Source organism: Rattus norvegicus, chromosome 3, assembly GCF_021556685.1.
Source record: "Rattus norvegicus strain SHRSP/BbbUtx chromosome 3, alternate assembly SHRSP_T2T, whole genome shotgun sequence".
NCBI classification, from domain to species: domain Eukaryota; kingdom Metazoa; phylum Chordata; class Mammalia; order Rodentia; family Muridae; genus Rattus; species Rattus norvegicus.
In genome coordinates, this window is record NC_141536.1 from 164,308,856 (window position 1) to 164,380,944 (window position 72,089).

General features: G+C 39.6%; 1 long non-coding RNA gene across 1 annotated transcript; it reads left to right on the forward strand.

Moving 5' to 3' along the window:
• Positions 1 to 8,914: 8,914 nt before the first annotated feature.
• On the forward strand, positions 8,915 to 40,932 carry LOC148006597 (uncharacterized). The gene is made up of 3 exons (XR_015684084.1): positions 8,915 to 9,002; positions 39,706 to 39,832; positions 40,038 to 40,932. It is a non-coding gene; the product is annotated as an uncharacterized LOC148006597 (long non-coding RNA).
• Positions 40,933 to 72,089: the final 31,157 nt, after the last annotated feature.

Consider the following 72,089-nt stretch of genomic DNA (forward strand, 5'->3'; position numbering starts at 1 on the left):
ATCTTAGCCATTCTGGCTGGTGTGGGGTGGAATCTCAGGGTTGTTTTGATTTGCATTTCCCTTATGGCTAAAGATGTTGAACATTTCTTTCAGTGTTTCTCAGTCATTTGGCATTCCTTTGCTGTGAATTCTTTGTTTAGGCCAGACCCCATTTTTAATAGGGTTATTTGTCTCCCTCCAGTCTAACTTCATGAGTTCTTTGTATATCTTGGATTTATCCCTCTATCAGTTGTAGATTTGGTAAATATCTTTTCCCAATTTATTGGCTGCCATTTTGTCCTAAAAACAGTGTCCTTTGTTTTACAGAAGCTTTGTAGTTTTCTGAGATCCCATTTGTCGATTCTTGATCTTAGAGCATAAACCATTGGTATTTTGTTCAGGAAATTTTCTCCAGTGCCCATGTGTTTGTGTCTCTTCCCCACTTTTTCTTCTATTAGTTTGAGTGTATCTGGTTTGATGTGGAGGTCCTTGATCCACTTGGTCTTAAGCTTTGTAGAGGGTTATAACAATGGATCAATTTGCATTCTTCTACATGCTGTCCTCCAATTGAACCAGCACCATTCAATGAAAATGCTATCAGTTTTCCATTGGATGGTTTTGGAGCCTTTGTCAAAAAATCAAGGGACCATAGGTGTGTGTGTTCATTTCTGGTATCAATTCTATTCCACTGGTCTATCTGCATGTCCCTGTACCAATACCATACAGTTTCTTTTTTTATCACTATTGCTCTGTAGTATTGCTTGAGTTCAGGGACAGTGATTCCCCCGGAAGTCCTTTTATTGTTGAGGATAGTTTTAGCTCTCCTGGGTTTTTTGTTATTCCAGATGAATTTCCAAATTGTTCTGTCTAACTCTCTGAAGAATTGGATTGGTATTTTGATGGGGATTGCATTGAATCTGTACATTGCTTTTAGTAAAATGACAATTTTAATATATTAATCCTGCCAATTCATGAGCATGGGATATCTTTCCATCTTCTGAGATCTTCTTCAATTTCTTTCTTCAGAGGCTTGAAGTTGTTATGATACAGATCTTTCACTTGCTTGGTAACAGTCACACTGAGGTATTTTATATTATTTGGGACTATTATGAATGGTGTCCTTTCCCTAATTTCTGTCTCGCCTTGATTCTCATTTTGGGTAGAGGACGGCTACTGATTTATTTGAGTTAATTTTATACCCAGCCAATTTGCTGAAGGTGTTTATCAGGCTTAGAAGTTCTCTGGTGGACCTTTTCGGATCACTTAAATATACTATCATATCATCTGCAAATAGTGATATTTTGACATCTTCTTTTCCAATCCGTATCCCTTTGATCTCCAGTTATTGTCTGATTGCTTTGTCTAGAAATTCAAGAACTATATTGAATCAGTAGGGAGAGAGTAGGCAGACTTGTCTAGCCCCTGAGTTTAGTGGGATTGCTTCAAGTACTCTCCATTTAGTTCAATGTTAGCTACTGCTTTGCTGTATATGGCTTTTACTATATTTAGGTTTGGGCCTTAAATTGCTATTCTTTCCAGAACTATTGTCATGAAGGGATGTTGAATTTTGTCAAATGTTTCTCAGCATCTAAAGAAATGATCTCGTGGTTTTCTTTCTTTCAGTTTGTTTATGTAGTGGATTACATTACTGGTTTCCCGTATATTAAACCTTCCCTGCGTCCCTGGGATGAAGCCTAATTGATCATGATGGATGATTGTTTTGATGTGCTCTTGGATTCGATTTGCAAGAATATTTTGAGTAATTTTGGTCGATATTCATAAGGGAAATTGGTCTGATGTTCTCTGTCTTTGTTGGGTCTTCGTGTGGGTTATGTATAAGTGTAATTATGGCTGCATAGAAGGAATTCGGTAGCGCTCCATTGGTTTCAATTGTGTGGAATTGTTTGGATAATACTGGTATGAGGTCTTCCATTAATGTCTGATAGAATTCTACACTGAACCCATCTGGACCTGGGCTCTGTTTGGTTGGAAGACTTTTAATGAGTGCTTCTATTTCTTTAGGAGTTATTGGGTTGATTCAATGGTTTATTTGTTCCTCATTAACCTTGGGTATCTGGCATCTGTCTAGGAAATTGTCCATTTCCTCCAGATTTTTAAGCTTAGTTGGATATAGGCTTTTGTAGTAGGACCTGATAATTTTTGAATTTCCTCTGATTCTATAGTTATGTCTCTATTTTCATTCCTGGTTTTTTTTAATTGTAAACACTCTCTGTGTCCTCTGGTTAGTCTGGCTAAGGGTGGATCTACGTTTTTGATTTTCTCAAGGACCAGCGTTTGATTCTGTTGATTCTTTGTATGGTCCTTTTCCTTTCTACTTGGTTGATTTCAGCTCTCAGTTTGGTTATTTCTGAATTTTACTCCTCCTGGGTATTTTTGCTTCATTTTGAACTAGAGCTTTTAGGTGTGCTGTCAAACTGCTGATATATACTTTCTCCTGTTTCTTTCTGCAGGCACTCAGAGCTATGTGTTTTCCTCTTAGCACAGCTAAGGGTGCAGGGAGCTGTTTGACAGGGTCCCTTCAAATCTGAATGGTGTCTGGACCCCATTGGGACCTGCAGCTTGAGTGCCCCTATCTTCCTGTTCCTAGAGGCCCTGTACAGTTTCCTCATGGGCCAGGGATGTAGGCATGGGTGGGTATTACTGGTGTTCTCTCCTGCCTTGGAGTCTCAGGATTGCCCCCCTATCTGGGAGGTGAGCTCTCCTTCCCACAGTGTTTGGGAGTAGGGAGCTGTGGGCCAGGATCAGAGAGGTTTGGGCCCCAGCTAGAAACCAGAAGTGCCTGGTCCCAGAGGAATTTTGCCTTTGTGAGTCCTTAGTCCACCAGGCAGGTCACTTGGAGCAGAAAAGTTGGTCTTACCTCTGGTTTCTGGCCTGGAGTCACTTCTCAGACGGGTTTCAGCTCTCCGTGAGGTCAGCAACCAAAAGGGCCTGCCCTGCCTTCATGCAGTACCCTGTGCAAACCATTCCAGATGGCACTAGGCAGTAGGTGTTTTCTTCTAGAGTCAGAAATATGGGCAGAGAGTAGTCTCCTCTGGGTTCCCAGGTGTGTCTGCCCCTCTGAAGTTCTAGCTCTGCCTCCCATGGGATTTGGGTGCAGGTTGCTGTTTGACCAGGTCCCATATGATCCGGGAAGTGTCTGGACTGCAGGGACCTTGCAACTTGAGTGCCCCTATTGTCCTCTTCCCAGAGACCCTATACAGTTTCCTTATGAGCCAGGGATGTGGGCAAGGGTGTTCATTATCTTTTTTTGATAACTTCTGTTTGAAAGTCTATTTTATTCAGTATAAGAATGGTTAGTCTCTCTGTTTTCTTGGTACCATATGCTTTGTCTCAAAATTATTCCCAGACATTCATTTTGAGGAAGTTTCTGTCATTATCACTGAGGTATGTTCCCGGTATGCAGCAAAATCCCAGGACCTATTTTGTATCCAGTCTCTTAGTCTGTGTGTTTTCATTAGGGAATTGAGACCATTGATGTTGAATTATATCAGGGCACAATGATAGATGTTCCCTAATATTTTAATATTTCTGTTGTTAGAGGTGGAATTTGGTTTGTGTGACTATCTTCCTTTGGCATAGTTGTAAGAGGATTAATTACTTGCTTTGAAAAGGGCGTAGTCTCCCTACATGTGTTGAACTTTTCCATATGTTTTCATTTGTAGGGATGGATTTGTGGAAATGTTTTGTTTGTAGGGCAAAGTACATTGTCATTAGGACAAAATAGCAAACAACAGATTGGGGAAAGATCTTTGGCAATCATACATCTGATAGAGGGCTAATATTCAATACTTAAAAGAACTCAAGAAATTAGTCCAAGGAATCAAATAACCCTATTAAAAATGAGATACAGTACTAAGAAAACCAGTTTCAACTGAGGAATATTGAATGGCCAAAAAAGAGTTAGAGAACGGAATGAAAGACAATAACTTCTTGAAATTCTTAAGCAAATGGATGGAAGTAGAAGACAGTATCCTGAGTGAGGTAACTCAGTCACAAATTAACTCACATGGCATATAATCACAGATAAGTGCATATCTGCCAACAAGAAGCTGAAAGTACCAACAGTGCAGCTCTCAGACTATATGAAATCCAAGAAGAAAGAAGATCACCCCTAAGTGTGAATGCCACATTCCTATTCAGTAGGTAGAAGAGAACATTCTCTAGGAAGTAGAGGGAGAGAGGGATCTGGGACCTGGTAAAAAACAAAATTGGACCAGTTCAGATTTGGGAGAAAATGAGGGGGAAGTTAGAATATCAGGAATTTGAAAGTAGGTATGTAAAAGTAGGAGAGGGGTAACAAGGCATTACCACCAGAAATTTCCAGTTGCCAAGGACCTAAGAGCTTCCTAGGATATAACAGCGAGGATATTATCGAAATGACCATAGAAGTGGAAAGAGGTCCTGCAGACACCATATCTAGTTGCTAGGCATGGCCTCCAGTTGAGGCATGGGGACATCATCTTACCTCAAAATAGTAATGCACACTTCCTCATGTCAAAAGGAAATGCAGGGACAAAGAGTGGAGCAGAAACAGAAGGAAAGGCCCACCTTAGGCTCCATCCCATCTGTTGACACCAAATTCAGACACTGTTGTGGATTCCAAAAGTGCTTATTGACAGGAGCCTGATACAAAAGACCCCTGAGATGCTCTGCAGGAGTCAGACAAATATCAGTGTGATAGACATAGCAAAACATTGGAATGGACACATTGACGCTAATGAAGAAGTTAGAGAAAGGACTGAAGGAAGTGGTTTATTACCTCATAAGAAGAATAAAAATATCAGACAAACAGACCACGCAAACCATCTAGAAACTCACTATGGAGGGAGAAGAATGCAGAGGGCAGTTGGATGGAGGGAAGTGGGTGGGAGATGGAAGGGGTTGTGGCAGAGGAAATGGGGAACATGAACATCTTAGGGGGACTAGGAGTGAAGCACCATGAGCCAGCATAGTGAGTAGATTCAGGGGTTAGGCGGACCATGAAGTAACACTCTAGACCTGGTGTACATGATAGAATCTGCAGACTCAAGGAGGTAGATCATATATAAAATGCCCAACATGGGAGAGAGGGAAATTGTTGAATCTACCTCCAGTAGAAAACAGGGCATCAAGTGGAGGGATGCGGTTGCCATACCCAAAGTCATAGACTGTGCCTTAGAATTCTTCCTGTCTAAACAAACTGCAGAGACAAAAATGGAGAAGAGCATGAGGGAAATGAGGTCCAGTGATATACCCAAATTGTCATACAGATAAAGGGGAGGCTCTAAGGCCTGACATTATTACAGATGGAATAGTGTGCTTAAAGACAGGGTAGTAGCATGGCTGCCCTACGAGAGGCCCAGCAAACAGCTGACTGAGACAGAAGCAAATATTATGCCCAACCAAAGTATGAAGAAGGGAGCCCCTGTGGTTGAATTAGGATAAGGCTTGAGTGCATTGAGGAGGAAGTGTGATCAAAGGAAGACCAGGAGTCTCAACAAACCTGGACCCTGAGATCTGCCTAGCTCTAAACCACCAAAGAGGCAGTGTCTACTGGCTGGACTGGGACTCCCAATGTAAGTACAGCAAAAATTGTATGGTCTGGACTCAGTCAAAGAAGACACACCTAACCCTTGAGAACCTTGATATCCATGGGAGTGGGACCATCTGGTGGGATATTGTGTATGTGTCTATTTGGGGACATCCTCTTGGAGACTGGGTAGGAAGAATGAGATGAGGAACTGTTGGAGGGCAGAAAGGAGGGAGATAAGGACTGGACTGTAAAAAATGATTAAAGATAAGTTTACAAAGTGATTTACCTTCCTGGTTGTTAAAGACAGTGAAGGAAGATGATGTAGATTTGCAAGGATCATTTTCACACGGTAATGCAAATTAATATAAAAACAAAATTCAGAATAAAATTGTAAACTCTTTAGGCAAGGATAGATGCCAGAATAGTGTCCCAAATCTATTGACAAAACTGAGGAACTGGATGTTGTTAGTGTGTATCATACCTTATAGATATAACTATTACAACAATGTTCAATGTATTTCTGAGATAAAAGGCCTATTTAATGGACAAAATGAGCGAAATGTGCATTGGTTCTAATGCTGCTTGTGTTAAATCAGTCCCCAAACTGTACAAGATTCCTGCATTTGAGACACTGAGAATGCCTATCCTCAGCTGGTTCGGATTGGTAAACTTGTGCAGCTATTGCCAGGGAGAAGTGGGTATTAAGCAAATTCCATTACACCCAATATTTGTTTATCAGGAATTTTTCAATAAATAAGAAAATAACCACATTAATTACTCATGTAATTAATGAGTAAAAGGCTTTTTACAACACAGTTATCCACGAATACATGACAATTACTGGACTGGATTCCTATCAATAAGCAATTGGTAAATCATTGCATGCAGCATTATTCTCAAAAATCATCAGAAAATTCATCCTGTAGATAAATCCATAGTGTGGTAGCATTTTGCACTTTATGAATTCTTTATACAAGAATAAAATGTTCAGTGTATAATTAATCTCATTATTCTAAAAGGACACTGAAGGGAATCTATGACATTCTGTTACAGAAGATTAGTTTTCAGGAGAAAAAATGTGGTCATAATCTTTTGAAGCTGTAAGATATGATCGTCATCCTACTTTCTTAAAATTATAATAATATTTCGTTTCAATTACATAAAATTTCTCAAACAGGTATAAAACATTTTGGACGTGTATTAGCGCCTTTTCTGTTGATATGATAAAAAACAGTGTCTAAAACAACTTAAATAACAATTTAATTTACCCATGGCTTTAGAGGGGTGTAGGTTCCCATGTGATGTGACAACAGACGTATTAAAAATTCCCTTCAGATATTGTGATTTGTTATATATGCTTGCGTGGATGTCAGTCATTGGTCAAGGCAACCTTTTGCCTCTTGATTTTTATGTGTCAGCCTACAGAATACAAGTGATAACATAGATGAAACACTTCATTCTGTCCTGTTTTGTCAACACATTTTAACAATGTTTAAAGAATGTAACAATGATTAAATAACTCATATGTATCCAAACAGCATTTTCATGTATAACTTAGAAGTCAATAAATATAAAAATCAGTAACTAACTGTGTTTCTCACAGCATATCTTGATTCTTCTGTATAGGTACATATTTTTTGATGTTCTATGCTTCTTCTGATTCCCATTACACAGGACTTGGTACTTCATCTTCAAGTTTGCCATCAAAGGCGATTATCTAGAGATGCTAGATAATGTAAAAGAAGTGAGCTTTATTTTAATAAATACTTTATGGTATGTGTATTCCAGTTTGGTGTGTCTGTGTGTTTGGGTGTGCACATGTATGTGTGTGTTTTTAATGTTATATGGGTTTTCAAGGCATGGATCATATGTGGTGACTGAGTGACACAATTGTAGACCCTTCTTGGCCCTCTTTATATAGTGTTCAAAGTCAGGTTAACTACCTTGTATACTGTAGCCTGTTCTTATTGCACAGATGTGCCAATAAATTTAGCTAAAACATTGCACTAGTAAAATATTGTTTTGTTTACATTTTGTAAAATAGCAAATGATTTTTCATTAATACCATTTCCACGAGAATAAGCAGTGATTGTAGGAGAACAGACAGCACAGGCATCCAACAGTGTCAGGGACTCTCTCTGCTCCAGGTATTGGGGAACCTACCTGAATACAAAGCTGCAAGCTGCACGTATGCTAGGCATGTTTTCAGGGGGTAGCACAGGTCCAGTCCATGAATGCTTTTTGGTTTGTGGATAGTTCTCTGACAATCCTTAAGTATAGAGGTCAATTAACTCTGTTGTTCTATGTATGAAGTTCTTATTACCCCCAGATTCCTCAATTTCTCCTAAAAATATATCACACACTTCTGGAGCTCTATTCAGTGTTTAGCCATTTTGTACAGCTGTAGCCTGGAGCCTCTAAAAGGACAGATATGCTAGGCCCCTGTCTGTCAGGATGCAGAGTATCATTAATGCTGTCAGGGATTGGTTCTTGTCCATGGGATTCATCTGAAGTTGGACCAGTCATTGGTTGGCCACTCCGTCAGACCCCACTCCTTCTTTGTCTCTGCACCTCCTGTAGGCAGGAAGGTTTGTAGATGGGTTAGTATGATCAGTCCTTCATTGGGAATCCTGTCAGGTTACAGGAGGTGGTCACTTCAGGCTCCATATCACACACTCCTTGGAGTGAGCCTCAGCTACCATCACACTCACTCATTCCATGGATCATCCCCCATTCCAGGTCTCTGGCACATCCTAGAGAAGCCCTTCCGCAGCCGCTCATTCCTTCTGGAGATGCCCCCTGCCTTCTCACTTCTGCCATCATCTAATGTGTTTGTGTCCCTTGGTAGGGTCACAGCAATCAGGACACTGGGGAGGCAGAGAAACTTTGCAACACTGCATACATTTTTGAATTCTACAGTGGTGTCTATAGGCAAGCAGAATAAAAATTTCTCACAGCTTCTAACTCACAGCAGCTTCTATTACTCAAACAGTAGTTTATCTGGGTACATGTGGACCTAAATCAACTTGCAGTCTGAGATATCTGTCTGGGGTCTCACTCTTCTAAGTGTAGATAGAGGTCAAATCATTCCTTCCTGCTTGCAGGGTTGCATGAATTAACTGCTGGGAACAAAACCACGAACAAGAGAACAAGCAAGATTGACTGGAGTACACACAGGTAAGCTATTGGAAGAAAAGCGGTGGTGCTGCTGAAATTCTGATCTGCATGTATTGCAAAACATTGGCCTAGGCTGGAACCACTATGCTGTGTCTCTAAAACCCTCGAACCCTAAGGATAAGGCTGATGTCACTCAAAATTCACTAGCCAATCAGCACCTCGAGAGGGAGTTAGCAGTCAGGGGAGGAGGTGGCTCTTCCAGGTACAAGGTCAGCAACTTCCTTTGGGAACTCAGCCCCTCTGAGTGCTTCCGTTTGTACATGCTGAGTCACTCTTCAGGGTGTTGTGAGAGGAGATCTGAACGCCCGACATGGTAAGTGCAAGATCATGTCCACAAACAGGAGGAGAAGCTGCTTAGCAAAGGATACATGTGTAATGGTTCCTCCCAGTGGCTGGACAGAAAGCGGCAGCCATAACTAATGCACCCACTTGTGAGGTCCGATGCAGTGTTTTCTTGTACCAGAGGGTGGATACTGAATTACTTTATTATGAAACCTGCATTTCTCAGAAATCCTTGTGGCGGCCGCTTGTGTTGAGAAATATACTTGGCAGGATATCAACCCTGAAACGCCGGGTTTTAAACTATCTTCTAAAAGTTCTGACCTTTGTAGTTAACAGTTAGTTATAAGGTCCATTTGAGTTGATTTTTGGATGCTGTGAAATATCTCGTGTGTTATGTAGTACTCTAATTATAAGCTGTGTACTACATGAGTAGAATTGAGAATGTAATGATTTATCAACGCTTAGGCTATAATAAGTGACACTAAGTAGAATGTAGCTGACATAGGACTGCTTATAAACACCTCACAGGTATGGAGTATGCTAAGCAGTCCTGTTTTAAGATTAGGATAGTATTATATATATTTGTTTAGCAGGATTTTCCAGATATTTGTCTCCAAACCATAAAAAAGGGGACAAATCTTGTTTACACTCAGCGATAAGACCCAGGATTGTATCAAAGAACAGCACCCTAACAAAATGCTCAAGGTGAGATTAATGGGTCGCAAAGAACATTGAGGCCTGGTCTGCCATGTGGATATGATTATTAGTTCCAAGTCAACTATGGACTTGGCTGGGAACGTATTTTGGATACTTAGGGTTCCCTTTGTACAGCACTGTTTTATTAGACTTCTCCTGAGTTTGTACCATTGTATGAGAGTTACTGATTGCTTCATAGAAATTTCCACTTGGTTCTACTTATCTCCTGTAAATAGTTGTAAAGATGCTACTCTTCAAAGCTCACTTTGTATAAGACACAGCTTGTGAATGATCTACCCACCACAGCTGCTGCAGATTCTACCTTCTACCTTTTCTAGCTTTGTCATCCTTGGACCTTCAAATCAGGACCCCATCATTGGAAAAGGAACTACTATTTCAGGACTCTCATGCACTTAAGAAATGATTCTGGGGATCTTTGCTGTGTAAATCTGCTAGCTGCCTAGGTAGGACTTGCAGTCCTTATTTAAACTGTATTTCAACAACCTGAGGCCTTTTCTGGATAGAAAATTATCCATGCCAGCATATGTGGAATCCAAAACACTGTTGTTTGGCTGGCTCTTCTTTTAGCATTACACAGAACGGAGCTCATGGTATCATTAAAAAGACTCTTGTTAGTTGATATTTTAATTATATGGGAAGTGATTTCTTTCTGGGATATATTAACTCTGAGAGAGCTGTATCTTCTGCTCTTTATAGAAATGATTCTCAGACAATGTAGTCTTAGACTAGCCTAAGACTCAGGTAGCCTTGATCTTGGTAAGTTGTTCCCCAGGGCAATGACCTTGCATTGTTTTGCTGGAAATGCCTAAATTCTTGAGTTAAAGGAATGAAGCAAAATTGTGTTTTATACTTGCTAATTTGAGCCATATAGTGAACAGTCCATTTCTTCTACCTTCACATGAGAACCAGGGGAATTGTGTATTCGGTTAACTATCAGATGAAAAAGGGCTGGAAATAGCTAGATCAACAACCAAAGTTGAAGGGAGTCTGCTATAGCAGTCGCCAATCTGGAGAAGTACCTGATTCAGGCAGGGTGGAAAAATTTGTAATTTCACATCACATATTAAATAATACATGTAATAAAAAAGTAGATTGGTGGATATTTAATTTTGGAAGATCAGCTTGAGACAGTGGATAATAAATTCCTATTTTAGTACCTGTAATATACAGATATGTGGAATCTTTGTTTACAAACTTAAATCATCCCCAAATTGTATAGCAGATGCCACCATCTATAGCTTGGTGTGTCATGATATAGATCTCAGCAGTTAACATTTCGCATAGGGACAAGGATCAAAACTATCTTATTAATGCCATTACTTCTATGAAGAAGGACCTGCTGTTTTTCAGAGTCACTTGTATTTATCTTTGCATAGAGTAAGTTTTATTTATTACTTTATAAATTTCATTATTTATGCACAGATGCTATATTCCAGTACTTGGTTGAATTCTGTAATGTTTCCCAGGAATTAAGAATTTCATTCTTTCTTCTAAAGAGAATTTATATCTTCCTTTTTCGAGCAACATCTCTGTAGCTCAGGCTTTCTTGATGTCATAGAGTTAAGATTGATTTGAACACCTGATCCTGCCTCTACTGACCAGTGGTCAGAACACTGTCCTCAACTCTTTTCATGCTCTCGTTTATCTTGTCATTAAGGAGAAAAAGAAGACATGAATGAGTGTTGTCTAACCTCCCTGTGTTAGGGATGCGAGAACTACAAATTACGAGGAACCTGTGTGGTTAAGAATTTACTTCTCTGCCAACTTTGGGGCTGGTATAATCACAGCCCAAAAAAAGGAGGAGGAATAAAGAAGGTGAAGCATTTCTGCTTTGGAACTTGTTCTCATTAACCATGAGTAGGCAAGTAATTTTATACAATCAGTAAATTTCCAGACTGGTCATCTTGGGCCGTTTTCCAGATCAGAGCAAAGGTGAACATAAAAGCGAAACTGAGTTTATATGTATGTACCAAATTTCTGTATTTCCACTAGTTCGAAAAAAAGAAGATCTAGACAAAGTGTGGCTGTGCCTCACCAGGAAAGTTATTATTCCTCTTTGAAAATACACAATGTTAGAGAAAAGATATAATACTTGGTGCGCTCTAGTGCACACTTCAGTCCTTGATAAATATCGGACCATCCAGTGTGTTTTGAATTTTACAAATTGTATTTGAGAATGTAATTAATTAATTTCGTTCTTCTCCTTTTCCGTAGTATTAAGTCTGAATCCCGGGGACAAATGACTTGGGAGCACTATTTATCAAGTCAGTGCAAACCTGACCTTCTGATTCTCTAATCAGATCTCACTCCCTAACTGTCACAGCATATTGCTGGCATACCTCCTCCTCTACCCCAAGGGTTAGGAGCCATTCTCCCAGCTTCAATTCCTTATGTAATCCAAGCATTTTGTAACTGATCTTTCTCTTTTATCATTATCTTTCTGACCCCTTCCTTGGTGTGGGTCTTGTTTCTTCCCTGCTTCCTGTCTCAACAAGTTTCAAGGTCATGTCTATTCTTGGCTGTCACAGATAAGCCTGAAGCATCTGCATTTTGATCATCCTTTTGAGTTTCATGTGTTTTATGCATCTATGTTAGTTTGGGAATTTGGGCTAGTAACCACTTATCAATGAGTGCATACCATGTGTGTTTTTCTGTGATTGGGTTACCTCACTCAGGGTGACATTTTCGAGTGCCATCCATTTGCCTATGAATCTCATAAAGTCATTGTTTTTGATAGCTGAGTAATATTCCATTGTGTAGATTGACCATATTTTCTGTACCCATTCCTCTCTTCAAGGGCACCTGGATTCTGTACAGCTTCTGGCTATTATAAATAAAGCTGCTATGAACATAGTGGAGCATGTTTCTTTGTTATAGTTGGAGCATTTTTTTGGGAATATGCCCAAGAGAGGTATAGCTGGGTCCTCAGGTAGTGCAGTGTGCAATTTTCTGGGGAACCTCCAGACTGATTTCCAAAGTGGTTGTACAAGTCTACAATCCCACCAACAATGGAGGAGTGTTCCTCTTTCTCCACATCCTCGCCAACATCTGCTGTCTCCGGAGTTTTTGATCTTAGCCATTCTGACAGGTGCAAGGGGGAATCTCAGGGTTGTTTTGATTTGCATTTCCCTTATGACTAAAGCTGTTGAACATTTCTTTAGGTGCTTCTCAGCCATTCTGCATTCCTCAACTGTGAATTCTTTGTTTAGCTCTGAACCCATTTTTAATAGGGTTCTTTGTCTCCCTGCTGTTTAACTTCATGAGTTCTTTGCACATTTTGGATATAAGCCCTCTATCTGTTGTAGGATTGGTAAAGATCTTTTCCCAATCTGTTGATTGCTGTTTTGTCCTAACAGCAGTGTCCTTTGCCTTACAGAAGTTTTGCAGTTTTATGCGATCCCATTTGTCAATTCTTGATCTTAGAGCATAAGCCTTTGGTCTTTTGTTCAGGAAATTTTCTCCAGTGCCCCTGTGTTAGAGACTCTTCCCCGCTTTTTCTTCTATTAGTTTGAGTGTATCTGGTTTGCTGTGGAGGTCCTTGATCCACTTGGACTTAAGTTTTCTACAGGGTGAGAAGAATAGATCAATCTGCATTCTTCTACAGGCTGACCTCCAATTGTACCAGCACCATGTGCTGAAAAGGCTATCTTTTTTCCATTGGATTGTTTTGGCTCCGTTATCAAAAATCAAGTGACCATAGGTGTGTGGGCTCCTTTCTGTGTCTTCAGTTCTATTCTACTGGTCTATCTGCCTGTCTCTTTACCAATACCATACAGTTTTTATCACTACTGATCTGTAATACTGCTTGAGTTCAGGGATAGTGATTACCCCAGAAGTCCTTTTATTGTTGAGGATAGTTTTAGGTGTCCTGGGTTTTTTCTTATTCCAGATGAATTTACAAATTGTTCTGTCTAACTCTGAAGAATTGGATTGGAATTTTGATGGGAATTGCATTGAATCTGTAGATCGCTTTTGGTAAAATGGCCATTTTTACTATATTTATCCTGCCAATCCATGAGCATAGGAGATCTTTCCATATTCTGAGATCTTCTTCAATTTCTTTAGAGGCTTGAAGTTCTTTTCATACAGATCTTTCACCTGCTTGGTTAAAGTCACATCAAGGCATCTTATATTATTTGGGCCTATTATGAAAGGTGTCTTTTTCCCTAATTTCTTTCTTGCCTTGTTTCTCTTTTGTGTAGAGGAAGGCTTCTCATTTATTTGAGTAAATTTTGTACCCAGCCATTTTGCTGAAGGTGTTTATCAGTTTTAGTAGTTCTCTGGTGGAGCTTGGGGATCACTCAAATAGTGATATTTTGATTTCTTCCTTTCCAATGTGTATCACATTGATCTCCTTTCGCTGTCTAATTGCTCTGGCTAGGACTTCGAGAACTATATTCAATAAAGTAGGAACAGAGTGGGCAGCCTTGTCTAGTCCCTGATTTTAGTGGGATTGCTTCAAGTTTCTCTCCATTTAGTTTAATGTTAGCTACCGGTTTGCTTTATATAGCTTTCACTATGTTTCTATATGGGCCTAAAATTCCTTTTCTTTCCTGGACTTTTATCATGAAGGGTGTCGAATTTTGTCAACTGTTTTCTCAGCATCTGATAAAATGATCATGTAATTTTTATCTTTCAGTTTGTTTATATAGTGGACTATGTTGATGGTTTTACGTATATTAAACAATCCGTGCATATCTGGCAAGAAGCCTACTTGATCGTGTTGGATGAGTGTTTTCATGTGCTCTTGGATTCAGTTTGCCAGAATTTCATTGAGTATTTTTGCGTTGATATTCATAACAGAAATCGTTCTGAAGTTCTCTTTCCTTTTTGTCTTTTTGTGGTTTAGGTATAAGAGTAATTTTGCTTTCATAGAAGGAATTTGGTAGCACTTCGTCTATTTCAGTTTTGTGGAGTAGTTTGGATAGTATTGGTATGAGGTCTTCTAGGAAGGTCTGATAGAATTCTGCCCTGAAGCCATCTGGACCTGGGCTTTTTTTCATTGGGAGACTTTAATGACTGCTTCTAATACTTGACAGGTTATGGGGTTGTTTAAATGGTTTATTGGTTCCTGATTTAACCTCGTTTCCTGATATCTGTCTAGGAAATTGTCCAGATTTTCAAGTTTTGTTGAATATAGGCTTTTTTAGTAGCGTCTGATGAGTTTTTGAATTTCCTCTGATTCTGTTTCTTTCTGCAGGCACTCAGAGCTGTTCGTTTTTCTCTTAGCACAGCTTTCATCGTGTCCTATATACAAGTTTGGGTATGTTGTACCTTCATTTTTATTAAATTCTAAGAAATCTTTAATTTCTTTCTTTATTTCTTCCTTGACCAGGTTATCATTGAGTAGAGCCTTGTTCAACATCCATGCATATGTGGGCATTCTTTCCTGGCTGTTATTGAAGACCAGCTTTAGCCGTGGTGTTCTGATAGGACACGTGGGATTATTTCTACCTTTCTGTATTTGTTGAGGCCTGTTTTGTGCCCGATTATACATTCAGTTTTGGAGAAATTAGCATGAGGTGGTGAGAAGGAGGTATGTCTTTTTTTTATAGGGTAGAATGTTGTATAAATATATGTTTAAGTCCATTTGGTTCATGACTTCTTTTAGTCTACAATGTCTCTGTTTAATTTCTTTTTCCATGATCTGTCCACTGGTGAGACTGGGGTGTTGAAATCTCCTAGTATTCTTGTGTGAGGTGCAAGGTGTGCTTGTACTTGGAGCATAGATATTTAGGATTGAGAGTTCATCATGGTGGATTTTTCCTTTGGTGAATATGAAGTGTCCTTGCTTATCTTTTTTGAAACTTTTGCTTGAAAATTGATTATATTCGATATTAGAATGGCTACTCCAGCCTGCTTCTTCAGACCATTTCCTTGGAAAGTTGTTTTCCAGACTTTTACACTGAGGTAGTGTCTGTCTTTGTTTCTGAGGTGTGTTTCCTGTAGGCATCAAAGTGCTGGATCCTCATTACATATCCAGTTTCTTAGTCTGTGTCTTTTTATTGGGGAATTGAGTCCATTGATGTTGAAAGGTATTAAGGAATAGTTATTGTTGCTACCTGATATATTCATATTTGAATGTGAGATCATGTTCGTGTACTTGTCTTCTCTTTTTTTTTGTTGCAAGACGATTAGTTTCTTGCTTTTTCTAGGGTGTAGGTTGCCTCCTTGTATTGGGCTTTACCATTTTTTATCCTTTGTATGGCTCGATTTGTAAAAAGATATGGTGTGAATTTGATTTTCTCATAGAATATCTTGGTTTCTCCATCCATGTTAATTGAGAGTTTTGCTGGGTACAGTAACCTGGACTGGCACTTGTGTTCTATTAGGGTCTGTATGAGATCTGTCCCGGATCTTCTGGGTTTCATAGTCTCTGGTGAGAAGTCTGGTGTAATTCTGATAGGTCTGCCTTTATACGTTACTTAACCTGTTTGCCTTACTGCTTTTAATATTCTTTCTTTGTTTTGTGCTTTTGGTGGTTTGACTATTATGTAACGGGAGGAGTTTCTTTTCTGGTCCAAACTGTTTGGAGTTCTGTAGGCTTCTTTTATGTTTATGGGCATCTCTTTTTTTAGGTTAGTGAAGTTTTCTTCTATGATTTTGTTCAAGGTATTTACTGGTCCTTTGAGCTGGGAGTCTTCACTCCCTTCTATACCTTTTATGCTTAGGTTTGATCTTCTCTTTGTGTCCTGGATTTCCAGTATATTTTGGGCCAGTAGCTCTTTCCATTTTACATTATCTTTGACAGTTGTGTGAATGATTTCTATGGAATCTTCTGCTCCTGAAATGCTGTCTTCTTTTTCTTGTTTTCTGTTTTATGCTTGTATCTACAGCTCCTTGTCTCTTCCTTTGTTTTTGTTTTTTGTTTTCTTTTTTTTTTTTTTTTTATGTCCAGGATTGTCTCCCTTTGTGCTTTCTTCATTTTTTTCTATTTCCATTTTCAGTTACTTCACCTATTTGATTGTGTTTTCCTGTCATTCTTTCATGGATTTTTGTTTTTCCTCTCTAAGGGCTTCTACTTGTTTATTTGTGTTTTCCTGCATTTCTCTAAGGCAGTTCTTTATGTCTTTCTTGAAGTCCTCCATCATCGTAATAAAATGTGATTTTAAGTCTACATCTTGCTTTTCTGGTGTGTTTGGATATTCAGTGTTTTCTTTGGTGGGAGGATTGGGCTCCCATGATGCCATGTATTCTTGATTTCTGTTACTTGGGTCCCTGCAGTTGCCTGTCAACATACGCATGTCTCTGGTGTTAAGTTATTCTGCTATTTTAGAGAGTGACTTGACCCATCATATAGGCCTGTGTGTTAAGAGCGCTGTTTTCCTGTTTTCTTTCAGCCAGTGATGGTAACAGAGTGTTCTGCTTTGAGGAGTGTAGTCTTTCCTGTCCACTGGCTTTCAGCTGTTCCTGTGGGCGTGTGTCATGAGTCCACCAGGCAGGTTACTTGGAGTAGAAAAGTTGTTCTTACCTCTAGTCTTGGGTCTTACCTCCAGTTGAACCAGCACCATTTGCTGAAAATGCTATCTGTTTTCCATTGGATGCTTTTGGCTCCTAGGTCAAAAAAACAGTGACCATAGGTGTGTGGGTTTATGTCTTGGTCTTCAATTATATTCCACTGGGCCATATTCCTGTCCCTGTACCAATACCATACAGTTTTTCTCTCTATTGCTCTGTAATACTGCTTGAGCTCAGGGATAGTGATTCCCCGGAAGTCCTTTTATTGTTGAGGATAGTTTTAGTTATCCTGGGTTTATTCTTATTCCAGATGAATTTGCAATTTATTCTGTCTAACTCTATGAAGTATTGGGTTGGAATTTTGATGGCAATTGCATCGAATCTGCAGATTGCCTTTGCTAAAATGTCCATTTTTACTATATTAATCCTGCCAATCCATGAGCATGGGAGATCTTCCCATCTTCAGAGATCTTCAATTTTTCTTCATTTTCTTTCTTCAGAGGATTGAAGTTCTTATCATACAGATCTTTAACTTGCTTGGTTAAATTCACATCAAAGCATTTTATATCATTTGGGGGTATTATGAAGGGTGTCATTTCTCTAATTTCTTTCTCGGCTTGTTTTTCTTTTGTGTAGAGGAAGGCAATGATTTATTTGAGTTAATTTTATACCCAGACACTTTGCTGAAGGTGTTTATCAGGTTTACTCGTTCCCTGGTGGAACTTTTCGCATCGCTTAAATATACTATCATATCATCTAGAAATAGTGATATTTTGACTTCTTCTTTTCCAAACTGTATCCCCTTGATCTCCTTTTGTTGTCTGGCTGCTCTGGCTAGAACTTGGAGAACTATATTGAATAAGTAGGGAGAGGGTGGGCAGCCTTTTCTAGTCCCTGATTTTAGTGGGATTTCTTCAAGTTTCTCTCCATTTAGTTTAATGTTAGCTACTGGTTTGTTGTATATGGCTTTTACTATGTTTAGGTATGGGCCTTGAATTCCTTTTCTTTCCAGGACTTTTATCATGAAGGGGTGTTGAATTTTGTCAAATGCTTTCTCAGTGTCTAATGAAATGATCATGTGGTTTTTATCTTTCAGTTTGTTTACATAGTAGAGTACGTTGATGGTTTTATGTATATTAAGCCATCCCTGCATCCCTAGGATGAAGCCTACTTGATCATGATGGATGATTGTTTTTATGTGGTCTTGGATTCGGTTTGCAAGAATGTTTTGATTATTTTCGTGTTGATATTCATAAGGGAAATTGGTCTGAATTTCTATTTCTTTGTTTCTTTGTGTGGTTTAGGTATAAGAGTAATTGTTGCTTCATAGAAGGAATTCGGTAGCTCTCCATTTGTTTCAATTGTGTGGAATATTTTTGCTAATATTGGTATGAGGTCTTCTATTAATGTCTGATAGAATTCTGCACTGAACCCATCTGGACCTGGGATCTGTTTGGTTGGGAGACTTTTAATGACAGGTTCAGTGTCTAGGAGACATTGGCTTGTTTCAGTGGTTTATCTGTTCCTGGTTTATCTTGTGTACCTGATATCTGTCTAGGAAATTGTCCATTTCCTCCAGATTTTCAAGCTTTGTTGAATATAGGCTTTTGTTGTTGTTGTTGTTGTTGTTGTTTTCTTTTTTTTTTTCTTTCAGAGCTAGGTACCGAACCCAGGGCCTTGCGCTTGCTAGGCAAGTGCTCTACCACTGAGCTAAATCCCCAACCCTGAATATAGGCTTTTGTAGTAGGATCTGATGACTCTTTGAATTTCCTCTGATTCTGTAGTTACGACTCCCTTTTCATTTCTGATTTTGTTAAATTGGAAACACTCTCTGTATCCTCTGGTTAGTCTAGCTAAGGGTGTATCTATCTTTTTGACTTTCTCAAAAAAACAGCTTTTGTTTCTGTTGATTCTTTGTATAGTCCTTTTTGTTTCTACTTGGTTGATTTCAGCTCTGAGTTTAATTCCTCTTGGGTGCATTTGCTTCTTTTTGTTCTAGAGCTTTTAGGTGTGCTGTCAAGCTGCTGATATATACTCTCTCCTGTTTCCTTCAGCAGGCACTTAGAACTATAAGTTTTCCTCTTAGCACAGATTTCAATGTGTCCCATATGGTAATGTTGTACCTTCGTTTTCATTAAATTTTAAGAAGTCTTTAATTTCTTTCTTTATTTCTTCTTTGATCAGGTTATCATTGAGTAGAGCATTGCTCAACTTCCATGTATATGTGGGCATTCTTTCCTTATGGTAATTGAATAGCAGCTTTGTCCCATGCTCGTCTGATAGCACGCATGGGATTATTTCTATCTTTCTGTATCTGTTGAGGCCTGTTTGATAGGGTCAGTTTTGGAGAATGTACAATGTGGTGCTGAGAAGAAGTTATATCCTTTTGTTTTAGGATACAATGTTCTATAAATATCTGTTAAGTCCATTTGGTTCATGACTTCTCTTAGTCTGTCTTTGTCTCTGTTTAATTTCTGTTTCCATGATCTTTCCATTGATGAGAATAGAATGTTGAAATCTCCTACTATTATTGTGTGAGGTGCAATGTCTGATTTGAGCTTCAGTAAGGTTTCATTTATGTATGTAAGTGCCCTTGTATTTGGACCGTAGATATTTAGGATTGAGAGTTCATTTTGGTGAATTTTCCCTTTGATGAATATAAAGTATCCTTCCTTATGCTTTTTGATGACTTTTGGTTGAAAATCGATTTTATTCAATATTAGAATGGCTACTCCAGCTTGCTTCTTCAGACCATTTGATCGGAAAGTTGTTTTCCAGCCTTTCATTCTGAGGTAGTGTCTGTCTTTGTCTATGAGATGTGTTTCCTGTAGGCAGCAGAATGCTGGGTCCTCATTGCCTATCCAGTTTGTTAATCTTTGTCTTTTTATTGGGGAATTGAGTCCATTGATGTTGAGAGATATTAAGTAATAGTGATTGTTGCTTCCTGTTATCTTCGTATTTGGATGTGACATTATGTTTTTGTGCTTGTCTTCTCTTTGTTTTGTTGCAAGACTATTAATTTCTTCATTTTTCTAGGGTGTTGCTTGCGTTGTAGGTTGTCCTTGTGTTGAGTTTACCATTCATTGTTCTTTGTAGGGCTGGATTTGTAGAAAGATATTGTGTAAATTTGGTTTTGTCATGGAATATCTTGGTTTCTCCATCTATGTTAATTGGGAGTTTTGCTGGATACAGTAATCTGGGCTGGCATTTGTGTTCTCTTAGGGTCCATATTACATCTGTCCAGGATCTTCTGGATTTCATAGTCTCTAGTGAGAAGTCTGGTGTGATTCTGATAGGTGTGCCTTTATATATTACTTGACCTTTTTCCATTACTGCTTTCAATATTCTTTCTTTGTTTGTGCATTTGGGGTTTTGACTGTTATGTGACGGGAGAAGTTTCATTTCTGCTCCAATCTATTTGGAGTTCTGTAGGCTTATTGTATGTTTATGGGCATCCCTTTCTTTAGGTTAGGGAAGTTTTCTTCTATGATTTTGTTGAAGATCTTTACTGATCCTTTGAGCTGAGAATCTTCACTCTCTTCTATACCTAGTATCCTTAGGTTTGATCTTCTCATTATGTCCTGGATTTCCTGTATGTTTTGGGCCAGTATTTTTTTCTGCTTTACATCATCTTTGACAGTTGTGTTGATGATTTCTATGGAATCTTCTGCTCCTGAGATTCTCTATTCTATCTATTGCATTCTGTTGGTAATGCTTGTATGTACGGCTCCTTGTCACTTCCTCTGTTTTCTATATCCAGGGTTCTCTCCCTCTGTGCTTTCATTATTGCTTCTATTTCCATTTTTAATTCCTTCACCCATGTGATTGTGTTTTCCTGTAATTCTTTCAGGATTTTTTGCATTTCCTCTCTATAGGCTTCTGCTTGTTTATTTGTGTTTTCCTGCATTTCTCTAAGGGATTTCTTTATGTCTTTCTTGAAGTCCTCCACCATCATGAACAAATGTGATTTTTTCGAGATCTTGCTTTTCTGGTGTGTTTGGATATTCAGTGTTTTCTTAGGTGGCAGAATTGGGCTCCGATGATGTGATGTAGTCTTGGTTTCTGTTGCTTGGTTTCTTGCACTTGCCTCTTGTCATCACATTGCATCTGATGTTACCTTATTCTGCTATTTCTGACAGTGGTTAGACCGTCCTATAGGCCTGTGTGTCAGGTGTGCTGAAGACCTGTTTTCCTGTTCTTTTTCTGCGAATTATGGGAACAGAGTGCTCTGCTTTCAGGCGTGTAGTTGTTCCTGTCTACTGGTCGTCAGTTGTTCCTGTGGGCGTGTGTCCTGAGTCCACTAGGCAGGTCACTTGGAGCAGAAACATTGTTCTTACCTCTGGTCTCAGGCCTCAAATCGCTCCTTGTGGGCTGCGTTTTAGCTCTCTGTGAGGGCATCAACCAGAAGGGCCTACCCCGCCATTTCTCGGGTCCCTGTGCACAGGGGTGCCAGATGGCGATAAGCGTTTTCTTCTAGAGTCAGAAATGCGGTCATCATGTAGTCTCTTCTGGCTTCCCAGGCATGTCTGCCCCTCTGAAGGTTTAGCTCTTCCTCCCACTGGATTTGTGTGCAGGGAGCCGTTTGACCGGGTCCCTTCAGATCCGCAAGGTGTCTGGCCCCTATTGGGACCTGCACATTGAGTGCCCCTATCTCCCTGTTCCCAGAGGCCCTCTACACTTTCCTCTTGGTTCAGGGATGTGGGCAAGGGTGTTCATCATCTTTTTTGATAACTTCTGTTTGAAAGTTTATTTTATTCAATATTAGAATGGTTATTCTGTCTTATTTCTTGGTACCATATGCTTGGTCCCAAAAATATTCCCAGACTTTTATTCTCAGAAGTTTCTGTCATTATCACAGAAGTATGCTCCCTGTATGCAGCAAAATCCTAGGTCCTATTTATGTATCCAGTCTCTCTTTTTTTTTTTTTTTTTTTTTTTGGTTCTTTTTTTCGGAGCTGGGGACCGAACCCAGGGCCTTGCGCTTCCTAGGTAAGCGCTCTACCACTGAGCTAAATCCCCAGCCCCATGTATCCAGTCTCTTATTTGATGTGGTTTCATTAGGGAATTGAGTTCATTGATGTTGAGTTATATTAGGGAACAATGTTAGTTGTTTCCTAATATTTTAATATTTCTGTTTGTAGAGGTGGAATTTGGTTTGTGTGACTATCTTCTTTTTGGATAGTTGAAAGAGGATTAATTACTTGCTTTGTCAAGGGCGTAATCTCCCTATATGTGTTGAAGTTTTCCATATATTTTCATTTGTAGGGATGGATTTGTGGAAATGTTTTGTGTAAGTTTTGTTTGTAGGGCAAAATATATTGTCATTAGGACAAAATAGCAAACAACAGATTGGGGAAAGATCTTTGGCAATCATACACCTGATAGAGGGCTAATATTCAATATATAAAAATATTCAAGAAATTATTCCAAGGAGTCAAATAACCCTATTAAAAATGGGTTACAGTGCTAAGGAAACCATTTTCAACTGAGGAATATTGAATGGCCAAAAAAGAGTTAGAGAATGGAATGAAAGACAATAACTTCTTGAAATTCTTAAGCAAATGGATGGAAGTAGAAGACAGTATCCTGAGTGAGGTAACCCAGTCACAAATTAACTCACATGGCATATAATCACAGATAAGTGCATATCTGCCAACAAGAAGCTGAAAGTACCAACAGTGCAGCTCTCAGACTATATGAAATCCAAGAAGGAAGAAGATCACCCCTAAGTGTGAAAGCCACATTCCTACTCAGTAGGTAGAAGAGAACATTCTCTAGGAAGTAGAGGGAGAGAGGGATCTGGGACCTGGTAAAAAACAAAATTGGGCCAGTTCAGATTGGGAGAAAATGAGGGAAAAGTTAGAGTGTCAGGAATTTGAAAGTAGGTATGTAAAAGTAGGGGAGGGGTAACACAGCATTTCCACCAGAAATTTCCAGTTGCCAAGGACCTAAGAGCTTCCTAGGATATAACAGCGAGGATATTATCGAAATGACCATAGAAGTGGAAAGAGGTCCTGCAGACACCATATCTAGTTGCTAGGCATGGCCTCCAGTTGAGGGATGGGGACATCATCCCACCTCAAAATAGTAATTGAGACTTCCTCATGTCAAAAGGAAATGCAGGGACAAAGAGTGGAGCAGAAACAGAAGGAAAGGCCCACCTTAGAATCCATCCCATCTGCTGACACCAAATTCAGACACTGTTGTGGATGCCAAAAGTGCTTATTGACAGGAGCCTGGTACAGATGCCCCCTGAGATGCTCTGCAGGAGTCAGACAAATATCAATGTGATAGACATAGCAAAACATTGGAATGGACACATGGACGCTAATGAAGAAGTTAGGGAAAGGAATTAAGGAAGTGGTTTACAACCTCATAGGAAGAATAAAAATATCAAACAAACAGACCACCCAAACCATCCAGAAACTCACTATGGAGGGAGAAGAATGCAGAGGGCAGTGGGATGGAGGAAAGTGGGTGGGAGAGGGACGGGGTTGTGGCAGAGGAAATGGGGAAAATGAACATCTTAGGGGGACCAGAAGTGAAGCCCCATGAGCCAGCATATGAATAGATTCAGGGGTTAGGTGGACCGTGAAGTAACACTCTAGACCTGCTGTACATGATAGAATCTGAAGACTCAAAGAGATAGATCATATATAAAATGCCCAACAGTGGAGAGAGGGAACTTGTTGAATCTACCTCCAGCAGAAAGACAGGGCATCAAGTGGAGGGATGTGGTTGCCATACCCAAAGTCATAGACTCTGCCTTGGAATTCTTCCTGTCTAAACAAACTGCAGAGACAAAAATGGAGAAGAGCATGAGGGACAAGAGGTCCAGTGATATACCCAAATTGTCATCCAGATAAAGGGGAGGCTCTAAGGCCTGACATTATTACAGATGGTATAGTGTGCTTAAAGACAGAGTATTAGCATGGCTGCCCTACGAGAGGCCCAGCAAACAGCTGACTGAGACAGAAGCAAATATTATGCCCAACCAAAGTATAAAGAAGGGAGCCCCTGTGGTTGAATTAGGTTAAGGCTTGAGTGCATTGAGGAAGAAGTGTAATCATAGGAAGACCAGGAGTCTCAACAAACCTGGACCCCTGAGATCTCCTTAGCTCTAAACCACCAAAGAGGCAGCGTCTGCTGGCTGGCCTGGGACTCCCAACGTAAGTACAGCAAAGGACTGAATGGTCTGGACTCAGTCAAAGAAGACAGACCTAACCCTTGAGAACCTTGATATCCATGGGAGTGGGACAAGCTCGTGGGATATTGTGTATGTGTCTGTTTGGGGACATCCTCTTGGAGACGGGGTAGGAGGAATGAGATTAGGAACTCTTGGACGCCAAAAAGTAGGGGAATAAGGACTGGACTGTAAAAAATGATTAAAGATAAGTTTACAAAGTGACTTACCTTCCTGGTTGTTTGAAAAATCTCTTTTAAATTCCCAGAGAAAGACCCCCTTCGCCTGGCTACAATCTAAGTTTGCAACCATCCTACCGACTGAATAAAGTTAGACCTTAATTACAGAAAGATAGATGAATAGATAGAAAGATGTAGAGATATAATATATGTAATACATAATTTATACATATATATATACACATATAGATAGATAGGGAGAGAGAGAGAGAGAGAGAGAGAGAGAGAGAATATACCTTGTATTATTTATTCAAAAGATTGCAGTTACTGTCCGAACACAGTAATTAACAAAGAATATTTTCAGGTTCCCTTGTAGGACACAGCATTTTAAGCCCAGGACTCAGGAGTTTTGAAATGGTAATTTCAGGACATTCCCACCAAGCTCTCTAAACATATGCTCTTAACAGAGACAGATCTCTGTTAACTACTTTTGCAAGGTTAACAGAAAATGTGTCCTTGTTGTCTACTAAAAAATTAAAGGCCTGTGGTCACCGGATGCTCATTCTTAAGATAATCACAAGGAAAGTTTGAGTAAATGCCTGGATTGATATGTAAAATAAAAGGCTGGGTTTATTATCTGCATGGCATGAACTACATAGAGAATTTTTTTTGAACCGCTCAATAAATAAATAAATTGGTGCTCAATAAAGAGTTGAACTCTCCTGCAGGTGGGAAAATTAGACTCAGAAAAACCTGACTTCCCTCTGTGGCCATTCAGTGCAATCAGTGCAGTTTGGTCAGTCCTGAAACCATATGCACACATCAACTGAAATGGACTCATCATGCTTTATTCATGTATGTGAACATACTTTTTCATACATAGTTAAAAGTAATCAGAAATTGATGGGAAAAGTTTTGGGACATGATGGTCCTAGGAATAAATGGAACAACTGATGTAGCACACATCCATTAAGAAGGATAAAATAATTTTGAATTAAAAAATGGCTGGTGGGCTAAGTTAGAGCTAACAATAATTTATATTGTTGCCAAAAATTAATGTTCCATCCATACAAATGGTTTTGCTGTAATTCCAGTCCCATGCTTCTCCTGTGATTAAGCAATCAAAGGACCTATGCTGACCTCCTATGCTGACCTGGCTAACTCCAAACCCTATCCTGTGGTACTTATTTAAAATTATTGGCTTGACTCTTCTGACCATGTTTTCATATATCAATTTCATTTGTCCACACAGCACATCTGCTCCCCACCTCTCCTTCCTCTTCCTACTGGAATTCCCATCCTGGTCTCTGTTTCTGCCCAATCACTTATTCAGGATTCCTTGATCAGCATTACAAGACAGAGAATATGTGATGAGAATTGTGTACACAACTTACAAACTTGAAAGAGGAGATTCTTGGTATAATCATTACAATGTATCTTCCCAATTTAAATAGGATTTAGGATATCAGCTCAGGCTTTCCTAATATCATAATCGAGATTGATTTGAACACCTAATCCTGTCTCTGCTGACCAGTGGTCAGAGGACTGTCATGCAATTCCTTTCAAGCTGCGCTCTGTCTGGACAATAAGGAGAAAAAGACCATGTGAATGAGTGTAGTTCTACGTCCCTATATTAGGATTGATGGGAGTATGAATTAAGAGGAAGCTGTGTAAGAACTGAATTCACTGACCAACTTTCAATCAGGTATAATCACAGCCCAGAAAAAGGGGAGGAAGAAGGAAGGTGAAACCATTATGCTCTGGTAGTTGTTGGCATTAACCATGAGTAGGCAAGAAATCCATTTTAGAAAATCAGTAAATTTCCATACCGGCCACCTTGGGGCATTGTACAGAGCAGACCAATGATGATCCTGAATGAGGAACTGAACTGATATATAGAAACCAAATTTCTGTGTTTTCCCTAGTTCAAAAATAGATCTAGACAAACTGGTGTGGCTGAGTCTAACAGAATAATTATATCTTCTCTTTGAAAATACAGAATATAAGAGAAAAATTACAATAGTTGGTGTGTTCTAGTACATACTTAGTCCCTGAAAAATATTGGACCATACAGTCTGTTTTAAGTTTTAAAAAAAATTTTGAGAGTAAAATTAAATCATTTCTTTCTTTTACTTTCTTTCTGGGGTTAAGTCTGAAAGCCTGGGAATAGTTGCTGCAGTAGAAGGGAATTATTGATCAAAACAAAGCAAACCTGGCTTTCTGATTTTCTCATCAGAACTCAGTCCCTACCTGTCACAACATATTGCTGGCATACCTCATCCTCTAGCTCAAGAGTAGGGATGTCATTCTCTCCCTTACATTTCCAACCATTTGATAACTGGGCTTTCTCATTTATGATTATTATTCTAACCTCTTTGTCTGGTACTTGCCTCTCCCCTCCTTCCACTCTCCACAAGTTTCAAGGTCATGTCTATTCTTGGTTGTCCCAGAAACTAAAAGATCTATCTGTGTTCTCTCTTTTGTGTATAGTAAACTCTCTAATCCAACATGCCTAGGAGCAGTGATATCTTTTATTTTATTCAGTGCACGTATAATTGAATGTGCAAAGAATGCACACTGTGCCATGGAAAAGGGTAACAAGTGCTCTGGGAGACTGGAACATTCTATTAAATGCCAACGTCATGGACTGGGGCTCTGTCTGTACTCATGATGGAACTGCAGAGCTTGGAGGACTCAGATGTTTGAGTCATTCGCTCTGTGATTCCCCCAGTAGAGGAGCTACTACTGTCCTGAGACCCAAATGAGTTGTACAAGCTTATTAGTACCTCTGACTATGCCTTTCAAACATGAACAATAGTGACAGGTAGTTTGCAGATTCCTTATAGGGTTGTCCTTAGATGCATCTGTAGAGTTTGGCTATCAACCCCCTGAGAGGACAGGAACTGAATATGTCCTGACCCTGATTCTCTTAATTCCCTGGGTGCAGTGGCACAGATGGCACTAGGTATTTTCCTCTGATTTCCTCGGAAATATCCTCGGAAATTTTGGCACAGAGTAGTCTCCTCTGATTTCTTAGGAGTGTCCACAATTCTGAGGGTCCAGCTCCGTCGCCACCCCTCACGAGTTTTGTGTGTGTGGAGCTCTTTGACCACTTCAGTTCAGTTCCAGATGCAGACCTTCACTGTGGGTTCACACACCTGACTGCTCCTATATTCTGCTGTCCAGAGGTATTATGCAGTTTCCTTGTGGGCCAGAAATATTGTAGAGGTGGGCAGAAGTGGCAATCTGTCCTGCAGTCTCAAGATTATCTGCACTTCTGGGTGTTCAGCTCTATCTCCCAAAGGATTGGGAGCAGGGAGCAGTTGAATGGGATCAGAGCATTTCCAGACACAGCCAGAAACCAGAAGTGTCCTGTTCCAGAGCACTTCTGCCTTTCTGTGTACTTAGTCAACCAGGCAGGTCACTTGTAGAAAAGGTGGTCTTACCTCTACATTGAGGCATGTAGGCAGTCCTGGCGTCTGGCTTTCAGGTCTCAGCAAGGGCAATAACCTGAAGGGTCCTACCCCTGATTGCTCCGAGGTCACTGTGTGAAGGGGACACTGGTGGCACTAGGCATTTTCCTTTTGGTTTGGCAATGTGGGCAGAGAGTAGTCTCCACTGATTTCTCAGGAGTGTCCTCAGTTCTGTGGGTCTGGCAATCCCCCCAACAGGATAGATAAACCCTTAGCCAGAATAACCAGAGGGTACAGAGAGCATGTGCAAATTATGAAAATCAGAAATGAAAAGAGAGTCATAAGTACAGAATCTGTGAAAATTCAAAAAAGTCATCTGATCCTTCTACAAAGCCTACATTCAAAAAAACTTGAAAATCTGGTGGAAATGGACAATACTGTCCAAACTATTTCACAAAATGGAAACAGACGAGCACAACCAAATTACTTCCATGAAGCCACAATTACTCTTGTACTTAAACCACACAAAGACCCAACAAAGAAAGAGAATTTCAGACCAATTTCCCCTATGAATATTGATGCAAAAGTACTCAATACAATTCTTGCAAACCGAATCCAAGAACACATCAAAACCATCATCCTCCATGATCAAGTAGGCTTCATCCCAGGTATGCAGCAATGGTTCAAAATATGGAAATCCATGAACATAATCCACTATAGAAACAAACTCAAAGATAAAAAACACATGATCACACTAAACCCAAGGACTATACAAAGCTCTCTAATCTCTCCCTACTTATTCAATATTGTTCGCAAAGTCATAGCCAGTGCAATCAGAAAACAAAAAGACTTCAAATGAATACAAATTGGAAAGGAAAATGTTTAAATATCACTATTTGCAGATAATATTATAATATACTTAAGTGACCCCAAAAGTTCCACAAGAGAACTACTAAGCCTGATAAAAAAAACTTCAACAAAATAGCTGGGTATAAAATTAGCTCAAACACTTCTCCATTGTTGGTAGGCTTGCAAACTGGTACAACCTCTCAGGAAATCAGTCTGTAGGTTCCTCAGAAAATTGGACATTGCACTACCTGAGGACAAAGCTATACCTCTCCTGGGCATATACCCAAAAGTGTTCGAACATACAACAAAAACACATGCTACACTATGTTCACAGCAGCCTTAATTATAAGAGCCAGAAGCTGGAAAGAACCCAGATGCACTTGAACAGAGGAATGGAAACAGAAAATAAGGTGCATCTACACAGTGGAGTACTCCTCAGCTGTTAAAAACAATGATTTCATGAAATTCATAGGCAAATGGAATGAACTAGAAAATAGCAACCTGAAAGAGGTAGCCCAATCACAGAAAAAGAAACATATCGTATGCACTCAATGATAAGTGGATATTCGTCCCTAAGCTCAAATACCTCAAGATGCAATCCATGAACCACATGAAACTCTAGAAGAAGGATAACCTAAGTCGGGATGCTACACTACTTCTTAAAAAGGGGAACAAAAATATCCATAGGAGTGGGTAAGGTGGAACAGTGTAGAGCAGACACTGAAGTAAGATGATGTAGATTTGCAAGGATGGATTTTCACAAGGTAATGCAAATTAATATAAAAACAAAATTCAGGCATAAAATTGTAAACTCTTTAAGCGAGGATAGATGCCAGAATAGTGTCCCAACTCTATTGACAAAACTGATGAACTGGATGTGGTTAGTGTACATCAGACCTTATAGATATAAGTATTACAACAATCTTCAATGTATGTCTGAGATAAAAGGCCTATTTAATGGACAAAATGAGAGAAATGTGGATTGGTTCCAATGCTGCTTGTGTTAAATAAGTCCCAAAATGGCACAAGATTTCTGCATTTGAGACACTGAGAATGCCTATCCTCAGCTGGTTCTGATTGGAAAACTTGTACAGCTGTTGCCAGGGAGAAGCGGGTATTAACCAAATTCCATTACACCCAATATTTGCTTATCAGGAATTTTTCAATAAATAAGAAAATAACTGGGGTTGGGGATTTAGCTCAAGGCCCTGGGTTCAGTCCCCAGCTCGGAAAAAAAGAAAAGGAAAAAAAAAAAGAAAATAACCACATTGGAGAGCAACCCTACCAATGTAATTAATGAGTAAAAGGCACAGTTATCCACAAATACATGACACTTACTGGACTGGATTCCTATCAAGAAGCATTTGGTAAATCATTGCATACAGCATTATTCTGAAAAATCATCAGAAAAGTCATCCTCTAGATAAATCCATAGTTATAGTCAGTGGGGTAGTGTTTTGCAGCTTAAGAATTCTTTATACAAGAATAAAATATTCAGTGTATTATTAATCTCATTAGTCTAAAAGGACACTGAAGGGAATCTATGACATTCTGTTACAGAAGATTAGTTTTCAGGGGAAACATTATATTCATAATCTTTTGAAGCTGTAAGATATGATCGTCCTCCTACTTTCTTAAAATTGTAATAATATTTCCCTTCAATTACATAAAATTTCTCAACCAGGTATAAAACATTTTGGATGTGTATTACTGCCTTTTCTGTTGATATGATAAAAAACAGTGTCTAACACAACTTAAATAACAATTTATTTTACCCATGGCTTTAGAGGGGTGTACGTTCTCATGTGATGTGACAACAGAAGTATTAAAAATTTCCTTCAGATATTGTGATTTATTGTATATACTTGGTTGGATGTCAGTCATTAGTCAAGGCAAACTTTCGCCTCTTCATTTTTATGTGTCAGCCTACAGAATACGAGTTATAACATAGAAGAAACACTTCTATGTGTCCTGTTTTGTCAACACATTTTAACAATGTTAAAGTTAAAATGTTTAAAAAGAATGTAACACTGATTAAATAATTCATATGTACCCAAACAGCATTTTCATATATACCATAGAAGTCTATAAATATGGTAATCAGGAACTAACTGTGTATCTTACAGTTTATCATGATTGTTATGGATGGGTGCATATTTTTTGATGTTCTATGGTTCTACAGATTCCCAGTACACAGGACTTGGTACTTCATCTTCAAGAAAAAGGAGATTATCTAGAGATGCTAGATAATATAAAAGAAGTGAGCTTTATTTTAATAAATACTTTATTGTATGTGTGCTCCAGTTTGGTGTGCCTTGATCTTGGTCAGTTGCTCCCCAGGGCAATGACCTTGCATTCTTTTGCTGGAAATGCCTAAATTCTTGAGTTAAAGGGATGAAGCAAAATGGTGTTTTATACTTGCTCATTTGAGTCATATAATGAACAGTCCATTTCTTCTACCTTCGCATGAGAACCAGGGGAATTGTGTACTCTGTTCACTGTCAGATGAAAAAGGGCGGGAAATAGCTAGATCAACGACCAAAGTTGAAGGGAGTCTACTATAGCAGTCGCCATTCTGGAGAAGTACCTGATTCAGGCAGGGTGAAAAATTTGTAATTTCACATCACATACTAAATAATACATGAAATTAAAAAAGTAGATTGGTGGATATTTAATTTTGGAAGATGAGCTTGAGACAGTGGATGATAAATTCCTATTTTAGGATCTGTAATGTAGAGATATGTGCAATCTTTGTTTACAAACTTAAATCATCCCCAAATTGTATAGCACATGCCATCATCTGTAGCTTGGTGTGTCATGATATAGATCTCAGCAGTTAACATTTCACATAGAGACAAGGATAAAAACTATCTTATTAATGCCATTCCTTCTATGAAGAAGGACCTGCTGTTTTTCAAAGTCACTTGTATTTATCTTTGCATAAAGTCAATTTTGGTTATTGCTTTATAAATTTCATTATTTATACACAGATGCTATATTCCTGTACTTGTTTCTATTCTCCAATGTATCCCAGGAATTAAGAATTTCCTTCTTTAGCCTAGTAAGAGCACCAGTGGAAGGGGAAGGCCTTGGTCCTGCCAAGACTGAACCCCCAGATGAACATGATTGTTGTGGGGAGGGCCATAATGGGGGGAGAATGGGGAGGGGAACATCAATATATAAGGGGACGGGAGGGGTTAGGGGGATGTTGGCCCGGAACCCAGAAAAGGGAATAACAATTGAAATGTAAATAAGAACTACTCATGTTAATAAAGATAAAAAAAAGAATTTCATTCTTTCTTCTAAAGAGAATTTATATCTTCTTTTTTTGAACAACACGTCTGTAGCTCAGGCTTTTTTTTTTAACTTTTTTTTTTATTAACTTGAGTATTTCTTATTTACATTTCGAGTGTTATTCCCTTTCCCAGTTTCCGGGCAAACATCCCCCTAATCCCTCCCCCTCCCCTTCTTGTTCCCCTCCCCATCCTCCCCCCATTGCCGCCCTCCCCCCAACAATCTAGTTCACTGGGGGTTCAGTCTTAGCAGGACCAAGGGCTTCCCCTTCCACTGGTGCTTTTACTAGGATATTCATTGCTACCTATGAGGTCAGAGTCCAGGGTCAGTCCATGTATAGTCTTTAGGTAGTGGCTTAGTCCCTGGAAGCTCTGGTTGCTTGGCATTGTTGTTCATAAGGGGTCTCGAGCTCCTTCAAGCTCTTCCAGTTCTTTCTCTGATTCCTTCAATGGGGGTCCCGTTCTCAGTTCAGTGGTTTGCTGCTGGCATTTGCCTCTGTATTTGCTGTATTCTGGCTGTGTCTCTCAGGAGAAATCTACATCCGGCTCCTGTTGGCCTGCACTTCTTTTACTATGTTTCGTTATGTGCCTTAAATTCCTGTTCTTTCCAGGACTTTGATAATGAAGGGGTGTTGAATTTTGTCAAATGCTTTCTCAACATCTGATGAAACTATTATGTGGTTTTTATCTTATAGTTTGTTTATATGGTGCATTATGTTGATGGTATTCCGTATGTTAAACCATCCCTACGTATCTGGGATGAAGCCTGCTTGATCATGATGGATTATTGTTCTGATATGCTCTTGGATTTGCTTTGCAAGAATTTCATTGAGAATTTTTACACCGATATTCATAACAGAAATCAGTCTGAAGTTCTCTTACCTTGTTGGGTCTTTGTGTCATTTAGGTATAAGAGTAATTGTGGCTTCATAGAAGGAATTTGGTATCTCTCTGTCTTTTTCTATTTTGTGTAATAGTTTGGATAGTTTTGGTATGAGGTCTTCTATGAAGGTCTGATAGAATTCTCCACTGAACCCATCTGAAACTGAGCTCTTTTTGGTTGGGAGACTTTATTGACTGGTTCTATTTCTTAAGGAGGTATGGGGTTGTTTAAATAGTTTATCAGTTCCTGATTTAACTTTGTTGCCTGATATCTGTCTAGGAAATTGTCCATTTCCTCCACATTTTCAAGTTTTGTCGAATATAGGCTTTTGTAGTCGGATCTGATGTTTTTTTGAATTTCCTCTGATTCTGTAGTTATGGCCCCCATTTTCTTATCTGATTTTGTTTATTTGCACACACTCTCTGTGTCTTCTTGTTAGTCTGGATATGGGTTTATCTATCTTGTTTATTTTCTCAAAGAATCATCTTTTGGTTCTGTTGATTCTTTGTATAGCCTTTTTCTTTCTACTAGGTTGATATCAGCTCTGATTTGATTATTTCCTGTCTTTTACTCCTGGGTGTATTTGCTTCTTTTTCTTCTAGAGCTTTTAGGTGTGCTGTCAACCTGCTGACATATGCTCTCTCCTGTTTCTTTCTCCAGGCACTCAGAGCTGTGAGTTTTCCTCTTAGCACAGCTTTCATTGTGTCCCATAAGTTTGGTTATGTTGGACCTTCTTTTTCATTAAATTCTAAGAAGTCTTTCCTTTCTTTCTTTATTTCTTCCTTGACGAGGTTATCATTGAGTAGATCATTGTTCAACTTCCATGTATATGTGAACGTTCTTTCCTGGCTGTTATTGAAGACCAGCTTTAAGAGTAGTGGTTTGATAGGATGCATGGGATTATTCCTCTCTTTCTGTATCTGTTGAGGCCTGTTTTGTGCCCGATTATATTGTCAATTTTGGAGAAAGTAGCATGAGGTGGTGAGAAGGAGGTATACCTTTTGTTATAGGATAGAATGTTGTATTAATATGTGTTTAAGTCCATTTGGTTTATGACTTCTTTTAGTCTGAATATGTCTCTGTTAAATTTCTATTTCCGTGATCTCTCTATTGGTGAGAGTGGGGTGTTCAAATCTCCTAGTATTATTATGTGAGGAACAAGGTTTGATTTGAGCTTTAGTAAGCTTTCTTTTATGTATGTAGGTGCCCTTGTATTTGGAGCATAGATATTGATGAATGAGAGTTCATCTTGGTGGATTTTTCCTTTGGTGAATATGAAGTGTCCTTCCTTATCTTTTTTGATGACTTTTGCTTGAAAATTGATTTTATTTGATATGAGAATGGCTACTCCAGATTAGTTCTTCAGACCATTTGCTTGGAAAGTTGTTTTCCAGCCTTTTACTCAGAGGTAGTGCTGTCTTTGTTTCTGAGGCATGTTTCCAGTAGGCAGCAAAAAGCTGGATACTCATTACGTATCCAGTTTGTTAGTCTGTGTCTTTTTATTGGGGAATTGAATCCATTGGTGTTGAGAGATATTAAGGAATAGTGATTGTTGCTTCCTGTTATATTCGTATTTGGATGTGAGATTATGTTTGTGTGCTTTTCTTCACTTTGTATTGTTGCAAGACGATTAGTTTCTTGCTTTTTCTAGGGTGTAGCTTGCATCCTTGTATTGGGTTTTACCATTCATTATCTTTTGTATGGTTGGATTTGTAGAAAGATATTGCATGAGTTTGGTTTTGACATGGAATATCTTGGTTTCTCCATCTATATTGAGAGTTTTGCTGGATACAGTAACATGGGCTGGCACTTTTGTTCTTTTAGGGTCTGTATGATATCTGTCTGGGATATCTGGCTTTCATAGTATCTGGTGAGAAGGCTGGTGTAATTCTGATAGGTCTGCCTCTGTACGTTACTTGACCTTTTTCCCTTAGTACTTTTAATATTCTTTTTTTGTTTTCTGCATTTGGTGTTTTGACTATTATGTGACGGGAGGAGTTTCTTTTCTGGTCCAATCTATTTGGAGTTCTGTAGGCTTCTTGTATGTTCATGGACATCTCTTTCTTTACGCTAGGGAAGTTTTCTTCTATGATTTTGTTGAAGATATTTACTGGTCCTTTGAGTTGGGAGTCTTCACTCTCTTCTATTCCTTTTATCCTTAGGTTTGATCTTCTTATTCTATCCTGGGATTCTTGTATGTTTTGTACCTTTTTCCCTTTTACATTATTTTTGACAGTTGTGTCATTGATTTCTATGGAATCTTCTGCTCCTGAAATGCTCTCTTCTTTCTCTTGAGTTCTGTTTCATGCTTCTATTCACAACTCCTTGTGTCTTCCTTTGGTTTTCTATATCCAGGCTTGTCTCCCTTTGTGCTTTCTTCACTTTTTCTATTTCCATTTTCAATTCCTTCACCTGTTTGATTGTGTTTTCCTGTAATTCTTTTATGGATTTTTATCTTTCCACTCTAAAGGCTTCTACTTGTTTATTTGTGTTTTCCTGCATTCCTTGAAGGGATTTGTTTATGTCTTTCTTAAAGTCCTCCATCATCACGGTCAAATGTGATTTTATATCTAGATCTAGCTTTTCTGCTGTTTGGATATTCAGTGTTTGCTTTGGTGGGAGAATTGGGCTCCACTGATGCCATGTATTCTTGATTTCTGTTGCTTGGCTTCTTTCGCTTGCCTCTCGCCATCAGGTTGTCTCTGGTGTTACATTGTTCTGATAATTCTGAGAGTGACTTCACCGGACCGATAGGCCTGTGTGTCAGGAGTGCTGTAGACCTGTTTTCCTGTTTTCTTTCAGCCAGTTATGGTAACAGAGTGTTCTGCTTTCATGAGTGTAGTCCTTCCAATCCACTGGCTTTCAGCTGTTCCAGTGGGCGTGTGTCCTGAGTCCACCAGGCAGGTCATTTGGAGCAGAAAAGTTGGTCCTATCTCTGGTCTCAGGTCTGAAGGCGCTCCTCGGGGCTGGGTTTCAGTTCTCAAATAGGTCAGCAGCCAGCAGGCCCTCCACCTCCTCCAGGATCCCTGTGCACAGGGCTCCCAGATGGGACTATGCACATTCCTCTAGAGTCAGAAATGTGGGCAGAGAGTAGTCTCCTCTGGTTTCCCAGGCATGTCTACCCCTCTGAAGGTCTAGCTGTCCCTCCCATGGGATTTAGGTACAGGGAGCTGTTTGACCGGGTATCTTTAGATCAGGGCACAGTCTGGACTGCAGTTTACTGCAGCTGGACTGTGCCTATCTTCCTGTCCCCAGAGGCCCTATACAGTTTCCTCTTGGGCCTGGGATGTGGGCAATGGTAGGAAGAGTTTGCGGTCTCTCCTGCCCTGCAATCTCAGGAGTGCCCACACGTCTGGGCAAAGAATTCTCTCTATCTTGGGGTTTGGTGAGTTCTTGAATTTCTGAATGTTCTACATTCAGTTTTGTGTGACTGATTTTCTCAATTGTTTAGAAATTAGTAGAAAAGTGTTAATAGGGTTCTTTTAGAAATATTTCATTACAATCCTTTTACCTTTCTATTAACTCCAGCCGATGGAATGATTCACAGACATTCAATTCTTAGTTACAAAAGGAGCTTCTGAGATGCAAAAGTTTCTCATGTGCTCATACTGCTGAGTCTGTCAATAGTACAAATCCCACATCTTGTAACATAATCCATATAGCAGGAAGCAGACATTAATTTATGTGTGTGATGGGAGGAAATTTTATTATGGTCCAGTCTATTTTGAGTCTGTGGGCTTTTTTTATGTTCATGGGCATCTCTTTCGTTAAGTTAGGGAAGATTACCTCAGAAAAATTTTGAAGATATTTACTGTCCCTTTAAGTTTGGCGTCTTTATTACCCTCTATAACTACTAACCTTAAGTTTGCTCTTCTCACAACATTGTTGTGTTCTGGATTTCCTGGATGTTTTGGCTTAGAAGATTTGTACTTTTTTTTTCATTTTCTTTGACTATTGTATCAGTGTTTTCTATGGAATCTTCTGCCCCTGAGATTCTCACTTCAACACCTTATATTTTGTTGGTGATGCTTACGTCTATTACTCCTGATCTCTTTCCTATGTTTACTATCTTCAGGTTTGTCTCTCTTTGTGGTCTCCTTATTGCTCCTATTTACATTTTTAGATCCTAGATGGTTTTGTTCAATTTCTTCTCCACTTTCTTAGTGCTATTCTTTAAATCTTAGCGGATTTTTTTGTTTCCTCTTTAAGGCAACTATTTATTTACACGTGTTCTGTATTGCTTTAAAGGAGTTATTTATGTCCTGCTTAAAATCCTCTATCTTGACATGAGATGTGATTTTTAGTCCAAATCTTGATTTGCTGGTATGTTGTTATGCCCATTATTTGCTGTAGTGAGAGAACTGTGTTGTAATGATGACAATTAGTGTTTGTTTCTGATGCTTCGAGAGACCCCCTCGCAGTCCAGACCCCCCCGCAGTCCAGACCCCCCTGCAGTCCAGACACAGCCCGGACCTGAAGGGAATAGGTCAACAGTTCTCTGTACCCAAATCCCGTGGGAGGGAGAGCTAAACCTTCAGAGGCGCAGACACGCCTGGGAAGCCAGAAGAGACTACACTCTTCCCACATTTCTGACTCCAGAGGAAAACACCTAATGCCATCTGGGAACCCGGTGCACTGGGGCTCCAGGAAAAGGCGGCACAGAGCCTCCTGTTTGCCTCCCTCACTGAGACCTCAAAAGCAGTCTCCCATGAGCAACTTGAGCCCCGGGAGCACAGGTAAGACCAACTTTTCTTCTCTAAGTGACCTGCCTGGTAGACTCAGGACACAGGTACACAGAAATAGCTGAAGACCAGTAGACAGGAAAGACTACACGCCCGAAACCAGAACACTCTGTTCCCATAACTGGCTGAAAGAAAACAGGAAAACAGATCTACAGCACTCCTGACACACAGGGCTATAAGACGGTCTAGTCACTCTCAGAAATAGCAGGACAAGGTAACACCAGAGAAAACCTGATGGCGAGAGGCAAGCGCAGGAGCCCAAGCAACAGAAACCAAGACTACATAGCATCCTCGGAGCCCAATTCTCCCACCAAAGCAAACACTGAATATCCAAACACACAAGAAAACCATGATCTAGATATAAAATCACATTTTATCATGATGCTGGGAGACTTCAAGAAAGACAGGAAGAACTCCCTTAGAGAAACGCAGGAAAACATAAATAAGCATGTAGAAGCCTATAGAGAGGCGTCACAAAAATCCCTGAAAGAATTCCAGGAAAACATAATCAAACAGTTGAAGGAGTCAAAAATGAAAATAGAAGCAATAAAGATAGGACACAAATACAGCGCTAGAAAGGATAATAAATGGTAAAGCCCAACATAAAAGAGGCAAGCTATACCCTAGAAAAAGCAAGAAACTAATTGTCTTGGCAGCAAAACAAAGAGAAGAAAAGCACACAAACATAATCTCACAGCCAAATATGAATAAAACAGGAAGCAATAATCACTATTCCTTAATATCTCTCAACATCAATGGTCTCAACTCCCCAATAAAAAGACATAGATTAACAAACTGGATATGCGATGAGGACCCTGCATTCTTCTGCCTACAGGTAACACACCTCAGAGACAAAGACAGACACTACCTCAGAATGAAAGGCTGGAAAACAACTTTCCAAGCAAATGGTCTGAAGAAGAAAGCTGGAGTAGCCATTCTAATATCGAATAAAATTGATTTTCAACTAATAGTCATCAAAAAACATAAGGACGGACACTTCATATTCATTCATCAAAGGAAAAATCCACCAAGATGAACTCTCAATCCTAAATATCTATGCTCCAAGTACAAGGGCAACTACATACATAAAAAAAAAAACCTTACTAAAGCTCAAAGCACACATTGCTCCTCACACAATAATAGGAGGAGATTTCAACACCGCACTCTCATCAATGGACAGATCATTGAAACAGAAATTAAACAGAGACATAGACAGACTAAGAGAAATCATGGTCCAAATGGACTTAACAGATATTTATAGAACATTCTATCCTAAAACTAAAGGATATACCTTCTTCTCACCACCCCATGGTACTCTGTCGTGATGATGACAATTAGTGTTGGTTTCTGATGCTTCGATTCTTGGGCTTGCCCATTGTCATCCAGTTATTGCTAATGTTAATTGGTCTTGTTTTTTCTGACTTTAGCTTGTTCCTCCTGGAATCTCATATACCTCTGATCTTAGGAATGGAATGCTCCTGGGAGACCAGTACTCTCTGGCCTTATTTTGGGTCTGGAGGGCTATGACACACCCTTAGCTCTGGGCTCTGATAAAGATCAGGTCTGTCCTCTCCCATGCCTCCCCACCACTCCAGTGCCAGAAATGTTCCCAGTTTGTCTCTCCTTTAACAACTGTGGAGCAAATGTGTGTTCCCACCTGTGTGCGTCGCAATGAGAACACTCCTAAGATACCATCTCTCTGTGGGATGGTTTTTGGTCTAGAGAGCAATAGGACAGCCCCAGCTCTGGGAGCAGATGGAGACCAGAAGGGTCCCATCTCAGGTTGCTCAGAAATTCCTATGCCTGGTGAGCTTCTGGTGTATATCCCTTTGGACAGTCAGTGGAGAGAAAGTGGGGTTTCACCTGTGGGCTTAGGAGTGAGAGTGCTCCTGATAGACCATCTCTGAAGACCGGTTTTGAGTATGGAGGACTTTGGGACAGCCCCACCTTTGGGCGCAAATCGAGGCTGGAAGGCAGTATCATGCTGTATTGTGTACACATGTATTGTATCTTTTAGGATGTCCTGACCTATGATGATGTGCATGTGAACTTCACTGAGGAAGAGTGGGCATTGCTGAATCCTTCTCAGAAGAGTCTCTACCAATGTGTAATGCTGGAGACCTGTAGGAATCTCAGTGCTATAGGTAATTCAATGAACTTATCATTCACTTTGTAAAATTTAGGCACAATTGGTTTTGTTTAAGATTTGTTTTTGTTTTTAATTTCACTTAAAAATAAGGAAGAATGTAGTGAATAAATTAGTCATGGTTCTAATGTTCACTAAAGAGAGTAACTTAGATGTTGCCTAATTCCAATAATTTAACATACTTTCTCTGATACCATTTTTAGGCTACATTTGGGAAGACCATACTACTGAAGAATATTGTAAAAGTTCTGGAAGACATGGAAGGTAATTTTCACGTGAAAGATGATAAGATAATACCTCCCAAGAAAGTTTCATGTGTGCAGCAAATTTTAAAGAATGCAACAGGGTAAAATACACACTGCAGCACATATTGATTAGGTTATCATTTTATGTCTAGACCCTTTTAATAAGCAAGTAGTACATAGTAAATTGTGGTGAACCTTATTCTGTAACATCATGGCTAAATTTAGTGATATGGACATTTTATGAGATTCAAGAATGCTTTTGTGGAGAAACCTTAAACCCTGTACCACATTTCTGTGAGGAAAACAAAGTGAAATTGTGTAAATGTAATGTAGAAGTTTTCTTTTGTAATGTGTTGAATATAATGTGTTAGTCTTCTTTTTATATGGATGTCATGTGTCCCTATGAATGGAAGCCAGGAGAGCATAGTGATACTGAAAGAAGCAACATACCTCTCTCTTTTCCAGAACAATTAGAAGATGTAAAGTATATACCACTTTGAGGAGAGTTTCTTAATGTGGGAAAGGTTGATAAATATTTAGTTTTTGACCATGATTTTCAATATGTAAACATTCAAAGTGCTGAATCACTTTATGAGATTAGGGTTATAGAAATGTTACTCTTTGCATTGGCACATGTTGCAATTGTAGTATTCCTCAAAGATAGCAAAATTTATCTTCGCAGTCAGGCTACAAACGCTCTGAGTTCATTGAGTTTTCTTCAAATATGTTAATACTCTTAATAAAAATTATGGAATAAATATGAGTCATGTAATCAGTTCTCTTCCTACTCCATGTGTCTTCAAAAATTCAACACAACCCATAATAAAAGGCAACACCTTTGAATGTAAACGAACTCATATTATGTTAAGATCATTTTGCTTTTTACTCTTAAACCAAATTTGAAACGAATTCATAGATATAAAAAGATTCATGAATATAATCAATGTGAGAAAAAATTTACATGTGCCAATTGTATTTGCAGGTATGAAAGAAGTTTTACTGGAAAGCAAACCTTTGATTTTATTCTGTATGGTAATGGCTTTGCAGTTCAGAGTCCTACCCAAAGGCATAATGGAGAGAAGCCCTATGAAAGTAACCTATGTGGTAAAGCTTTTGTACAGAGGAATAATCTCAAAACACATAAAAGGACACATAATGGAGAAGAACCTTCTGAATGTAACCAATGTTGTAAAGACTTTGTAGGAAGCAGTGCTCTCAAAAATCATAAAGGAACTCACACAGGAGAGAAACTCTGTGAATGTAATCAATACGGTAAAGCCTTTGCACAAAGGAGTAGTCTCAAAAGACATAAAAGGACATGTAATGGAGAAAAACGTTATAAATATAACCAATCTCGTAAAGCCTTTGTCCAAAACCATGGTCTACAAAAACATAAAAGAACCCATACATTTCAGAAACCCTATGAATGTAACCAATGTTGTAAAGCCTTTGCAGGAATCAGTGATCTCCAAAGACATATAAGAATTCATACAGGAGAAAAACCCTACGAATGTAACCAATGTGGCAAAGCCTTTGCCCAAAGCAGCACTCTCCAAAATCATAAAAGAACACACACTGGAGAGAAACCCTATGAATGTAACCAATGTGGCAAAGCCTTTGCACAAAGCACTGCTCTCCAAAGACATATAAGCACTCATACAGGAGAGAAACCCTATGAATGTAACCAATGTTGTAAAGCCTTTGCAGGAAGCAGTCATGTCCAAAGCCATATAAGAATACATACAGGAGAAAAACCCTACGAATGTAACCAATGTGGCAAAGCCTTTGCCCAAAGCAGCACTCTCCAAAATCATAAAAGAACACACACTGGAGAGAAACCCTACGAATGTAACCAATGTGGCAAAGCCTTTGCACAAAGCAGTACTCTCCAAATACATATAAGAACTCATACAGGAGAGAAACCCTATGAATGTAACCAATGTTGTAAAGCCTTTGCAGAAAGCAGTCATCTTCAAAGCCATATAAGAATTCATACAGGAGAAAAACCCTATGAATGTAACCAATGTGGCAAAGCCTTTGCCCAAAGCAGCACTCTCCAAATTCATAAAAGAACACACACTGGAGAGAAACCCTATGAATGTAACCAATGTGGCCAAACCTTTCCATACAGGAGTAGTCTCCAAAAACATAAAAGAACACACACAGGAGAAAAACCCTATGAATGTAATCAATGTGGCAAAGCCTTTGCACAGAGAAGTCGTCTCCAAATACATGTAAGAACTCATACAGGAGAGAAACCCTACGAATGTAACCAATGTGGCAAAGCCTTTGCAGACAGCAGTTCTCTCCAACAACATAAAAGAACACACACAGGAGAGAAACCCTATGAATGTAACCAATGTGGCAAAGCCTTTGTACGCAGCAGGACTCTCCAAAGACATATAAGAACACACAGAGAAGAGAAGCCCTATGAGTGTAACGAATGTGGCAAAGCCTTTGCACAAAGGAGTAATCTCAAAAGACATTAAAGAACATATAATTGAGAAAAACCTTATGAATTAACCAGTGTTGCAAACCCTTTGTAAAATGTGGTGATCAAATCCCGTGGGAAAGAGCCCTCACCGCCTGGTCAGGTGGGCACTCCTGAGGCTGCAGAGCGGGAGAGACCACCAACACTGCCCACCCCTGTCCACATCCCTGGCCCAAGAGGAAACTGTATACAGCTTCTGGGTTCCTGCAGAGGAGGGCCCAGGAGCAGCAGGTCCGCTACATCTGAGAGACCGCCGGAACCTGAAGGGACTGACGGGATAAACAGTTCTCTGCACCCAAATCCTGTGGGAGGGAGAGCTAAACCTTCAGAGAGGCAGACACGCCTGGGAAACCAGAAGAGACTGCACTCTGCATACGTTACTGATTACAGAAGAAAACACCAAACGCCATCTGGAACCCTGGTGCACGGACGCTCGTGGAAAGGGCGGCGCAGATCTTCCTGGTTGCTGCCGCCGAGGAGAGCTCATAAGCAACACCCCACGAGGAAACTTGAGCCTTGGGATCACAGGTAAGACCAACTTTTCTGCTCCAAGCAAACTGCCTGGTGAACTCAAGACACAGACCCCCAGGAACAGCTGAAGACCTGTAGATAGGAAAAACTACACGCCCAAAGCAGAACACTCTGTCCCCATAACTGGCTGAAAGAAAACAGGAAAACAGGTCTACAGCACTCCTGAAACACAGGCTTATAGGACAGTCTAACCACTGTCAGAAATAGCAGAACAAAGTAACACTAGAGATAATCTGATGGCGAGAGGCAAGTGCAGGAACCCAAGCAACAGAAACCAAGACTATATGGCATCATCGGAGCCCAATTCTCCCACGAAGGCAAACACGGAATATCCAAACAGACCAGAAAAGCAAGATCTAGTTTCAAAATCATATTTGATCATGATGCTGGAGGACTTCAAGAAAGACGTGAAGAACTCCCTTAGAGAACAAGTAGAAGCCTACAGAAAGGAATCGCAAAAATCCCTAAAAGAATTCCAGGAAAACATAAATAAACAAGTAGAAGCCCATAGAGAGGAGTCACAAAAATCCCTGAAAGAATTCCAGGAAAACACAATCAAACAGTTGAAGGAATTAAAAGTGGAAATAGAAGCAATCAAGAAAGAACACATGAAAACAACCCTGGATATAGAAAACCAAAAGAAGAGACAAGGAGTTGTAGATAAGAGCTTCACCAACAGAATACAAGAGATGGAAGAGAGAATCTCAGGAGCAGAAGATTTCATAGAAATCATCGACTCAACTGTCAAAGATAATGTAAAGCGGAAAAAGCTACTGGTCCAAAACATACAGGAAATGCAGGACTCAATGAGAAGATCAAACCTAAGGATGATAGGTATAGAAGAGAGTGAAGACTCCCAGCTCAAAGGACCAGTAAATATGTTCAACAAAACCATAGAAGAAAACTTCCCTAACCTAAAGAAAGAGATACCCATAAACATAGAAGAAGCCTACAGAACTCCAAATAGATTGGACCAGAAAATAAACTCTTCCCGTCACATAATAGTCAAAACACCAAACGCACAAAACAAAGAAAGAATATTAAAAGCAGTAAGGGAAAAAGGTCAAGTAACATATAAAGGCAGACCTATCAGAATCACACCAGACTTTTCGCCAGAAACTATGAAAGCCAGAAGATCCTGGACAGATGTCATACAGACCCTAAGAGAACACAAATGCCAGCCCAGGTTACTGTATCCTGCAAAACTCTCAATTAACATAGATGGAGAAACCAAGATATTCCATGACAAAACCAAATTTACACAATATCTTTCTACAAATCCAGCACTACAAAGGATAATAAATGGTAAAGCCCAACACAAGGAGGCAAGCTATACCCTAGAAGAAGCAAGAAACTAATCGTCTTGGCAACAAAACAAAGAGAAGAAAAGCACACAAACATAACCTCATATCCAAATATGAATATAACAGGAAGCAATAATCACTATTCCTTAATATCTCTCAACATCAATGGCCTCAACTCCCCAATAAAAAGACATAGATTAACAAACTGGATATGCAACGAGGACCCTGCATTCTGCTGCCTACAGGAAACACACCTCAGAGACAGACAGACACTACCTCAGAGTAAAAGGCTGGAAAACAACTTTCCAAGCAAATGGTCAGAAGAAGCAAGCTGGAGTAGCCATTCTAATATCAAATAAAATCAATTTTCAACTAAAAGTCATCAAAAAAGATAAGGAAGGACACTTCATATTCATCAAAGGAAAAATCCACCAAGATGAACTCTCAATCCTAAATATCTATGCCCCAAATACAAGGGCACCTACATATGTAAAAGAAACCTTACTAAAACTCAAAACACACATTGCACCTCACACAATAATAGTAGGAGATTTCAACACCCCACTCTCATCAATTGACAAATCATGGAAACAGAAATTAAACAGAGACGTACACAGACTAAGAGAAGTCATGAACCAAATGGACTTAACAGATATTTATAGAACATTCTATCCTAAAGCAAAAGGATATACCTTCTTCTCAGCTTCTCATGGTACTTTCTCCACAATAAACCATATAATTGGTCAAAAAACGGGCCTCAACAGGTACAGACAGATAGAAATAATCCCATGCGTCCTATCAGACCACCACGGCCTAAAGCTGGTCTTCCATAACAATAAGGGAAGAATGCCTGTTGTGGTTTGCCTTGAAATTTTCTCTGAATTTGTTAAATAAAGGCAAGAGCGTGAGATTTGGACAGAGGGAAAAGTAAGGAGCAAGAGGGGGATTAGATTCAGAGAATAGGGTTAGAGAGGACAGTTGGCGACAGTTGAGCCAGTGGAACCTGAGCAGGAGGGGGAGAGGATGGAACAGTTGAGAGTGTGATGGGAGGAGAAGGAAGCTAGGAGGAGAAGGGAACGGTTTAGAGACAGGATGGGGAACTGAGAAGAGTTAGAAGAGACAGGAGATGGAGAGAGGGGAGAAGCTAGGAGTCGTTGTAAGAGAAAGAGAAACTAAAGCATGAAAGGGTTGATATATTTGGGAGAGTGAGTAAAGTAAAGAGAGAGAGAGAGGAGAAGCAAGGAGTCGTTGTGGGAGAAGGAGAAGCTGGAGACTTGGTAAATAAAAGGTGCAAGGGATAGATGGTACCGGGCTTTGTATGTTTAAGTGGGCAATTATATCTTACCAATTGGATCTAAGATTATTGTGTGGTGTGTTTTTATATGTAAGAGTCTCAGTGTAAGAAAGTGTGTGGCTGGGCTGTGTTTCCGCCAAGATATCCAGCAGATATCTGGGGCACTAAGGTGTGGAACCCAAGCAGGGTAAAACACCCAGAGAAAAACATTTACCGTTTCATTTTTATTTTTTTATTTTTATTATTTTTTACAACAACATATGGCGCCCAACTAATCCATTAGAACTCAACTAACCTGAGATAAAAGTTTACTTCCCTCTCAACCCCAGAATAGGCCTCTGATAGAGATCCAGGCAGGAGTACTGGTGGATTGGGAATTGACTGGGTCTGAGGGGTCTACGAAGAATCGAGAGGACTGCACGTATTCTGAAGCAGAGGGAGAAAAAGGTACAAGGGACTTCAGATCAGGTATTACTTTGATGTAAGAGAGATATATAACTTTTGATACTTAAAGATGAGAAACACAATGAATATCTTTTGGGCCTTATGGAATGATATTTTGAATGGTCTGACAGTTGTGAATTTTGAGGAAAAAGACACTTTATCATTTACCAGTATTGTAATATTCATTCTTCTGATCTACTATATCTTCTCAAAAGACAGGGCCCTAAATAGCAAATTTCTAGCCTTAGAACAGAAGATACAGGTAATTATGGAACAACATGAACAACAGAAAGAGAAAATTAAATCTTGGCAATGTAGCCTAGAAGGAACACTAGAATTAAAGACACAGAAAATTATAGATCAGAATAAGAGACAGAAAGATGAAAATGAAAGTGGTAGACAGGAACTAGAAAGGATGTTAGAACAGAACATACAACAGCTCACAGATTATACTGAACAGCAGAGAGGAAGTAATGAGGTTTGGAAGCAAGACTTAGAGAATAACTTTTTAAAATTAATCAATCAAAAGATAATGGATAACAAATTATTAGAAGTACAATATAATGAAAAATTCAAAGTGTGGAAGCAAAACCTTGAACAGAAAATTCAGGAACTCAAAGAACAGGGGGAAAGACAGAAAGAGAAATATGAAGCATGGGTACAGACTTTAAGAGAGGAATTTAAAATTACAACTAAAGAAAAAACTCAGGTAGAGACAGAAGATAAAATTAGGGAAAGCCAACCTAAGGTTATTAGGAAACAAACTTTAGTCTATCCAGTTAGTGTACAACAAAGGCCTCCAAACGATGATCATCCACAGGGTTATGAAGAATTTGAATGGCAACCCATGGATGTGTTAGAATTAAGGAAATTTAAGGAAAGTGTGACTAATTTTGCAATGCATTCACCATTTGTAAAACAAATCTTGATTTCTTGGGCTATTAAAAATAGAGTAATCCCCCAAGACTGGAAAGATATGGTAAGAGCAATTCTAGAGCCTGCTGAAAATTTACAATGGATTTCGTAGTGGAGAGAAGAAGTGAGGGAGATAGCAAGACAAAATAGAGCTAAGGGCAGAGAGATTTCCACAGATCAACTACTTGGTGAAGGCTGCTTTGCTGAAGTAGAGGTGCAGGCTATATATGACGAAGAAACTCTGTCATGGTGTCGATTATCAGCCTTAAAGGCCTGGGATAAAGTCGCAGAATCAGGGGAAAGACTTGAAACATTCACTCAAGTCATACAAGGTCCTAAAGAAACCTTCCCTGACTTTTTACAAAGGCTTACCTCAGCTGTGGAAAGGAGTGTATCAGATTCAGCGGCAAGAAAGGCGATAATTGAGTCTTTAGCCTTTGAAAATGCAAATACCAAATGCAGGGAAGTAATCAGACCACTAAAGGCAATGTCCACACCAATAGATGAGTGGATTAGATATACAGCTGATGTTGGATCTTGTTCTCCTGATACTACTGTGATAGGAGAAGCTGCCACTGGACAGCTAGAGATGACCCAAGATTTCAAATGTTTTAATTGTGGTGAGCAGGGCCATCTCAGATATTACTGTAATAAAAACCAAAGTAATACCAAAAGGAGGACTATGCCTCCTAGAATGTGTCAAATATGTGGCAGAAATGGACATTTGACTAGGGAGTGTAAAGCAACAACAGACAGATGGGGCCGCATCCTGACAAAAAACTCCCAAGGGGGCCTCTCGCAGGCCCCAACACCAGGCAAGGAGAGTTCTCCTCCTCAAAACAATTAAACAGCAAGACTTCAAAAATAGATACTCTAGGACCAAAGGAGGCTGAGGGAAGTCCTATGGACAATTCCAAAATCCTCAAGGGGAGCAAAAAACGAATATTTTGGCTAATGTCTATAGAGGACCAAAGGCCAAAACTAAAAATACTGGTAGACAATATCGAAATTGAAGGAATGGTTGACACTGGAGCAGATGTTACCATCATCTCTCCAAAATCTTGGCCCATTAGTTGGCCACTTCAAGGAGTGGATATGCAGTTTCAAGGTGTTGGCACTTTATCCCAAAAAAACAAAGCATCAGGTGGCTTAAATGTATAGGACCAGAAGGTCAGGTAGGAAAATTAAGGCCATACGTGGCTGACATAGCCATTAATTTATGGGGAAGAGATCTACTACAGCAGTGGAAAACTCAAATTAATATCCCCTCAGTTTCAGGTTCTAGCCCTGAAATTCATCAGACTCCTAATAAAAACTTTAAATTAGTCAGGGAATGTTATCAAGGACAGATAGAGACTGTCCAAGCTGTCCATAAGCAAGATACAGCAGAGGCTGACAATTTAGTGCTACCCCAAGGAGCCACTGCTGTTAACACAACAACAGCCTTGCCACTAAGGTGGCTGACTGACCAACCCATCTGGATTGATCAGTGGTCTATGACAAAAGAAAAACTACAGGCATTAGAACAGCTAGTCCAGGAGCAGCTGGAGGCTCAGCATATAGAGGAGTCCACCGGCCCTTGGAATTCTCCAGTATTTGTCATTAAAAAACGGTCTGGCAAATGGAGGGTATTGACAGATCTCAGAGCAATTAATAAGATTATTCAGCCGATGGGTTCCATGCAGCCTGGGATCCCACTGCCTTCTTTGTTGCCTAAGGAGTGGCCTATTATAGTGATTGACTTAAAAGATTGTTTTTTCTCTATTCCTCTACATGAAGGCGATAAGGAAAGGTTTGCCTTTTCAGTGCCTACCCTTAATAGAGGTCGCCCCGTAAAAAGATATCAATGGAAAGTCCTGCCACAAGGAATGTTAAATAGCCCTACCTTGTGTCAATATTTTGTACAGCAGCCATTAGAGATAATTCGCAAAAAATTTCCCCAATCTATTATTTATCATTACATGGATGACATTTTATTGTCTGATTCAGATATAAATATCCTGGAAAGAATGTTTGATGAAGTGAAAAAAACCTTGCCATGCTGGGGATTACGAATCGCCCCTGAGAAAATACAGAAAGGGGATTCTATTAATTATCTAGGGTATAAAATAAGTGTACAAAGAATTAGGCCACAAAAGGTGCAAATCAAAAGAAATAAATTAAGGACACTTAATGATTTTCAGAAACTACTGGGAGACATTAACTGGTTGAGGCCTGTGATTGGCTTGACCACTCAAGAGTTGAGCAATTTATTTCAAACATTACAAGGCGATAAAGATTTAAATAGCCCAAGGAAACTATCAGTTGAGGCTGAGAAAGAGCTAGCTTTGGTAGAAAGAAAATTGCAGGACACACATCTAGATCGTATTGATCCAAAGATGGCCTGCATATTAGTCATCTTGCCCTCTACTCATCCCCCTACAGGAATTCTCATGCAAAGGGAAGATTATATCTTATAATGGATATTTTTAGCACATAAACAGAGTAAGAAACTGAAAACCTACATTGAGAAGGTTTCTGAATTGATACTTAAAGGAAAATTGAGACTTCGACAATTAGTTGGAATGGATCCAGCTGAAATTGTGGTACCTTTTACTAATGCAGAAATTAACTCTTTGTGTGTACAAAATGAACATTGGCAAAGAGCATGCAGTAACTTCTTAGGAGACATTAACAACAAATACCCTAAAAGCAAACGACTTCAGTTCATAAAACGAACTAACTGGATCCTCCCTCGTATAATAAAGGGAACTCCAATATCTGGAGCCCCTACATTTTACACTGATGCCAATAAGTCAGGAAAGGCAGGATATAAATCGGAAAATGTAAGCAAGGTGACTGAGAGTCCCTATAAGTCAGTTCAAAAATCTGAACTGTATGCAATACTCATGGTGTTGTCAGATTTTCAAGAGCCTCTTAATATAGTAACTGACTCTCAATATCCAGAAAGGGTTGTTTTGCACATAGAGACTGCGGAACTTATTCAGGATTATTCTGAATTGACATCACTATTTATTCAGCTACAACGAAAGATCAGAAATAGGAGTTACCCACTATATATAACACACAAAAGATCCCATACAGGTCTGCCAGGCCCTCTGGCACAAGGTAATAATGAAATTGACCAGCTACTGATAGGAAGTGTACTAGATGCTTCAGAATTCCATAAAAAACACCATGTTAACAGCAAAGGCTTAAAGAAAGAATTTTCTATCACTTGGCAACAAGCCAAGGAGATTGTGAAGCAATGTCCTACATGCTCGTTATATAATCAAACTCCATTGCCTACAGGAACTCACCCAAAGGGTATCCAAAGAAATGAAATTTCGCAAATGGATGTTCTCCATTTTACAGAGTTTGGTAAGCTGAAATACATACATCATACTATAGATACATATTCAGGATTTCAATGGGCAACTGCCTTAGCGTCAGAAAAGGCCGATTCTGTAATTACACATTTGTTAGAAGTTATGGCTATAATGGGAATACCCATACAAATTAAAACGGACAATGGTCCAGCATATATCTCTAACAAGATTAAGCACTTCTTTGACTATTATAATATAAAACATGTTACAGGTATACCACACAATCCTACAGGACAAGCGATTGTGGAGAGATCTAATTGAAGTCTAAAGGAGATGCTTAACAGGCAAAAGGGGTCAACAAAAACTCCCAGAGATAGGATACATAGTGCTTTATTAACCTTGAATTTTTTGAATGCTGATGAACAAAACAGCACAGCTGCTGAAAGACATTAGATTGTGGAAAAGACTACTGAACTAAACCAGCCTGTTTATATTAAGGATATTCTGATGTCAGAATGGAAAATGGGAAATGTGTTACGCTGGGGAAGGGGTTATGCCTATGTTTCTACAGGAGAAGAAAAGCTGTGGGTTCCTTCCAAGCTGATAAAATTCAGAAATGACAGGGGGAGACCTCCTGAAGTCCTTGGCAACACAGAAGAAAAGGGAGACTAAGACGATCAACAAATAGGTAATGTATATATGAGGATGTTTAGGTCTCCGTGTATGAACTGGCTGAGGCTGAAATGTCTATAAACAGCCAGTAACATTTTGAGTACGAATTTCTCATAACTTGTAATACGTATGTATTACAAAATTATGTTACGGTTTGATTATATGATTAACCTAACCTGAAAAAGGGTAGTCACTTTTTTTTTCTTAATCTTTATTTACTAAACTGTGCATCCTGCCTACTCCATGTGAATGCGCTTATAGAACTATATAATGCTTGTAAAGTTTTGTGTGCTGCAGGATGAAAGAAGAGAAAGATAGCCCTGAAATGATCCACACTCTGGGATGCTGAGATTCCGGGACCTTCCAGTCCAACTTCGTGTTTGATTCTCCCTTAATTACACTGAAGCTGCTTCATTTAAACGCCTGCTTTCAGAACTTTCCCAGAATGGCCATCTTGCTTATCCAGCCCTTCAGACTGTCATAGTCAAGAGGTCAGCTAGGCGATGAACTTTCTCAGCACAGAATGACTGGCAGGCAAATCCCGGCTAGCTCTACTTCGACAAAGCCAACTTTTCCTAATTCCCCTTGGGCCCGAGAAGGGAATTCTTCGCCCCAATTCAGCTGGAAGCAGACAAGGAAGATCGTCGTCCCAGTTCCTTATGTTGGGGTGGATGGTTCTGTTTATTTTAAGAACTGTGGATAAGTTTTCTTTTAAGGGATACAATACAAATGTAGCTTTGGGCAGGGGAAACTAGAGAATGTAAACTCAGGGATTGCTACTTTTCCTTCCCTTTTTTGTATCCTTCTTAGATATAGTAATGCATAGAAGTTGGAGAGGTGGGCAAACAGGGATAGATTGGCAAACTTACTCTTAAACAAAATTTTACAGCTATATTTTACATTGATAGAAATGTTTGTAATTGATACAAAGTTGAAGCTGCAATCTTTTCATTGGTATAGAATGCATTTTACACAAATGCGAGGTTTTCATTGGTATACTTTCTTGTTGATTTATAATTGAGATTAATATTGCTACTTTAACATGGGCATTGTGCCTCCACTATGCATCTAAGAATACAAGTCTTAGACCCAGTCCTATAACTGCTATTATACATTAATTTTTGTTGATTAACCAGTACCAGCTAAAGGTCAGATAGCAAAGTCATGGTTCTAAGTCAGTTTAGATGGGTTTTGTAAATACTTTAATTAGAGAGGGCCAACGGTATTCTATGCTTAACAGTTCAGAAACGCCTATGTAGATAGGAAATCTTCAAGGGCATCAGAAGTCCAAAGAATAACCTGTTTATGGACATTTCTTCATCTAGATCATTTGACTAGAGACTTGTCTGCCCCTGACAGGACCCCTTAGACTCGAAGAAGAAATTGAGCATCAATGGAGTTGCTCAAATCGTGGTAACACAGCCACTGAGCAAATTGCTTCAATTCATCTACAGACAAGACACTGTCCAGAAAAGGGACAAATTATGCAGAATAGTCGACTGATAATCTCTGCCGAGGCAGGGTGATCAGCCCTTCAAAATCTGCATTGCTAAGGTCTGTCAGATGATCCTGGGCCAGAAGGCTGAAGACTGATGCTCCGGCATATTAAGGAATAAGGGGACTGTCCAGGTGATCAGCAGTCTTTATAAATTGGCTAAGCTTGGAAGCCATGTTTTGTGCTTCCTATATTTTCAGGTAATATTAATCATTCTTGGATTTCTGATGTGGTTGGAGACCAGTAGTCTCATAGACAACCCAAACGGTTTAGTATTGAGAAAGATGATAAATCTGTTAAGAGTAGTTTTAGGGTAGCATAGGATCTAGAACCAGGATATAGTCAAGTATAGTTTTTAGTATAGATGACATGGTTAATGAACAAAATTGATGGATTGGGTGATGAGTGTATTGTTGGTTTTATAAATTGCAGAATGGTAGTAATAATACTTAGCTCACATATGTATAGGGAAAAGGTTTTTTAACTGGACAAAAAGGGGGAAATGTTGTGGTTTGCCTTGCCAAGATATAATATAGATGACATGGTTAATGAACAGAATTGATGGACTGGGTGATCAGCATATTGTTGGTTTTATAAATTGCAGAATGGTAATAATGCTTAGTTCACCTATGTATAGGGAAAAGGTTTTTTAACTGGACAAAAAGGGGGAAATGTTGTGGTTTGCCTTGAAATTTTCTCTGAATTTGTTAAATAAAGGCAAGAGCGTGAGATTTGGACAGAGGGAAAAGTCAGGAGCAAGAGGGGGATTAGATTCAGAGAATAGGGTTAGAGAGGACAGTTGGCGACAGTTGAGCCAGTGGAACCTGAGCAGGAGGGGGAGAGGATGGAACAGTTGAGAGTGTGAGGGAAGGAGAAGGAAGCTAGGAGGAGAAGGGAACGGTTTAGAGACAGGATGGGGAACTGAGAAGAGTTAGAAGAGACAGGAGATGGAGAGAGGGGAGAAGCTAGGAGTCGTTGTAAGAGAAAGAGAAACTAAAGCATGAAAGGGTTGATATATTTGGGAGAGTGAGTAAAGTAAAGAGAGAGAGAGAGGAGAAGCAAGGAGTCGTTGTGGGAGAAGGAGAAGCTGGAGACTTGGTAAATAAAAGGTGCAAGGGATAGATGGTACCGGGCTTTGTATGTTTAAGTGGGCAATTATATCTTACCAATTGGATCTAAGATTATTGTGTGGTGTGTTTTTATATGTAAGAGTCTCAGTGTAAGAAAGTGTGTGGCTGGGCTGTGTTTCCGCCAAGATATCCAGCAGATATCTGGGGCACTGAGGTGTGGAACCCAAGCAGGGTAAAACACCCAGAGAAAAACATTTACCGTTTCATTTTTATTTTTTTATTTTTATTATTTTTTACAACAACAAATGCCCACATATACGTGGAAATTGAACAATGCTCTACTCAATGATAACCTGGTCAAGGAAGAAATAAAGAAAGAAATTAAAGACTTTTTAGAATTTAATGAAAATGAAGGTACAACATACCCAAACTTATGGGACACAATGAAAGCTGTGCTAAGAGGAAAACTCATAGCGCTGAGTGCCTGCAGAAAGAAACAGGAAAGAGCGTATGTCACCAGCTTGACAGCACACCTAAAAGCTCTAGAACAAAAAGCAGCAAATACACCCAGGAGGAGTAGAAGGCAGGAAATGAACAAACTCAGAGCTGAAATCAACCAAGTAGAAACAAAAAGGACCATAGTAAGAATCAACAGAACCAAAAGTTGGTTCTCTGAGAAAATCTACAAGATAGATAAACCCTTAGCCAGACTAACGAGAGGACCCAGAGAGTGTGTCCAAATTAACAAAATCAGAAATGAAAAGGGAGACATAACTACAGATTCAGAGAAAATTCAAAAAATCATCAGATCTTACTATAAAAGCCTATATTCAACAAAACTTGAAAATCTGCAGGAAATGGACAATTTCCTAGACAGATACCAGGTACCGAAGTTAAATCAGGAACAGATAAACCAGTTAAACAACCCCATCATTCCTAAGGAAATAGAAGCAGTCATTAAAGGTCTCCCAACCAAAAAGAGCCCAGGTCCAGATGGGTTTAGTGCAGAATTCTATCAGACCTTCATATAAGACCTCATACCAATATTATCCAAACTATTCCACAAAATTGAAAAAGATGGAGCACTACCAAATTCCTTCTATGAAGCCACAATTACTCTTATACCTAAACCAGACAAAGACCCAACAAAGAAAGAGAACTTCAGACCAATTTCCCTTATGAATATCGATGCAAAAATACTCAATAAAATTCTGGCAAAACGAATCCAAGAGCACATCAAAACAATCATCCACCATGATCAAGTAGGCTTCATCCCAGGCATGCAGGGATGGTTTAATATACGGAAAACCATCAACGTGTTCCATTATATAAACAAACTGAAAGAACAAAACCACATGATCATTTCATTAGATGCTGAGAAAGCATTTGACAAAATTCAACACCCCTTCATGATAAAAGTCCTGGAAAGAATAGGAATTCAAGGCCCATACCTAAACATAGTAAAATCCATATACAGCAAACCAGTTGCTAACATTAAACTAAATGGAGAGAAACTTGAAGCAATCCCACTAAAATTAGTGACTAGACAAGGCTGCCCATTCTCTCCCTACTTATTCGATATAGTTCTTGAAGTTCTAGCCAGAGCAATCAGACAACAAAAGGAGGTCAAGGGGATACAGATCGGAAAAGAAGAAGTCAAAATATCACTATTTGCAGATGATATCATAGTATATTTAAGTGATTCCAAAAGTTCCATCAGAGAACTACTAAAGCTGATAAACAACTTCAGCAAAGTGGCTGGGTATAAAATTAACTCAAATAAGTCAGAAGCCTTCCTCTACACAAAAGAGAAACAAGCCGAGAAAGAAATTAGGGAAACGACACCCTTCATAATAGATCCAAATAATATAAAGTACCTCGGTGTGACTTTAACCAAGCAAGTAAAAGATCTGTACAATAAGAACTTCAAGACTCTGAAGAAAGAAATTGAAGAAGACCTCAGAAGATGGAAAGATCTCCCATGCTCGTGGATTGGCAGGATTAATATAGTAAAAAGGGCCATTCACCAAAAGCGATCTACAGATTCAATGCAATCCCCATCAAAATGCCAATACAATAATACAAAGAGTTAGACAGAACAATTTGCAAATTCATCTGGAATAACAAAAAACCCAGGATAGCTAAAACTATCCTCAACAATAAAAGGACTTCAGGGGGAATCACTATCCCTGAACTCAAGCAGTATTACAGAGCAATAGTGATAAAAACTGCATGGTATTGGTACAGAGACAGATAGACCAGTGGAATAGAATTGAAGACCCAGAAATGAACCCACACACCTATGGGCACTTGATTTTTGACAAAGGAGCCAAAACCATCAAATGGAAAAAAGATAGCATTTTCAACAGATGGGGCTGGTTCAACTGGAGGTCAACATGTAGAAGAATGCAGATCAATCCATGCTTATCACGCTGTACAAAGCTTAAGTCCAAGTGGATAAAGGACCTCCCCATCAAACCAGATACACTCAAACTAATAGAATAAAAACTGGGGAAGTATCTGGAACACATGGGCACTGGAAAAATTTTCCTGAACAAAGCACCAATGGCTTATGCTCTAAGATCAAGAATCGACAAATGGGATCTCATAAAACTGCAAAGCTTCTGTAAGGCAAAGGACACTGTGGTTAGGACAAAATGGCAACCAACAGATTGGGAAAAGATCTTTACCAATCCTACAACAGATAGAAGCCTTATATCCAAAATATACAAAGAACTCAAGAAGTTAGACCGCAGGGAGACAAATAACCCTATTAAAAAATGGGGTTCAGAGCTAAACAAAGAATTCACAGCTGAGGAATGCCGAATAGCTGAGAAACACCTAAAGAAATGTTCAACATCTTTACTCATAAGGGAAATGCAAATCAAAACAACCCTGAGATTTCACCTCACACCAGTGAGAATGGCTAAGATCAAAAACTCAGGTGACAGCAAATGCTGGCGAGGATGTGGAGAAAGAGGAACACTCCTCCATTGTTGTTGGGATTGCAGACTGGTACAACCATTCTGGAAATCAGTCTGGAGGTTCCTCAGAAAATTGGACATTGAACTGCCTGAGGATCCAGCTATACCTCTCTTGGGCATATACCCAAAAGACACCCCAACATATAAAAACGCGTGATCCACTATGTTCATAGCAGCCTTATTTATAATAGCCAGAAGCTGGAAAGAACCCAGATGCCCTTCAACAGAGGAATGGATACAGAAAATGTGGTACATCTACACAATGGAATATTACTCAGCTATCAAAAAAATGACTTTATGAAATTCGTAGGCAAATGGTTGGAACTGGAAAATATCATCCTGAGTGAGTAACGCAATCACAGAAAAACACACATGGTATGCACTCATTGATAAGTGGCTATTAGCCAAAATGCTTGAATTACCCTAGGCCTAGAACACATGAAACTCAAGACGGATGATCAAAATGTGAATGCTTCACTCCTTCTTTAAAACGGGGAACAAGAATACTCTTGGCAGGGAATAGAGAGGCAAAGATTAAAACAGAGACAGAAGGAACACCCATTCAGAGCCTGCCTTACATGTGGCCCATACATATACAGCCACCCAATTAGACAAGATGGATGAAGCAAAGAAGTGCAGGCCGACAGGAGCCAGATGTAGATCTCTCCTGAGAGACACAGCCAGAATACAGCAAATACAGAGGCAAATGCCAGCAGCAAACCACTGAACTGAGAACGGGATCCCCGTTGAAGGAATCAGAGAAAGAACTGGAAGAGCTTGAAGGAGCTCGAGACCCCTTATGAACAACAATGCCAAGCAACCAGAGCTTCCAGGGACTAAGCCACTACCTAAAGACTATACATGGACTGACCCTGGACTCTGGACTCTGACCTCATAGGTAGCAATGATTTTCTAGAAAGAGCATCAGTTGAAGGGGAAGCCCTTGGTCCTGCTAAGACTGAATCCCCAGTGAAAGTGATTGTTGGGGGGAGGGCGGCAGTGGGGGGAGGATGCGGAGGGGAACACCCATAAAGAAGGGGAGGGGGAGGGATTAGGGGGATGATTGCCCGGAAACCAGGAACGGGAATAACACTCGAAATGTGAATAAGAAATACTCACTTTAATTAAAAAAAATGTGGTGATCACCAAAAATATAAAAGAATGCATACAGGAGAGAAACCCTGTGAATGTAACCAATGTGGGAAAGCGTTTGCAGAAAGCGGCTAACTCCAAAGACATACATGAACACATACAGGAGAGAAACCCTATGAATGTAATCAATGTGGTAGAGCCTTTGCAGGAAGTAGTAATATCTAAGAACATAAACGAAGACATATAGGAGAGAAACCCTGTGAATGGAAAAAATATGCTACAGACTTTGCACAAAAGAGTCATCTACAAAGACAACAGCAACCATGCAGGAGAGAAACCCTTTACCTCTAACCAATGTGCCAGAGCTTTTTCACAAAGCAGTGGTCTCTAAAATCTTAAAAATACACATACAGGAGAGAAACTTTTTTGAACGCAACAAGAGTGGTTTTATAACATAAACACTCACAGCAGAGAAACCCAATGAATGACTTAGATGTTCTTAAGCCTGAGACATCACAAGCATGTGCAACTGCATAACTGAACATGTACTAGAGAAAAATGCTTGCACTGTAACTAATGTGGTAAAACCTTTCCCAAAACAGTCGTCTCCTAGCCCATAAAATAATACACACTGCATAGGAACCCTATGAATGTAAGAAATGTGGCAAAGCTTTTGCAAATGATAGTGCTTTGCAAGTAAATAAAAGAAGACACACTCAATAGACACCCTATGAATATAATCAGTGTGATTATGCCTCTGTATTCGAATTAGCAATCATCTTTCACATACATAAAAGAAGACAAACAGGAGAGACCCCCTATGAATATAAGCAAAGTGGTAACGCCTTCGCTTATCAGTCATATTCAAAGGCACAAAATAAACCATAATTTAGAAAAATCCTTTGAGTGTATTTAATAAAACCTTGTGAGTGCATTTAGCCTGGTGAAACCTTCATGTATTTCTATAGACTTCACCAACATGAAACAATCCGTACCAGATAGTAACTATGTGAATAGATTTAATATGGGGAGGTCTTTTCAATTCTCACATATCATCATCAGGGCAAAAAAAAAAAGCTATGAAGGCATTGAATATCGTGAAGCCTTTGTACATTTCTAAAGTCTTTATCATCATGAAAATAATCATGCTGTAAAGATATGACTATAAACAATGTGGAAAAGCCTTTGTGCAATAGGGTTCTCTCAAATACAACACAACTCAAACACAGGTGATGAAAATGGCAGGGATTTATTGTAATAATGCTGCTCCTGGATCATGGACAGAAAATGAACTCAAAGCCTAAACTGTGACAAGTAAGACATCCCCTAATCACTGTGACGCAGAATGTCATAGAGCTGCCATCCCACAATCAAAATCTCTGACCCAGAATCATCCCTGTGTAAAAGAACTGGAACAACAAAAATGGAGAAGAGCCTGAGCAAAAGGAGGTCCAAATTGGGTTCCAGCTCAGTGGGAGGCACCAAGATCTGACACTATGATTCAGGCTATGGTATGCTTACAAACAGGGGCCTATCATGACTGCCTTCTGAAAGACCTTAGAAGCAGCTGAAAGAGTCAGATGGAGACATTTACACCCAACCAATGGGCAGAAACTGGGGACCCCTGTGGTTGAATTAGGAAAAACCTAGAAAAACCTGAAGAGTGAGCCTATAGGAATACCAGCAGTGAGAATTAACTTGGAACCCTGGGATGTCTCAGACACTGAGCAACCAGCCTGGCAGCATATACATGATCATAGGAGCCCTCTACACATACAATAGAGGACATTAAGGTCTGGACCCATTTACAGAAGATACACATATCTTCAGGGGACTTAGGGCAACACAGTGTGGGATGGTGGGATAGGGACATCCTCTTGGGTGTTGTAGGGAGGAGGTGTGGGATGTGGAACAGTCAGGGTAGACCGGGAGGGGGATAACACTGGAATGAAAAAAAAATTGATCAATTAAAAAATAAAGAGGAAACACATCTGGGCCAATTTCAGATACATTTTCCCACTGTCCAGAATTTAGGGGTAGATGCTTATGTAGATTAAAGTGTCAACTGTTTTAGGATGTGGGTGTTACAGTTTAGTCAATGATATTCGTTTGTTCTTTGGTGTTAGAGTACAAGTGTTGTGTTTTGAGGAGCATGAGATAAATAGCTGGGGCATTATTAGAGACCGTCATTATGTTTTAAAAAACAAAAAGATGAGTAAAGGAAGGTGGCCACCAGTGGGAAGTCCACAACTCCTGTCTACCTGGGAATGTGAACTTAGTTTTACCAGATGATTAAAGGAGGGTGACTAAAAAAGGGAGGTATTTTGGGGGCTGGGGCTTGTTTCTTTGTTGCTTCATCCCAATTGGTGTGGATTGTTTGTAATGTCCTCTAATGCTAAATTGGTTCCCAAATTACATGAGAATCCTGCATTTGAGACCTGAGACTACCTATCCCCAGCACGTTCTTATTGGTGAAATTACAAGAGGCCAATATCTAGGAAGAGACAGAGGAATCACTTTTGGATTCAAGAGCAAGGAGGATCACCAAACCAAGAAACGAATTGGATGCAGGCTTGAGAGCCGAGAAAGATAGAGTACCCTCCATGTAAGTGCCACAGAAGAGGACCCTCAGTGGTATCGCCCTAAGTAGGTTTTCAGTATCAAAGATGTGATAAAGATTTTACTAAGCAATCAATCAGAACTTTTACAGGGGGGAGGGCATTAGCAATGTGGAAGTTTGGAATGGCCCAGGCAATGAGATGATTTATGCATTTTAAATACAGATCTGTATGTGCATGTGTGCTTGTGGTGGGTGGTTTGTGTGTGTGTGTGTGTGTGTGTGTGTGTGTGTGTGTGTTTGTGTGTGTATCCTTCATTTGAAAATCCATACCATAGACTGTTGTGGATATGTACATAGTTTTTAAAGTTCTGAGGTTCTTCAGATACCAAATAGGTACCATTTGGTACTTCCACTTCAAGTATGTCATCAAAGGAGATTATCTAAAGAATATAGATAATGTAAAAGAAATGAGATGTATTTTTAATAAAATATTTAGTGTGTGTGTGTTTGTGTGTTTACTGTGATATGAGCTATTAAGGCATGTAAGATTTTAAGACTGGGAGAAAAAATTTTAGATCCTATTTATACAGTGTTCAAACTTACGTTGTGAGAATTACATACTGTAGACATTTCCTATTGCAAAAATATGCAAATAAAATTAGCTAAAACATTATAGAAGTAAAACATTGTCTTCTGTACATACTGTAAAATAACAAGTGTTTTTTCATTATTGCCATGTCCACGAGAATAGGCAGCGAAGTTAAGAGAAGAGACAGGACGAGCAGCCAACAGGCTGAGGGACCATCTCTCTTTCAGTTGTTTGGGAACATATATAAATAACAACCTTCAAGCTGCACATAGGGTATACATGTTTTCAGGTGTGGGCACAGGTCCAGGCCATGAATGCTCTTTGGTTTTTGGATAATTCTCTGGGACCCCTTAAGTACTGAGGTCAATGAACTCTGTTGTTCTACTTGTGAAGTTCTTATTACTTCCAGATTTCTCAATTCCTCCTTGAAAATATTCCACCAGTTCCTGGAGCTACCTCCAATATTTGGCCATTTTGGACAGCTACTACCTGGAGCCTCCGAGAGGACAGATATGCTAGGCTCCTGTCTGTAAGGATGCAGAGTATCATTAATGCTGTCAGGGATTGGTTCTTATCCATGAGATCGGTCTGAATTTGGACCAGTCATTGGTAGCCCATTCCCTCAGACCCCACTCCTTCTTTGTCCCTGCACCTCTTATAAGCAGGAAGGTTTTGTAGATGGGTTCGTATGATGATTCCTTTACTGGGACTCCAGGGAGGTTATAGAAGGTGGTCACTTCAGGCTCCATTTCACATGCTCCTTGGAGTGAGTCTCAGCTAACATCACACTAATACTTTCCATGGAGAATCCCCCAACCAGATCTCTGGCACATCCTAGACAATATTATCCCCATCCTCTTATTCCTTCTGGAGATGCCCCCTACCTCCTCATATCTGTCATCATCCAGTTATTGGGGTCCCTTGGTAGGGTTACAGCAATCAGGACAGTGGGCAGGCAGAGAATCTGTGCAACACTACATACTATTTTCTATTTCTCAGTATCATTTATAGGCCAGCAATATAAAAATTTCTCACAGCTAAATTGAAACAGCCTTTACTACACAAACGGTAGTTCATCTGGGTACAAGCTAACCTAAATCAATTTGCAGTTTGAGATGTCTATCTGGGGTCATAGTGTTCTGAGTGTGGCTAGGGGTCAGCTCACACCTTCATGCTTGCATGTTATCAACCATGGTTTAACTGCTTATAGTAGACACTGTGAACAAGGCAAATCTCATAATAGACAAGGTGAACAAATCAAATTTAATAAAGGACATCATTTAGATGGCATTGGCTTACTGGCTCAGAGTTTCAGCCCACTATCATCAAGAGAGGAACATGGCAGCATCCTGGTAGGCATAGTACAGGAGGAGCTCAGAGTTCTACATCATTATCTGAAGCCTCCTAGCAGAATACTGGCTTCCAGGAAACGAGGAAGGGGATCATAATGACCACACGCACAGTGATAAACCTGCTCCCATGGTGCACACCTGAAAATTCCACGCCCTTGGCCAGGCATGTACAAAGCAACACAGGGTAAGTTCTTTATTTTCTGAGCTATTTACAGTCTAACTCAGTGGCATAACAATTGACAAAAGAGCATTCTGCACAAGAGGTACAATTTATGAAGCTGTGCACACTTTCTCAGACTGAAAGGCCCAGGCATTCATCACAAGCTCTTGTACCCTCTTGGCATCTGTGCCCTCTCTGTGTGGAGCAAGGTTTCAGCCCCTCACTCAGCTTGGTGCTTCTAGTGATTTAGAGGCCAGTCTTTCAGCAGATGGAGCGAAGTTAGGGATGCCTCCTAATGTTCATCAACCCAACTTCTGTGTCCTGTCTGCCCTGGTGTCCCTCATCTTTGCAATTCCACTCTTTCAGTCCTTACTCTGATTCCTTCAACAGGGATCCCGTTTTCAGTTCAGTGGTTTGAAGCTGGCATTCGCCTATGTATTTGCCATATTCTGGCTGTATCTCTCAGGCGTGATCTACATCCAGTACCTGTCAGCCTGCACTTCTTTGCTTCATCCATCTTATCAAGTTTGGTGGCTGTATACATAATTGTACCATAAATGTAAACAGTGTATTAATCTGGCAGAGTTATTTCTTTACCTTTTGTTTGTTCCCAGTCCCTGCACAACAAAACTTAGATTTACTTAAAAGTGCTCCTGGACTGCTAAGCAATGAAAGGACCTATGCTGACCTTCTGTGCTGACCTGGCTACCTCCAAACCCTATCCTATGGTACTTATTTATAATTATTGATTTGACTCTTCTGACCATTTTTTCATGGGTCAATTTCATTTGTCCACACAGCACATCTGCTCCCCATCTTTCCTTCCTCTTCCTACTGGAATGCCCATCCTGGTCTCTGATTCTGCCCATTCACTTATTCAGGATTCCTTGATCAACATTACAAGACAGAGAATATGTGATGAGAATTGTGTACACAACTTACAAACTTGAAAGAGGAGATTCTTGGTATAATCATTACAATGTATTTTCCCAATTAAAATAGGATTTAAGATATCAGCTCAGGCTTTCCTAAGATCATAATCAAGATTTATTTGAACACCTAATCCTCCCTCTGCTGACCAGTGGTCAGAGGACTGTCATGCAATTCCTTTCAAGCTGGGCTCTGTCTGGACAGTAAGGGGAAAAAGACCATGTGAATGAGTGTTGTTCTACGTCCCTATATTAGGATTGACGGGCATATGAATTAAGAGGAAGCTGTATAAGAATTGAATTTACTGACCAACTTTCAAGCAGGTATAATCACAGCCCAGAAAAAGAGGAGCAAGAAGGAAGGTGAAGCCTTTCTGCTTTGGTAGTTGTTGGCATTAACCATGAGTAGGCAAGAAATCCATTTTAGGAAATCAGTAAATTTCCATACCGGCCAGCTAGGGGCATTCTACAGAGCAGGCCAATGATGAAGCTGAATGAGGAACTGAACTGATATATACAAACCAAATTTCTGTCTGTTCCCTGGTTCAAAAATAGATCTAGACAAACTGGTGTGGCTGTGTCTAACAGAAAATTATTATTCCTCTTTGAAAATAAAGAATATAAGAGAAAAGTTACAATATTTGGTGTGCTCTAGTACATACTTTATTCCCTGAAAAATAGTGGACCATACAGTGTGTTTTAACTTTTAAAAATAACATTTGAGAGTAAAATTAAATCATCTCTTTCTTTTTCTTTCTTCCTGGTGTTAAGTCTGACAGCCTGGGAAAAGTGGCTAGGGGGGAGGGAGCTATTGATCAAAACAGAGCAAACCTGGCCTTCTGATTTTCTCATTGGAACTCAGACTCTAACTGTCACAGCATATTGCTGGCATACCTCATCCTCTAGCCCAAGAGTAGGGATGCCATTCTCTCACTTACATTTCCAACCATCTGATAATTGGTCTTTTTGATTTATAATTATTATTCTGACTTCTTCGCCTGGCTCTTGCTTCTCCTCTTTTTCCACTCTCCACAAGTTTCAAGGTCATGCCTTTTCTTGGCTGTCCCAGAAACCCAAAGATCTATCTGTGTTCTTCCTTTTTTGTATAATAAACTCTCTGATCCAACATGCCTAGGAGCAGTGATGTCTTTTATTTTATACAGTGCATGTATAATTGAATGTGCAAAGAATGGACACTGTGCCAGTGAAAAGGGTAACAAGTGCTCTGGGAGACTGGAACATTCTATTAAATGCCAACTTCATGGACTGGGGCTCTGTCTGTACTCATGATGGAACTGCAGAGCTTGGAGGACTCAGATGTTTGAGTCATTCGCTCTGTGATTCCCCCAGTAGAGGAGCTACTACTGTCCTGGGACCCAAATGAGTTGTACAAGCTTATTAGTAACTCTGGCTATGCCTTTCAAACATGAACAATAGTGACAGGTAGTTTGAAGGTTCTTTATTGTGTTCTCCTTAGATGCATCTGTAGCGGTTGGCTATCAATCCCCTGAGAGGACAGGAACCGGATATGTCCTGACCCTGATTCTCCTAATTCCCTGGGTGCTGGTGCAGAGATGGCACTAAGCATTTTCCTCTGATGTCAGATATTTCGGCAGAGGGTAGTCTCCTCTGATTTCTTAGGAGTGTCCACAATTCTGAGGGTCCAGCTTAGTCACAACCCCTCTCGTGTTTTGTGTGTGTGAAGCTGTTTGACCAGTTCAGTTCAGTTCCAGGTGCAGACCTGCACTGTGGGTTCACACACTTAACTTCTCCTATATTACTGTGTCCAGAGGCATTATGCAGTTTCCTCTTGGGCCAGAGATATGGAAGAGGTGGGCAGTAGTGGCAATCTGTCCTGCGGTTTCAAGATTATCTGCACTTCTGGGTGTTCAGCTCTATCCCCCAAAGGATTTGGGAACAGGGAGCAGTTGAATTGGATCAGATCATTTCTGGACACCCAGAAACCAGAAGTTTCCTGTTCCAGAGCACTTCTGCCTTTCTGTGTACTTAGTCAACCAGGCAGGTCACTTGTTGTAAAAAAATTGGTCTTACTTCTGCATTGAGGCATGTAGGCAGTCCTGGCGTCTGGCTTTCAGGTCTCAGCAGGAGCAATATCCTGAAGGGTCCTACCCCTGATTGCTCCTAGGTCCCTGGGTGAAGGGGGCACTGATGGCACTAGGCATTTTCCTCTTGGTTTGGTAATGTGGGCAGAGGGTAGTCATAGCCATTGCAGGCAGAAAACAAAAGGAGTTCAAATGAATACAAATTGAAAAGGAAGATGTTAAAATATCACTATTTGCAGATAATATGATAATATACTTAAGTGACCCCAAAAGTTCCACCAGAGAACTACTAAGCCTGATAAGAACATTCAACAAAATGGCTGGGTATAAAATTAACTCAAACAAATCAGTAGCCTTCGTCTACTCAAAGGATAAACAGACTGAGAAAGAAATTATGGAAGTGACACCCTACATAATAGTCTCAAAGAATATAAAAAAAAAAAACCTCGTTGTAACTTTAAACAAGCAAGTGAAAGATCTGTATGATAAGAACTTCAGTCTGAAGAAAAAAATGGAAGAAGATCTCAGAGGATGGAAAGACCTCTCATGCGACGATGGACAGGATTAACATAATAAAAATAGACATTTTGCAAAAAGCTATCTGCAGATTAAATGCAATCCCGAACAAAATTCCAACTCAATTCTAGATAGAGATAGAAGGAGCAATTTGCAAATGCATTTGGAATAACAACAACAACAACAAAAAAAAAACCAGGAGAGCTAAAATTATTCTCAACAATAAAAGAACTTCTTGGGAAATCACCATTCCTGACCTCAGGAAGTATTACAGAGCAATAGTGATAGAACCTGTATGGTATTGCTACAGAGATAGACAGATAAATTGGTGGAATAGAATTGAAGAACCAGAAATGAACCAACATACCTATGGTCTCTTGAACTCTGCCAATGAGCTAAAACCATCCAATGGAGAAAAGATAGCATTTTCAACCAATGATGGTGGTTCATCTGGAGGTCACCATGTAGAAGAATACAAATCAATCTATTCTTATCACCCTGTACAAAGATTAAATTAAAGAAGATCAAGGACCTTCAAATCAAACCAGATACACTCAAACTAATAGAAGAAGAGTGGAGAAGATTTTTGTACACATTGGCACTGGGGAGATTTCCTGTACAGAAAACCAATGGCGTATGCCCAAAGATCAAGAATTGACAAATGGGACTTTATAAAACTGCAAAGATTCTGTAAGCTAAAGGTCACTGTCAGTAGCAAAATCATCAAGAGACAGATTGGGAAAAGGTCTTATACAGTCCTATGTAGAGGATCGAAGGCTAATATCCAAAATATACAAGGAACTCAAGTAGTTAAACTCCAGAGAACCAAATAACCCTATTAAAAAGGGAGTACAGAGCTAAACATGAATTCACAGCTGACGAATATCGAATGTCAGAGAAGAACCTAAAGAAATGTTCATCAACCTTAGTCATGATGGAAATGCAAATCAAAACAACCCTGAGATTCCACCACACAACCGTCAGAATGTGTAAGATAAAATAAAAATTCAGGTGACAGCAGATACTGGCAAGGATTTGGAGCAAGAGAAACACTCCTCCATTTTTGGTAGGATTGCAAACTGGTATAACATCTCAGGAAATCAGTCTGTAGGTTCCTCAGAAAATTGGACATTGCACTACCTGAGGACAAAGCTATACCTCTCCTGGGCATATACCCAAAAGTGTTCGAACATACAACAAAAACACATGCTACACTATGTTCATAACAGCCTTATTTATAAGAGCCAGAAGCTGGAAAGAACCCAGATGCACTTGAACAGAGGAATGGAAACAGAAAATAAGGTACATCTACACAGTAGAGTACTACTCAGCTGTTAAAAACAATGATTTCATGAAATTCATAGGCAAATGGAATGAACTAGAAAATAGCATCCTGAGTGAGGTAGCCCAATCACAGAAAAAGAAACATATCGTATGCACTCAATGATAAGTGGATATTCGTCCCTAAGCTCAAATACCTCAAGATGCAATCCATGAACCACATGAAACTCTAGAAGAAGGATGACCCAAGTTGAGATGCTACACTACTTCTTTAAAAGGGGAACAAAAATATCCATATGAGTGGATAAGGTGGAAAAGTGTAGAACAGACACTGAAGTATGATTATGTAGATTTGCAAGCATGGTTTTCACGTGGAAATCCAAATTAATACAAAAACAAAATTCAGGCATAAAATTGTAAACTCTTTAAGCTGAGATAGGTTTCAGAATAGTGTCCCAACTCTATTGACAAAACTGATGAACTGGGTGTGGTTAGTGTACTTCATACCATATAGATATAACTATTACAACAATGTTCAATGTATGTCTGAGTTAAAAGGCCGTTTAAATGGACAAAATGAGAGAAATGTGCATTGGTTCTAATGCTGCTTGTGTTAAATCAGTCACCAAAATGCACAAAATTCCTGCATTTGAGACACTGAGAATGCCTATCCTCAGCTGGTTCTCATTGGTAAACTTGTGCAGCTGTTCCAAGGAGAAGCGGGTATTAACCAAATTCCATTACACCCAATACTTGTTTAACAGGAATTTTTCAATAAATAAGAAAATAACCACATTGGAGAACTACCAATGTAATTAATGTGTAAAAGGCTTTTTACAACACAGATATCAACAAATACATGACACTTACTGGACTGGATTCCTATCAATAAGCAATTGCTAAATCATTGCATGCAGCATTATTCTCAAAAATCATCAGAAAAGTCATCCTGTAGATAAATCCATACTTATAGTAGGTGTGGTAGCATTTTGCACATTAAGAATTCTTTATACAATAATAAAATGTTCAGTGTATAATTAATCTCATTAATCTAAAAGGACACTGAAGGGAATCTATGACATTCTGTTACAGAAGATTAGTTTTCCGGAGAAACAATGTGTTCATAATCTTTTGAAGCTGTAAGATATGATCGTCTTCCTACTTTCTTAAAATTATAATAATATTTCTCTTCAATTACAAAAATTTCTCAAACAGGTATAAAACATTTTGGACATGGATTACTGCCTTTTCTGTTGATATGATAAAACACAATGTCTAAAACAATTTAAATAACAATTTAATTTACCCATGGCTTTAGAGGGGTGTAGGTTCCCATGTGATGTGACAACAGAAGTATTAAAAATTCCCTTCAGATATTGTGATTCGTTATATATGCTTGCTTAGATGTCAGTCACTAGTCAAGGCAACCTTTTGCCTATTGGTTTTTATGTGTCAGCCTACTGAATAAAAGTTATAACGTAGAAGAAACACTTCACTCTGCCCTTTTTGTCAACACATTTTAACAATGATAAGGTTAAATGTTTAAAAAGAATGTAACAATGATTAAATTATTCATATGTATCCAAAACAACATTTTTACATATACCTTAGATGACAATAAATATGGTAATCAAGAACTAACTGTGTATCTCACAGCATATCTTGATTGTTATGTATAGGTACATATTTTTTGATGTTCTATGATTCTTCAGATTCCCATTACACAGGACTTGGTACTTCATCTTCAAGTATGTCATAAAAGGAGATTATCTAGAGATGCTGGATAATGCAAAAGAAATGTGATTTATTTTAATAAATACTTTGTTATATGTGTCTTCCAGTTTGGTGTGTCTGTGTGTTTGTGTGTGCCCATGCATGTGTGTGTTTTTAATGTTATATGAGTTTTTAAGGCATGGATCAAATGTGGTAACTGAGTGACAAGATTATAGACCGACCCTTCTTGGCCCTCTTTATATAGTGTTCAAAGTCAGGTTAACTACCTTGTATACTGTAGACCTTTCATATTCCACAGATGTGCTAATAAATTGAGCTAAAACATTACACTAGTAAAATGTTGCCTTCTTTACATTTTGTAAATAGCAAATGATTTATCATTAATACCATGTCCATGAGACTAAGCAGTGAAGTTAGAACAGACCGTACAGGGATCCAACAGAATCAGGGACTCTCTCTGCTCCAGGTGTTGGGGAACCTACCTGAATACAAAGTTCCAAGCTGCACATATGCTATGCATGTTTTCAGGGGGTAGCACAGGTCCAGTCCATGAATGCTTTTTGGTTTGTGGATAGTTCTCTGACAATACTTAAGTATAGAGGTCAATTAACTCTGTTGGTCTATGTATGAAGTTCTTATTACCCCCAGATTCCTCAATTTCTCCTAAAAATATATCACAAACTTCTGGAGCTCCCTTTATTGTTTAGCCATTTTGTACAGCTGCAGCCTGGAGCCTCTAAAAGGACAGATATGCTAGGCCTCTGTCTGTCAGGATGCAGAGTATCATTAATGCTGTCAGGGATTGCTTCTTGTCCATGGGATTCATCTGAAGTTGGACCAGTCATTGGTTGGCCACTCCCTCAGACCCCACTCCTTCTTTGTCCCTGCACCTCCTGTAGGCAGGAAGGTTTTGTAGATGGGTTAGTATGATCATTCCTTCATTGGGAGTCCTGTCAGGTTACAGGAGGTGGTCACTTCAGGCTCCATATCACACACTCCTTGGAGTGAGCCTCAGCTACCATCACACTCACTCATTCCATGGAGAATCCCCCATTCCAGGTCTCTGGCACATACTAGAGAAGCCCTTCCGCAGCCTCTCATTCCTTCTGGAGATGCCCCCGCCTTCTCACTTCTGTCATCATCTAATGTTTTTGGGTCCCTTGGTAGGGTCACAGCAATGAGGACATTGGGATGGCAGATAAACTTTGCAACACTGCATACATTTTTGAATTCTCCTGTGGTAGTTATAGGCAAGCAAATAAAAATTTCTCACAGCTTCTAACTCACAACAGCTTCTATTACTCAAACAGTAGTTTATCTGGGTACATGTTGACCTAAATCAACTTGCAGTCTGAGATATCTGTCTGGGGTCTCACTCTTCTAAGTGTAGATAGAGGTCAAATCATTCCTTCCTGCTTGCATGGATTAACTGCTGGGAACAAAACCAGGAACAGGGAACAAGGGAGGTTGACTGGAGGACAGACAGGTAAGCTATTGGAAGAAAAGCGGTGGTGCTGCTGAAATTCTGATCTGCAGGTATTGCAAAACATTGGCCTAGGCTGGAACCACTATACTGTGTCTCTTTAAAACCCTCGAACCCTAAGGATAAGGCTGATGTCACTCAAAATTCACTAGCCAATCAGCACCTCGAGAGGGAGTTAGCAGTCAGGGGAGGAGGTGGCTCTTCCAGGTACAAGGTCAGCAACTTCCTTTGAGAACTCAGCCCCTCTGAGTGCTTCCGGGTGGTACTTTCTGAGTTACTCTTCAGGGTGCTGTGAGAGGCGCTCGGAACGCTGGACATGGTAAGTGCAAGATCAAGTCCACAAACAGGAGGAGCAAGCTGCTTAGCAAAGGATACAGGTGTAATGGGTCCTCCCAGTGGCTGGACCGAAAGCAGCAGCCAGAACTAATGCAGCCACTTGTGAGGTCCATGGCAGTGTTTCCTTGTACCAGAGGGTGGATACTGAATTACTTTATTATGGAACCTGCATATCTCCGAAATCGTTATGGCGGCCGCTTATGTTGAGAAATATACTTGGAAGGATATCAACCCTGAAACCCCGGTTTTTAAACTATCTTCTAAAAGTTCTGACCTTCGTAGTTAACAGTTAGTTATAAAGTCCATTTGGGTTGATTTTTGAAGACTGTGAAATATCTCGTGTGTTGTGTACTACTCTAATTATAAGCTGTGTAGTACATGAGTAGAATTGAGAATGTAATGATTTACTAACGCTTAGGCTATAATAAGTGATACTAAGTAGAATGTAGCTGAGGTAGGACTGCTTATAAACACCTCACAGGTATGGAGTATGCTAAGCAGTCCTGTTTAAGATTAGGATAGTAGTACATATGTTTGTTTAGCAGGATTGTCCAGATATTTGTCTCCAAACCATAATAAAGGGCATAAATCTTTTTTACACTCAGCGATAAGGCCCATGATGGTATCAAAGAACAGGACCCTAACGAAATGCGCAAGGTGAGATTATAGGGTCACAAAGAACATTGAGGCCTGGTCTGCCATATGGATATGATTATCAGTTCCAAGTCAACTATGGACTTGGCTAGGAATGTTTTTTGGATACTTTGGGTTCCCTTTGTGCAGCACTGATTTATTAGACTTCTCCTGAGTTTGTACCATTGTATGAGAGTTACTGATTGCTTCATAGAAATTTCCACTTGGTTCTACTTATCCCCTGTAAATAGTATAGAAGACGCTACTCTTCAGAAGCTTACTTGGTATAAGACACAGCTTGTGCATGATCTACCCACCACAGCTGCTGCAGATTCTACCTTCTACCTTTCCTAGCATTGCCATCCTCTGGACCTCCAAATCAGGACCCCATCACTGGAAAAGAAACTACTATTTCAGGACCCCCATGCATTTAAGAAATGATTCTGGGGATCTTTGCTGTATAAATCTGCTAGCTGCCTAGGTAGGACTTGCAGTCCTTATTTAAACTGTATTTCAACAACCTGAGGCCTTTTCTGGATAGAAAATTATCCATCACAGCATATGTGGAATCCAAAACACTGTTTTTTGGCTGGCTCCTCTTTTAGCATTACACAGAACGGAGCCCATGGTATCATTAAAAAGATTCTTGCTTATTGATATTTTAATTATGGGAAGTGATTTCTTTCTGGGATATATTAACTCTGAGAGAGCTGTATCTTCTGCTCTTTATAGAAATGATTCTCAGACAATGTAGTCTTAGACTAACCTAAGACT